Below are 60,948 nucleotides of genomic sequence, written 5' to 3'. Positions count from 1 at the left end.
AAACAAATATCCCAGTTCTGAAATAAAGTTTCTATAATCATATAATTGCCTCACATATATCGGAGTAATTGTGTTTATTGAACTGGTACTTTTCACATGTCTGATCTTATAATCCTAATTCTGTTGCATGACGCTTTTATTTTACACGGATTTTGTTTGTTTGTTTGTTTTTGAATTTCGCACAAAGCTACTCGAGGGCTATCTGTGCTAGCCGTCCCTAATTTAGAAGTGTAAGACTAGAGGGAAGGCAGCTAGTCATCACCACCCACCGCCAACTCTTGGGCTACTCTTTTACCAACGAAAAGTGGGATTGATCGTAACATTATAACGCCCCCACGGCTGGAAGGGCGAGCATGTTTGGCGCGACGGGAATGCGAACCCGCGACCCTCAGACTACGAGTCGCACGCCTTAACACGTTGGCCATGTCGGGCCTACACGGATTTAAAGAGGCCTGAACATCACAGTCTATTTTTATTCGGTCTGTAACCAACTGTTCGGAGGGGGTCAGGCGTACAATCAAGTGGAGTCTAACGAGCAGTTACGTAGTTGAAATAGACTCTTTATACATCTAAAGGCTCCTGGGTTTACACTGAAAGAAGACAGAGAAGATGCCTTTTGTTGGACGTTTATAAAATATTTTCTCACGAGTTTGAAAAGTTTTGGCCAGTTCGTCTTGGTAATATTAAAGGTGATAAAATGAGCCAAAACGTATTGACTGTAGTTTTAACCCGGGATGGCCCGTTCATGCCTTGGGGTTTTCGGCTTCAAGGAGGAAGTGACCTGGATCACCCTTTAACTATTAAAAGGGTAGGAAATTCTTAGATTAGATTTTCCTTATAATTTTTAAGTTAATTGCTTGTGTTCATTGTTTTTGTACGTATGTACGTCTTCTTGGTGTAACAATCGAACCTTAGAGTAAGCTTAAAAATTTTTAAACGGGGGGTTCTATTTTAGTGTTTCAAGCCCCTGCTCCCCAAAGCGCCAAAACCTATTTATAGATGAAAAAGACTTTTTTTTTCTTGGAAATTTTTCATTTAATCAAAAGTTCTCTTTCGTTCGGGAAGGCTGTTCGACTTAAAGTGTTTTATATAAAGAAGTTAATAGTTGGTTAAAGTTGGTTTTTCTTTCAATTAACATAAAAAAGGATGAATAATCATCAATTGAATATCTTGAGCTAATCTGTAAAAATATTAAAAACTAGAAAATATTTCCACGCAAACTAAACATTTATTATATCAAACGTGTTAGTTTTAACAATTATTTGCAAGGAATAGTTAATAACTTTTTCAATGTGTTTATAAAATGTTCTTAGTACCTGGTACTGATAAATATTTTTTACATAATGTATTTGGATTCTAATTAATTATTCACCAAGGAGTTTTGTAGTGTATAATATGATCTACTGGAAGTGGGGTATGTGGGGGAAAACCTGCTTTTCAGGAACTGATTAGAAAAGAACTTAAGGCAGAAATACTCCTACTTTTCAAATTTTTGTTCATCTCTTGATGCTTAATAATGTCTACTGTTAGTATTACTGATAACCCTTGTTGTGTTATATTCCTATACTTATAAATCACGATAAGTTCCTGTTTTTACGAGAGGATCAAACTCGATGTTCTTAAAGCATTTTATTGCATCAACATTATGAAAGGTTATTTTTGTTTTAGACTCTTAACTAGCACGTGAAGAATATCGAATGTTGATATCAGATACATTAACATGTTTTGTATCTTTAATTAGTAATAAGTATCCTAGATACGCTACTACTATGTGTTGTACCGTTGACTAATGACAATAATGTTAGATACAATAACATGCGTTATATTATTAATCAATCACAAGAATTTGGAGGTAGAATGTATTTGATTTATGTTTTAGGCTTATTCTGTGAGTTTACACAAAGGTTAGTTGCATTCAGCCCTCTCAAATTTTGAGCTGATAGATTAGAGAGAGCATCCGATCAACAGAACCCACCAATAACTTTTGGCTCTTCTTGTTTGATCGAATAGTGTGACTTGACTACCACTCTTATAGGCACCCACGGCTCCAAAGTAAGTATAAAGTTCATTGTGTGAGAAAACGAAATCATGAATCCTCGGATTTACAAACCGAGTCGATAATCACTGGGGCAAGTCAAGGTGTTAGAAAATATACCATTTAGGAGTTTTTAAGAAGTATGAATCTAGACACATTTGGATATATTTATCAAAATAATCTTATAGAAGCTGTTAGTAAATCAGTTAAAGCACAATCACATCATATAGACGAGATCAATTCTATATGTTAACTTCTAGAAAATCTGAAAATTGTTTAGTTATTTCTCTGACTTAAAAATAAAAACCTTTTTTTTTTCCGTATTGCAATGTCCACATATATAAATACAGGGAGTAGGTCCGCCCTTTTTTACACAATATTTCTCAAACTTTAATAAGCTGTGAATGCATTATAGGTGCGACGATCAATTCTTTAGTAAAGATGATGGGTGGAAAGGTGCAGTTGACTGGTTGCCTTCCCTTTGGTCAATTGTCTCAAATTAATGACTGCAGAATACACCCTTGGTAGCTTTGCCAGAAATAGAAACATATGAAAAATTACAACCAATCACATGAGAGCATTCTGTGAGTACTTTTTTTACCAGTTGTTTGATGCAGCTCTTTTCAACGCAAGAAAATGACCTATAGCGCTCAAAATAACGAGAAATGCTCAGCAATTTACTAATACGCATGCGCAAACTTCTCGTTAAGAGTCGAAGAACTTCATTAAATTACCAGAATTGTAAATAAGAGAATTGAACTTTCCAGTCTCGTTTAAATAATTTAATTATTCAAAAATCCCATTAGATTTTTTCTCCTAAACCTAAAGTGAGAAAGATGGGTGTTTACTCCTTTTCGTGTATATAAAAGTATATTACAAAAGTTGTTATGACAATAACTTTAATTATTAGCGATTTGCTTCTTTTCTTATAGTATGACAAGATATATACAAAACGATATAACTATATTTCGATTTGTTTTGTATCCGGACGTGGCTCAATGGTTAGTGTGCCAGGTGGTATATATAAAAGAGCATGGTTCGCGTCCGTTAATGGACATTCATAATAAATAACAGACCTGCACGTTGGAGTGTGGGTTAATTATAAAACTGACTGTAAAAAACCTGACTGTTCGATTAGGGTAACTCAAGAGACGTCACTGCTTGTTGATTATATGCTTTTCTCCCAGTCTATCGATTCAAAACTTGGTACGATCTATGCTGACAGAAATAATGTAGCTTTACGCACAAACTTTAGAGGCTACAAGCTATGACTTCTGACGCCCCATAAGTCACTCAAATGGTATCAGTTTTATTACAATATAATTAAAAAAAATTAAACGTTATCATTACCATCAATCTGGAATAGAAAATAAATACAATTATTACATTTAAATATAGCGATTGGCTTTTAATACATAACGAACATCCATTCGCGCCATTAAAGGTCCTTAAACTTTAACTGTAGTTTATTTCATCAAAAATTGTAAAAATAATATAAAGCAAAGGTAACAGGACCAGTGAAGAAATACCTTTGATTTGTCTTGAATGTTTATCTTTGATGGAAATTATTAAAACATTTGCGAAATTCTACAGATAAATTTATGTATTACCAATCCAGCCAACGAAGGAAATCATGTTTAAGTAATCTACCAAACTATATAACGAAAATTTCCTCAGCACAACCTGTAGGTAACAAGTTTGCGAATCCTCGTTCCAGCAAGCATGCTCGCCATTTCGGTCATGGGGGGCATTGTTATGTGTAGGTCAATTCCACTATTGGTTGATAAAAGAGTAGCCTAAAGTTGGCGGTGATCGCTATCTACCCTAGTCATCCCCAGTTATTTAGCAGTAAAAGACTAGAGGGTATGCGGCTAATGCTCGTGTAGGTTTGCGCGAAATTCATAACAATTAAACAAAATAACACTACATATATGTAAAACGGCTCGTTTGGGTTGAGAAAATATTTTACGTGGAGGAGCGAACAACGTTTTGATCTTCTTCGGTCACCGTCAGGTTCACAAAGAAAGAAAAAGGTAACTGATTGGAAGCTGACCACATGTTTGAAAGGGGTTGTGTAACTGAGTGTCGGAATGTAGAGGGCGTGCTTAGATGTTTGAATATATAATTTTATATTATTTATTTTATTATTATTATTTATTATATTATTTTTAATATAGGTATAAAGGTGTTCCTTTGTATTGGTTTATTTTGGGCTTGAGTTGTTGTGTAAGTAAGGCTTCTTTAATTTTGCGTTTGCTTATGTTTGTTTCTTTATTTAGTATTTGAGTGTTTTCTATGGTTATGTTGTGTTTATTTGACTTGCAGTGTTCGAAAACGTGTGAAGGTGACATTTTGTGTTCTTTCATTCTGACTTCCATTTTTCTACTTGTTTCTCCAATACAGAAGTCGTTGCAGTTTCTACATTGTATTTTATAAATAATGTTGGTGTGGTGTTTGTCAGTGTAGTTTTTACATTGTATAGACCTTAGTTTTGTGCCTGGTTTTTGAATAAATTTGGTATTAACTAGAATGTCATATTTTGTTACTAGTTTTTGCCAAATGTTGGTTATTTTTCTGCTGATGTCGGGAATATATGGTATGCAGCAGTATATGGTTTCGTGATTTTTTGATTCGTGAGATATATTTACTTTCGTTGGTTGATTTTGCTTTATGTCTATGTGTCTGCATATAATGCTTTCTATGGTTTGTGGAGGAAACTTATTGATGTTGATGAAGTATTGTTTTATTTTGTCTAATTCATCATTAATTTTATCTGGTGATCATCGTTTTATGGCTGTGTTTATGTGGTTTCTTAGTATGTTGAGTTTTTTTTTGTATAATTGCTGATTCAAGCATTTGCTATTTCATTCATGTGTAATTCCCACAAGCAATTGGGAAATAACACTTTCTGCCCGGGAACAAGAAAAAGTAAAAATTTTGTTACGTACTGGACCAAACATTCCTTGGGATTCAGCACACGAAACAAAACAAAAACTCAACATACTAAGAAACCACATAAACACAGCCATAAAACACGTAATTGACTGTGAAAACTGTAAGTCTGTGCCAAAATGGCATAAACGAATTTAAGAAATTTGTTTGTTTCGAATTTCGCGTGAAACCACACGAGGGCCCTCTTTCCCTAATTTTGCAGTGGGAAGCAATTTTACTAGAGTGAAGGCAACTAGTCATCACTATCCACCGCCAACTCTTGGGCTATTCTTTTACCGCCACATTATAATCTCTCAACAGCCGAAGGGGCGAGCATAGTTGGTGCGACAGGGATGCGAACTTGTGCCCTTTGAATTACGAGTTAAGCGCCTTAACCATTTGGCTATGCCAGGATTTAGAAAATATAACCAACACTTACTTATAAAACTTTGCAGATTACATTTCTTCAAACGTTTTTGTTTCTATTCAAAAAATAAAGTGTTGCTTAATGAATTTCGGTTCTGCTTACAAATGGAATATTTGATAAACACTAAACCTTTCACAACTTATATATGTAAAAACGGCTGGTTTTTTTTCAAGATGACCGAAGAAAGTCGAAACGTTGTTCGCTTCTCCACATAAAAAAATTTCTCAACCCAAGCCACCCGTTTTTACATCTATATTTCTCTACAAGTGGGGTTTTTCGTCATCACTGATTACTTTTACAACTTAGTTTAAAGATGCTACAAAAGAAATTGATATCATTAATGGCTTTTGGTTTTTTTTTTATAAATAACGGCTAGGACCAATTACCAAATTTGAATCACAACTGATGGTTCGTTTCTTTTGAACTGCTCATCAGTAGCATTGATTTAAAATTGGGAACAGTGTAAAGAAAGCATCTATTAATGCTAAAGCTAACAACCAAGCAATACACTAGAAGTAATATCCATTGTTAATAAATTTAACCATATTTCACGAATTCGTAGTTAAAGATAAACATCTGATCCCTCTTTAAAAAATTATTTGACCGAATTTAAACATTTATAATTTGTGTTTTTCTGTCAAAATAAGGATCTCTTCGTATTTTCGGACAGAAACAAATAACACTGTTTAACCTTACTTTGTAAAATAAAGCAGTTTGTTATGGATTGTATTTCATTTATTATATAGTTATAGAGGAAAAGTTCAGTAAGAGTCAATTAACATGAGAACATTTAATAATTAAAAACATACATTTTAACGTGAAACAGATTCGTATATTAAATATAGAATTTAGCCAATTTTTAAGATAAAACAACTATTTCAAAACATTATTTCTTACTGGTTAAGTTATTTGACGTGTGCAAGAAAAAACCTTCGCAAGTTTTTAGTTATAGAATTAAATCGTTTTATTTTTATAATAATATATTGACATTACATATTATACCATTTTTCAATAGTTAAACTAACCATTTGACCTCAATGACTACTTCATAAAAAATATAATATATTTTTACCGCTAAATGATATCGGTATTAGAAACTAACTGGGAAAAACGAATTACAGGAACTTTAGGCTACTTTCCAAATTTTTCCGTTGATGTAAAGAAAACGTAGTGAAATACGGTAACAAATTAAGCTACGAACCGCGAAGCTTTCTGATATTACTCGAGTTGGGGCGTCGTACAATATTCGTTGTGAAACTACTTTTCGGGCGCTAGGAGAAGTGCCTAATCAGCAAGATTTTTGACGACGAAAGAATGTTCCAGAAGAGAGTTTGGCACAAAATCGGTTTTTAAATGCGAAAAGATCAGTTGAGATTCTTTAAATAGCGGAGTAGCTTGCTATGTGACTAGGGACTGTAATCTGTGCTTCTTAGATCACAACTGGTTTTACAGAAAGTCAACATATGGTGTGAAATAAATCAGATAGAAGATACAAACAAGGTACTTCATAAACTTATCACATCTTTAGTATGATAGAAATATTTTTTCCATAAATTTATCTTGCAATCTGTCTTTCAGCATATTTCTTTTTTTCAATTTATAATTCTTAATTATTTTTTGCTCCCAGTGGCTCAGCGGTATGTCTGCGGATTTACAACGCTAACAATTGGGTTTCGATACCCGTGGTGGGCAGAGCCGAGATAGCCCATTGAGTAGCTTTGTGCTTAGTTCAAAACAACAAAACCAACAACTTATTTTTTGTTCAGTTATCCCTTCCCTTTCTAGTATTTCACTGTTAACCCCTTGGAAGAGGAAAAGGAACAAGATAAGTGACGTAATGTGAGGGGTCTGATTCTAACGCATCTCCTTTGTTGCTTCTCAGGGTGCTTTTAAAGTGTGAAAAACATGAAAAAAAAGCACAGGAACAACAGGGTACTTCTGGGATGGTTGTGTAGGATGTTCACTCCGAGTATCAAAAGGGTGTTAGAATCGAACACCACTTATTTATGAGAATCTCCACAGGCCACCCTTCTGGTTCATATCTGTTTTGTTTCTACCAGTTCACATTAAGACAGATACAAATAGTACATTAATTTTTCCATCAAAGAAGAGAAGAACGGTAAGGCTTGGTGATCAAAGGACTATATCAGAGTTAGTATTCAAGTAGTGTATTATTGAAATACATATAAAAAAGTGAATTCATGACCCCCGCTGCCACAGCGGTAAGCCTACGGATTTACAACGCTAAAATCAGGGGTTCGATTCCCCTAGGTGAAGTCAAAAGATAACCCAATGTGGCTTTGCTGTAAGAAACACACTCAAACGCACACACAGGTAGTGGGTCAGCAGAAATAAAGTATTGGATGTTTACTCTTGTTAAGAGAGAGAATTGTAGTGTACAAAAATGTAATTCATGTCATGTAAAGCGTGAAAGTTGTCACCGAGTGTAAAATATCTGTAAAATATTAGTTTTTCTATGGTGGTAATGACAGATTAAGTATCAACTTTATAAAACAAACGTTAAATTGTACTATAGTACCCGTAATCACGTTTCGAGGTGATATTAGTTCACAAGTAACAATTAATAAATACGAGACAGTTAACTTTTTTCAAGTGAAAATTTATGGAACAGTTTCTGCACCCTCCACTCAGTGTCACAGTGGTATGTCCTCGAACTTACAATGGGTTGAGACACCAATGGTGGGCAGAATACAGATAGCCCTCTGTGGAGTTTGTGTTTAACTACAAACAAATAACAGAAACAGTTACAATAAAGTTCCAGCAGCGTTACATCAGTGTTACGGAGCTTTCATTTGTTTGTTTATTTGTTTACTTCTTTTTGTGCACAGAGCTGAACAAAGAGCTATTTGTTCTGTGCTCACCACGGGTATCGAAATCCAATTTCTAGCGTTACGGGTACGAGTTCGCTTTATGGAAGATCTATGGATTTAGGAGCTGGAAAACTAGGTTCGAATTCCTGCGATATCACAAAATGTTCTCTACTCTTTCAGCCATTGGAGCGTTATAACAATAACAGTCAGTTCCTTAGCGTGGACTGTGGGTGATTCTGACTGGCTTCTTTTTATTTGTTTAGTAGTTTAAAATTAGTGATGGCGAAAGATTGCCTTCGTAGCTTTGATATAAAATACACAAATAACGCATAAACGTTGTTATGGTTCAACTGTGACTTTCCCAGGAGATTTTTTTCTAAACGTGTTTGGTACTTTATCTATTCATTTCTGTCAGAAGTTTAACATTTCTTTCTATGATAATACTGTATATTTATGTTAGACTTAATAAAAACCTGAGCATTAAAAAGTAGACTTAAGCAATCATAATCTATTCGAGTCAGTGATGACTGATAAAGGTATTAACATACTATTTATGTTAATTAAATATAACAAATTCAATGTTTATTACTTTTGATCCCCTAGTGGCACAGCGGCATGTCTATGGATTTACTATGCTAGAAACCGTGTTGGGCAGAGCACAGAGAGCCCATTGAGTAAACTTGTGCTTAACGTCAAACAAACAAATAATTTATTACGTTTGTATACAATTACACGAAATTGGCGAAATGGTTAAGACACTCGAAGTATTAGGTGTGGTTCGCTAATTGCACTCCGTCCCAAATATGGTTAATCTTTCAACCGCCATATAATTTCTAAAATAACATTAAACTAAATCCCAAGAGTTGGTGGTGGGTGATATTGATTAGCTGACTTATTTTTGTGTTACTGATTCAAGATTAAAAATGGATAACGAACACAAGTAGCTGTCGAATAGCCTTACGCAAATTTAATAAACTTTATAAAATTAGGTAGAATTTGCTTGTGAAAGTATAAACAAAAATCACTTTAGTTGACACGATAACGTTCAAAGTGGACTAATTTTATTTTAAGCATTATATATTAATTATCGATAGTTTTTATAATTTTAGTATCGAATTGGATTAGCTCAGCTGTTGTAACTAAACAAAATTATTTTTAACTGGCACGCAAGTGCACTTTATCATTGAGTTAAGGCTAGTTTTACTTCAAATATCAAATTTTAATTATAAATAAATATATTTTTGATTGGTCAGTTTCAAACACGCATGATCTGTTAGTCCATACTCTGCTATGTCGAAATCAACTAAGTCGAAAACGTTCTAAATATAACTTGCAACTGACTAATAGGTTAAATTTCTCATACAGTTGTAATTTTTTTCGACTACTGGCATCTTTGGAATTCATCGGATGCATATTTTGCTATTTTTTAAGATTCAAAAGTAAGTCATGTTTATTTTTTATATTTTATAAGCCCTGAAGGTAAACGAACTGTAACCGAAATTTGTTTTAATGAATATTGAAGCCTAATTCGTCATTCGTGAGAGTTGACATAAAAGCAACGTACCTGGCAACATGCGATATACAACCACAACTAAACGAAATATAAATTTCACAGCAATAAATGGGGAACTGAAATTAATGCGCACAAATACGAGTCATACTATTTGCAAATTCGTACAAAAGAAGTAGTTAATACCACAGTTATATCTAGACGGGACTCTCTTACAAGTTACAAAACTCTTAATAATTACATTAGACTCGAAATTAAACTACGTACTATACGTTAATAGTATAAAAACCAGAACTGGTAACAAAACAAGTTACATTTGGAGTCTAGCTGGTAACAACCAAGCACTATAAAACATATTAAAAACTTGTAGAAAATAGATGGAACCAGTCCTAGAATATACATGTATAACACGGATCAGTGTAACAAAAAGACTCCAACAAGCTACGTCAAGTATAAAACTATATTTCAACAAAAACAAACGATGAATGAAGTCAGCATTTCCACATAACTATTCAAACATGCCAACTCTATTAGTCAGGCTCTCAGATATCTCGCTTCAATATAATGGTTGTTTGTTTGTTTGTTGTTGTTTTTTATTTCGCGGAAAGCTACACGAGGGCTATCTGTGCTAGCCGTCCCTAATTTAGCAGTGAAAGACTAGAGGGAAGGCAGCTAGTCATCACCATCCACCGCCAACTCTTGGGCTACTCTTTTACCAATGAATAGTGGGATTGATCGTAATATTATAACGCCCCCACGGCTGAAAGGGCGAGCATGTTTAGTGTGACGGGGGATGCGAATTCGCAACTCTCAGATTACGAGTCGCACGCCTTAATACGCTTGGTCATGCCAGGCCTAACAAAAAGACATCAACAAGTATAAAACTATATTTCAACAAAAACAAACGATGACTGAAGTCAGCCTTTCAACATAACTAATCAAACATGCCAACTCTATCAGTCAGGCTCTTAGATATCTCGCTTCAATATAATAAGGAAAATATAAATAAAAATGAACTGATAAGCAAACTAGAGAGATACATAATACATGATGAATATAGTACTTAGAATTTTTCCCTTCTAAACATCATAAATAACAAACATACAGACCAACCAGTGCTAGTCTAACTGAAATCTAGACATAAACCTGTCTCTATTTTAAAAGGGTTTTGCATGTAAAAATAGAATTATGTGTGTCTGTATGTATTACTGCCAAGCCGAACTGTAAAACACGAACTAAAACTGTAGTTATGCATAGATAAAGCTAGTAAAAATGTACCAGCTAACATTACTACATGAACTAGACACGGAATGAAAATGGTATGTTAATTAAAACTGCGGACAACGGATACAATTTAATATACCGTAAGTAACGCAACAACAAAGTAACAAAAGGTTATTTTCTGGGATTTAGTAACAGTGTAAACAAAATAACAATTTGTGAGAGGATTGTTTTGTTTGTTTTTTGAATTTCGCGCAAAGCTACTCGAGGGCTATCTGCGCTAGTCGTCCTTAATTTAGCAGTGTAAAACTAGAGGGAATGCAGCTATTCATCATCACCCACAGTTAACTCTTGAACTACTCTTTTACTAACGAATAGTGGGATTGACCGGAACATAACGCCCCCACGCCTGAAATGACGAGCATGTTTGGTGTGATGAAGATTCGAACCCGCGACCTTCAAATTACGAGTCGAGTGCCTTAACCACCTGGCTATGCCTGGCTGCTTTTTGTGGTAAGTCATTATTAGTATTGGTACACACATGTGTGTACACTTACTAATTTACATAGAGGTATCTAACACTCAGCCCTGAATTTGATTTTTTTGTAGGTAAATATGTGTATATTCCAAACAGAAACCAGTTAAACTATACGAGTTTTGTAACGTTACTGATTTCAATGCCATATGAAACATGTCTTTTACATAACACTTTTATGAGGAAGAAACCTTATACTGCTAGAAACCAGATTTCGACACCCGTGGTGGGCAAAGCACAATTAGTCCTTTGTGTAGCTTTGTGCTTAATTACAAGCAACAACAATAATAATTTGTCTTATATTTATTTCGTTAAAAAAATTCGTATTTTGTAACACTACACCTGTTTATTTTATGATACTTTTAGTAGTTTTTAGTTTTAGACGATTTAATTGAAACCTCAGGGCAAGATTAAGTTCTCGAGGGCCCCTACACACACATATATATATATATACGTGTAAGTAATAAAGTTATGTATGTACAATACTACTTTTACCTGCAACACGCAAAATTAGACGAGTAAAAACAATAAAGCAATAGTACAGAATATTTTTCTATCTATATGTATAATGTATATATGCGTGTGTATTCGTATGTATTATACAAATACATATACACAAATAATATTTCCACGTTGAACATTCAAAATTGACGAGTAAAAACAGTACTGCAATAGCCCCGAATATTTATTTATGTGATATATGTGTTTTAAAATAGTAACTTTGCATTTTAGCAAAATATTACGGATAAACGTGACTTATTGATGAATTATTTCAGGAAATTATCGAGATGAGCTTTCCAAGAAATTCCGCTAGACGTCATCAGCTTGTTGTCTGCGCGTCTGATCTGTCTATTTATAGCTACTGACTTCAATCTAGTCTAGTCGCGCAAGGATAAAAATGCGATCATTATGAAATATGAACACCAATCATCATTGTTTAGTAGAAACGTTTCTGCTGTCTCTTTGAGGACCCCACTTTTGTGGGGAGAAAGGGTACAGTCTATAAACTGGTTAGACATGGAGACAGTTAATATAAAGTGTTAGCACCTCTATTTGTGTATCTATTAGAGATATGAGGGAATTCCAAGACATCAAAAAATAAAATATCTCTCAGTTTTTGAGAGTCACTAGGAGCAATGCACTAAAGATGTTGAAAGTATAAGATCTTATCTCCTTGAAACAGATCTTCTTAGAGCCAGAAGGAAACTTTGCTTACTCCGTATGGTAAACAAAGTGTAATAAGGTCTAAAATTAGATAGACATTTTAATTTTTATAAATGGTAAGGAACGTTTAACCAGCTGTGTTGGAAATAGCTTACGTGGAAACATTTTATATTGAAAGATTAGTGCATATTTAAAATAAAGTTTATAAATGAGAGCATACAAGATATTTCAATGATATCTCTTGAAATATGAACATAAATTATTCTATTCTTGCTTAAAGTTATTCTAAAAGACAACAGCTTGCCTCTGGGTCAACAGTAATTTTGAAGGCTTAAAACGCTAAAAACGGGATGGAACTATATACTGATATATTTTGGAATATTAATAAGCTTAAGCAGGGGGGATTATATAACTTGCTTAAAGAATACTTTGTTGTGATATATTTTTCTTTAATGTTTTATTCTCTTCTAAAAGCAATTAACATTGAGATAAAGAAACTTATTTGATATTTATCTTCAATTTACGGAGATTAAGTACGTTATATTCAAAATATATTTTAGCTAACGTCATTACATTCCTTCTCATGACATCGGATAGTGCTTTATCTAACAACCGTGCATCTTTAGAATAGCACTACAGCGTAGTTTCTGTTGCAAAAGAGTCCATCATAAGGTTTTCATGTCTAAATAACCTTCCCCTCCCTGCATACTGTCATCCATATGGAAAGTAAGGAACAACTTATTGAACAACTATGTTATGAAAGCAGTTTGTGTACGCGTGACTTCAGTCGATTTTTCAGATGAAAGTCCTTTTCTATTTCGTGTACTGTTGTGTAGGGCACAAGGACAGCTTAAGCCACTTACTTTTGTTCTTGCGGGTTACTACCTGGTACAAGACGCAGAACTTTGCTTATCAAAGCTGGGGATCAAAGTTTTGTAGATTTATTTCAAGATGGTCCTGACACCCCATGTTGATCCATATTCCTTTGTTTTCTAATGATTTCAAGTATAACGAATATCCCCATTATGGAAATTTTAAATCTTATCTAAACAGATCTTTATCAGAAGCAATTACTAGTTAGTGGTATGACACTATCTACGAACATAGAAAAATGTCAAAATGTAGTTCTGGTATTTGCTATTTTACCACGATTTAGTACTGGCTCTGGTTAACACGTGTCATGCATATTCAGAACCATTTTCATAATACTCGCTCAATGCTCTGTATAATAGGATTAGAGACTACTTACTTTTAACCAAACAGGTTTCTTCATCTATCAGAATTATATAACAGCAAAAAAATATTGTTACTAACTTTTTTACTTATTTAGGAACGTTAGAAAAGTCGAGATATTAAAATTTAATGTAGTATTTGAAGTTTAAGTCTAACTAATACACTTAACTTTAAAGAATAAAACAATACAAATTTGTTCATTACTTTCCAACGAAATATTGACTTTTCCAATAAATCTATATTGACATTTAAAGGTACAACATTTTAATAATTTTATATTTTATTTTCTCATTTATATTGGAAATAAATAAATTCCTCTGTCAGAGTAATTTATACCGTGTTCCAATGGAATCCTAGTGGTGATTTTTAGAAACTTCTATAAACAGACAGGACATTTGAATTACGGCGATGTGCACAAAAATATTTATTTTGCTCTCAAACTCATATCGCTCTATCAAGATGTGTATGGTATATACTATACGTGATACTCAATACTATTTGCTTTTATTCGTTTGTTTAAGATCAAAGTCAAATTCGATTATCTGTCGTGTTTACGGCTCAGAACCAAACCCCGAATTTAACGTTGTAAGTTCGTAAACTTATCGTTATCCTATGAGGTATTACTGTTTGCTAGACAACTTTAATTAGAGTCGATTTTCGTGAAATGACGCAATTTGGTTTGTTTTGAATTTTGCGCAAAGCTACACGAAGGCTATCTGCGCTAGTCGTCCCTAATTTAGTAGTGTAAGACTAGAAGGAATGCAGCTAATCATCACCACCCACCGCTAACTCTTGGACTACTCTTTACCGACGAATAGTGGGATTGACCATCACATTATGACGCCCCCACGACTGAAAAGACGAGTATGTTTGGTGTGATTGGGATTCAAACCCATGACCTTCGAATTACGAGTCGAGTGCCTTAACCACTTGGCCATGCCGGGCCTATGAAACAACGCGGTGTCGTAGTCTTAGGAATGAAGATATAGTGTTCAGTTTTGGTAAATTTAAGCTTAAAATAGCGTTACTTTTTGTTATCCTGAAAGTGAAACTCAGGGATGCACTTGCAGCACAGGAATGTTTCCAAAACGCCTGTAAGGAAGCTTCTATAGTTAGAAATCTGTGGTGCCAAGTATAAGAAAAATAAAATAAACAACAAAATTAGTAAACGTAATTAGTACGTAGAACTGGATTTAGACCTATCGTCTATCAACACAGTCACCCAAATCGATTTTAGTGTTCTAAGATGAAACAAAAATAGTAATAATACTTTTTTTTTTTTTTTAGGTTTTCCATGAAAAACCCATAAAAATGTTCGTCATTCCTATCAGGGGCCCGGCATGTCATCTGAGGGTCGCGGGTTTGAATCCCCATTGCATAAAACATGCTCGTTCTTTCAGCTGTGGCGACATTATAAAGTAACAGTCAATCCCACTATTCGTTGGTAAAAGAGTAACTCAAGAGTTGCCGGTAGGTGGTGATTACTAGCTACCTTTCCTCTAGTCTTACACTAAGGAGGAAATCTATGGAGTTCACTATTACGGCAGTGCTCCTCTTCAAATTAGGTCACTACAGTTTTCTAATTGAAGACTGATGTTGTTTGTTGGTTAACAAAGCCCACCACAAACTCTTGAATTACGCTAATGGAATAATTGGATTTTAACCTTCATTTTTATAATGCATCAACGGTCCCAAGATGCGAATCCACAAAGGTAGCGTAAGTATGCCCTCGTAATTGCAAGGGAGCCTGAAAGGTCTGAAAATCTTAAGAAATACCAAAAAAAGAGAGAGACACAATTTAATTTGATTGATCTAAAGAACAGTTGCACTATTCTATTAAGGTAACGATATAATTCAGCCAGAATCGTAAATAAAATTATAGAAAAATAACCACTGGGCCTCGTTTACCCCTATAACAAATGAAACAAAAACACTGACAAACGTTTTAACAAAAATGGTCGGCATGGAGGCCAAAAGGTTCACGTGCACCTGTTTAAAACACTACCCTAAAAACAAAAATAATTGAAATTCTATTATTCCAAGTACATTAGTCAAGTTTTCGTTGTCGTAATTTATAAACATGCAAAGAAGTGGGAATAGGTGTTTTTAACCATACACGAGAAAGTTATTTTTTTTTATAGATGGCGTCATTAAGTTGATTCTTCTTTTTCACAGTTTTCACATTAGTTTAAGTTTAAAATTATCAAAGTGTCAATTTAATCAAAAGTAATCACGATTTCGTTGGATACGTATAAACAAGGCTGTTTACAAAATGTCATCCCATTTTGCTGTGAGATTTCTCGCAATATCTAGTTGACATGCGCTCTTTATAAAGGAAGACGTGTTCAATAAAAATCAAGATGGAACTGGAGCGTAAACATTTCACCGTTGATATAAAACCGTCTTTCTGATTTTACAGTAGTCATTAACCACGAAGGGTATACTCGGCGAAACTTTAATGTTAAACTTTCATAATAAAGTTAACTGGACGCGGAATAAAATAACAAAAGTGTAGCTTCTTGACTCCAATCTCTGGTAGAAATACGAGCTAAGATGACACAGTAAATAAAATAATTGAAACAGTGATACCCTGTTAATGTCTCAATCGAAAGGGATTTTTTTATATGGAATTTCTATCACAAGAAAACACAAAAAATACCGAGGGTCGAAGGTTCGAATTCCTCTCGCACCAAACATGCTCGCCGTGGGAGCGTTATAATGTGACGGTATATCTCACTATTTCCTGGTAAAAGAGTAGCCTAAGAGTTGGCAGTGGGTGGCGATGGCTAGTTGCCTTCCCTCTAGTCTTACACTGATAAATTAGGGAAGATTAGCTCAGATAGCCCTTGTGTAGCTTTGTGCGAAATTAAAAAAAACAACCAAACCATAAAAAATGATTGATGACAAGATTTCACTTAACACTAGACAGTTTTTTTGTTAGAAATGAAAATTCGAAATCCGTTTTATAAATAACAAATAAAAACGTAAGGCCATTCGTGTCGCACTTTATTCGTTCTAACCCTTGAACTTCAGTTGTTGTCGCTTACTCTCAGCATTAATATTATTCGGTAAACTGACAGCTAGTACACGTTTGTAATATCGCTCTAGGAAAACATAAAGGGTTGGAAGTGAATATAAAGTAAGTTCAAATTAATCAATATACAACTGGGGGAATTTTTTAAAATAATTGTGACTTATTATAATCTAAATAGATTTTCGTCCATGCCTAATGAACCACTAACATTAAATGAATTAAAGCTGTTTAACGTTTATATAGTAACAAAAGTGTAAACATTTTGTTTGAGAAATGTACATGCCCCACTGACTTCCTTTTATTTATATCTAAGTTCATTCATTATTGCTGCCATAGGTTGTTTCCTAAACAACGGTAGAGTGATTCATTATAGCATTCTTACATCATCTTGATATAGAGATTCTCCCCAGCATGAATGAACGGTATTGGTATTCATTGAGGAATAGTGAGTAGTATTCAACACTAGACACTCATTGCACAAAATGTTTCATTTTAAGTAATTTAAGTGACAATTGTTGTGCTATTGAGATTTTAAAAAAAATGTATATGTGCACTAAACAACACAGTCGTCATGGTGAGAATTTATGCTATTGTACTGTGCGGTTATTATACATTAAATACATTTAAAGACTATAAAAGAACCTGAAAAGCTATTTTTTATATAAGGAAAACAAAGTAACAAAGATTAAAATATCTCTCGTTGTAAGTTACTGTTTTATTCTTCGTAACTCTAAGTGTTGAAACATTACAAGGTTCAAAAAATTGTACGAATACTAGAAACAAACAGGAAAAAAATTTAAATCAAATGAAATTTATCAAATCAGAATTTTTTTATTGAAACTTAAGAAAGATTTCGTTGTGGCAATTAAATTTCAAAAGAGAAATTCCAAGTCGTATTCCATAAAGACACATTTTGTAAAACTAGAAGACCAAAATATTTTCTCATAGCTTATTTTGAACTATGAATAGCATGACAAACATCATGTGAATAGGACGAAACTTGTTCAGCTGGGTTGCCCTAAGCAATCTAAAAGATTGATGTGTTCACGAATATATATAGAAATAAATGAGAAGAAGGCACCTGTAACTTGCAAAGTTAGCTATGATAATCCAAACCAATGAATTCAGAGTAGTCATTTCTGTACGTGAGAAAGACTAACGTACAGTAAAATCACATTAGTTCAAGTCATCCAATATCATTTAATTTCCGTGATGAATAGCGACATCGTTCCAAGTCGATTAATTATTAAATTAAAACATCAATAATAAATGTAATACAAAGCAAATACACGTCATAAAAAGTTTAAATTAAACACGTAAAAGGAAGGATAAACGAAAATACTTTTAGATCAAACTCGGTCCTTGTGAAATCAGTTACGTTAAAATATTTTTATAAACCCTATAGTTTCTAGTTCAATGTGTTTTATCTTACTAACTCAGCGTGATCTTTGTTAGAAAAAAAAACATATTTTTTGGTTATGTTATTTGCTTGAGTGTTTTAAGTGTACAAGCTGTGTATTTTGTTTTAGTATCACATCTTTAACAATACGGATGATCTTCTGGTTGTAGTGTCAACAGCAATAAATATCTCACATTGCGGTACATTTCTTCAAATTGTATACATTAAAATTACCCGAAGTGTTTCAAAGTGTCGAAACTCGTTCCATGGTCTTGTTTCATAAGTGAAGTTTATATTTTAAAAAACAAATAAACAAATAAAGAGTTTTTAATAAGATATCGTTAAGTTGATAAAACTAACATTTTATGTTTTTTTTTTTATATCGCGCAAAACTGCACGAGGACTATTTGGGCTAGCCGCCCTTATTTAGCAATGTAAATCTAGAGGGAAGGCAGCTAGTCATCACTACCCGCTGCCAACTCTTGGGGTGCTCTTTTACCAACGAATAGTGGGATTGAACATCACATAATAACGCCCCTACGGCTGAAAGGGCGTATACTTGTTTGGTGTGACGGGGATTCGAACCCGCGACCATCACATGCCCTAATTCTACTTCGGAGTGTACGGTGATAAACTTTATGTGGCGCTTTAATTTATCATGCAGGTTATATCCAAGATAATGTTGGTTTGAGTTTAAATCAATAACAAATACCCAATTTCCTAATTTCAAAATATAACGATAACTTAACGTAATATCAGCGCTCTAGCACAACTAAGAAGCTTCGGAGTGTAAAATTACATTTTTCTTCATTGAGTAGAACTTTTTACTTGGTGTAATCTTCATACGTTATTTTCTGTCTTCAATTAAGCCGATTCGTGTCGTCATATGTTTTTTAACGTTTATTTGTCAGGTTTTTCTTGGGAGCCCCTCGGAAGGTGAACTCTGTCGTGGTGACATTATTATAAGTATTATGGATCGAGACGCCACTAAGCTAACTCATCAAGAAGCTCATGACGTCATTGTGAGTTCTGGCAACTTTCTGAAATTTGTTGTTCAAAGGTAAAATAGCTTTTTTTTTTCTTTCTTTTTTTTACAACCGAAAGTGGCATCCCATCAATAAGGCCCAGTAACACTGTTACAGAGCGTTTTCAGTTCAAATCTAATTTTTCACTGAAAAGTGCGTTCTCTGCCAGTCTTCTTTAGAAGCGTTTTAGGAAGAAGACGAAGTAAACAGTAACAGTGTTGTCTATTTAACTAAAGTTTGCGAAGTAAAGGGATCATAGCTGGAACCTGGTTTTGAGCTTGTTTCTATAGAGCACGAATAACACATTTCCTTTAAGACAAACCCAGTGAAACATTGAGTAGTTTTTGTTTTTTTGTTATTGATACCAAGTGATTCTTCCAAAAATTGTTGAGAATCAAAATCGGTTGCAATGTTTCTATCTGTACAATACATGACAACATTTTGAAACTGGTGAGTAAAATTCGAGTTAGCTTTATATTCTGGATATTTTTATATATTTTTTACTTCTATGTGCACTTGCTGTTATTTTTGATAATATGAATACTCATTTAAAGTTAGAGAGATCATTTAGTAGGTACTTTCTTGAATTTTTAGAATATTTTACCTTGTTTTAAAAATAAGTCTTTATACATACATTTACATTGTACAAGTACTGTTTTCATTTGTTCATTTATTTAAGCCTTTATCTATTTGAATATGAGTAGAAACGATTTTCGAAGTAATAAACTATAATTGTCTTATTAAATAAAAATATTACATTTTAATAAAATGTCAATGCTATGTTTAAGAATATTGATTCGATTTTTTGAGGGATTATGTAAATCATGTAATTCTAAAAAAAACTGGATGAATTATTTGAAACTCCTTTCTTCATGTAAAATTTGAAAATAAATCTTTTTAATTCAGAACCTTTTAAAATCCCTCTGGTGGCATAAGGTTAGGTCTGCGTACTTACAACGTTTCGTTAACCGTGGTGCGCAGAATACATATAGTCGAATGTGTATCTTTGTGTTTAGCTTCGATTGTTTGTTTTTCAATTTCGCGCAAAGCTACTCGAGGGCTATCTGTGCTAGCCGTCTCTAATTTAGCAGTGTAAGACTAGAGGAAAGGCAGCTAGTCATCACCACCCACCGCCAACTCTTGGGCTAAGTCTTTTACCAACGAATAATGGGATTGACCGTCACCTTATAATGCCCTCACGGCTGAAAGGGCGAGCATGTTTGGTGGAACCGGGATTCGAACCCGCGACCCTCGGATTACGAGTAGAACGCCTTAACACACTTGGCCATGCCGGGTCGTAGCTTCAAATGAAACAGTTTTTGTAAAACTATATTTTTAAGTTAAGTCTCAGTTGATGTTAATCTGGAAATCATCAGAAGTTGATAATTAACAACACTTCGATTAGCGAAAAAATAAATTAAAAATATTCTCAGTAAAGGTTAACTAATATCCAGATATATTGTTAATATTCAGGATATAAAAATCAGAAATTTGTTTTCAAGTAATTGAACTTGTTGGTTGAAATTTGCATTTCTTTAACCATGATATTTATATTGAGAGACACCAAAAAAACATTTATGTTAAGTTGGGACTTATATATATAGCACAGCAGCACGTTTGAGGGATTCAATACCGTTAATGGGCATAGTGTATGCAGCCCACTGCATAGTGTGCGTTTAAACATAAATATGTTTTCGAAATGTAAATTATGAAAATTTTAAGATTAGACACTTATTCGAAAACTTATTTCAGAAATACGTTACCAGAGTTTCTATCAAGAATATTTCTAAACAAGAAAGTACACAATTTGAAAACTTGTTTTTAGGAGCACTGTTTGACTATCTTTCTTTCCTTGTTTATAATATTTAAGTCTGATCTTTATTGATAAAGTAGATAAATAATGTCTATTACAACTTCATTATACACAGTTGATTTAATTGGACGAAGAGAAACAAGGTCCTATTTTTGTATCTTTTAAAATAGTCAAAGAATCAACTCGATTTATATTCTGTTCTCTACACTAACTTTCTTGGCGTAAATCCTATAAATTATTAAGTACGTGTATAACTGAACAAGCCCCATGGAACATCTCAGACAGGGGTGGTTTAAACTTTCGTTAAAACTGCAGTTGTTAAAAGTGGTACTTGCTCTGATGTCATAAAGTGTTAAACAAATTTTGAAAATTATTGAATTCTAATTCTCACATATCAAAAATTAATTATTTTAAATATTCTAAAAATTACAATATTTATATATATGTTTAAAACACAACAAAGTTCTTGTAACTTTGATTTTATTGTTCAGAATCTTTACTTTAAAAAGTGTTTTTCATTTTAGATAAAAACGGCGCAATTCATTTATTCTATAAATAAAACTATATAATTATTTTTACAGCACAATACCTATGTTAACTCATGCTAAGTGAAAGTACTCCAATTGATTGTTTTACATATCAAAGTGGTTATTTTAATCTGAAATATTAACACCTAGAAGTCTTAAACAGATTATTCAAGTTGATGCCATTCTGCTTTAGAAATTATCCAAAACTACGTAAATCTTATAGCATCTCTACCAGTTAAGTACATCTTATAGCATCTTTACCAGTTAAGTACTACTTGTAACATCTCTAGCAGTTAAGCATATCTTATAACATCTGTATAAATTAAGTACTTCTTAAAGCATCTCTACCAGTTAAATACATCTTATAGCATCTCTTAAGTAGTTCTTATAACTTCTCTACCAGTTAAATACATCTTATAGCATCTCTTAAGTAGTTCTTATAACTTCTCTACCAGTTAAGTACATCTTATAGCATCTCTTAAGTAGTTCTTATAACTTCTCTACCAGTTAAGTACATCTTATAGCATCTCTTAAGTAGTTCTTATAACTTCTCTACCAGTTTGGTACTTCTTATAACATTTGCATCAGTTAAGTATATCTTATAACATCTTTTTCAGTTAAATACATTTTATAACATCTTTACCAGTTAAAATGCTAGAGTGTAAAATACATAGTTAAACGATTGATCATTTTGTTGTCATTACTAGATACTCTAAAATCATGATAATTTGAAAATGTGAACAAAGACAAAATGTATATATTTTGTTTCAACACAATAATTTTAACACACTAAACGTAAAGCTAATTTCAACGGTTTTCTTATGCCTTTCGTTGCTATGTACCGTGTTGTCGTTCAGTGGTATCTTTTATCTCGCTGGTTTATACAACCTTACAACCCCGAAAGAATCGAGAAACTGCAAGATCGCCCTCTATATGTGGAAGATTTGCTATTTTAAGACTTCCGAGTGTTGGGTTTACTTAGTGAAGGTGACTTGTGAGCTTATTTCATTTGGACTTTGTAAATCTACTTTCAAAACCAGACGAAGCGAGAAATGTTTTCTCTACTAGAACATTATTCGTTGAATAAATATTACTCTTCTTTTTTAGAATGATTATATTTCTGCTCCAGTATTATGCTCTTACATTTTCTTTCCAGCAACTGGAACACACATTTGTCTTTTATTTCTGCATATATACTAAACTACAAGAGTAATGAAAGATTTACCTACAGTGTACACACAGCTTGAATTCTACGATTCATGTAAGATATTTTTGGAGGTTGTGTTAAAAAACTTGTCGAAGGTTCAACCTAAACATATACAAAACAAAAACAAATCGCTGCAAGGTATGTACTATCTTAAAAGTACTCTGCCAAAGAATGTAGTGGTATTCATACATTTCAGAAGTCGGGATGACAGTATTTTTATTTTTCTATTTTGGTTAAAGATTCAGGCTCGTTTGTTTAGATTAATTTTAGCCTGTCTTATTTATATCTCTAACGAGGATTCTCTCAGGAATAATAAAATATTCTTCTGTTTAACAAGTAAAGAAAAGTAATGATAGGTCATCAAAATTGGGTAAAATAAAAAAAAATCAATTGTTTTCCACTGAAGAAACGTGCTTGTTTCCCATGTGTAAAGTGCGTCGTTTTTGACAATGGGTCTGAATACATTTTTGAGTCTTGCAACACGATTGCACTTATTCATTCGCAACCCACTCTGTAATATAAATAGACAAGGCACTACAGCACTTTGATTATGTGTCTGTAGGTAACAAAATATCACATTTTCATACTGACTAACGATATATAATAAAGGAAGAAAGGTGTCTTCTTACAATTCAAACAATAGAAAGGTGTCTTCTTACGATTCTTACAATAGAAAGGTGTCTTCTTACAATTCAAACAATAGAAAGGTGTCTTCTTACAATTCTTACAATAGAAAGGTGTGTTCTTACGATTCTTACAATGGAAAGGTGTCTTCTAACAATTTATGATATCGTTGTTATCCCTAAATTTATTATTTTTATTTTTTTCAGACTAGTTTTTCTTTCTTTTATACTTTAGTTAAAATAAGAAAATAGTATTTAAATTTTCAGAATAAACATGATTTATATCTCTGAGCTCTGAGAATGTTAATTCTAATATATACACAATTTAAGTTAATTGTTTCTAAAAACTATATGGATGTCAAATTAAACTAATTTAATTGAAACCAAAACTTATGATGATTTTTTTTACATTACCTATTATTAAATTTTGTCATTTAAGATAATAGACGTTAAAACGTTTGGCTTCACTCTTTAGTACTTATATGAGGAAGAGAATTTAGCTCATTCAGAAACACGGGAAGGATTTTTGTATCATTTGTAACCTCCTTGGAATACTTCGTTTTGAAATGGACAAGATGATTTATTTTGGAGATGGCTTTGTGATAATGTCAATATGTCACTCATCGGTTTGTTTGTTTGCTTTTGAATTTTGATTAAAGCTACACGAGGGCTATCTGTGCTAGCCGTCCCTAATTTAGCAGTGTAAGACCAGAAAGAAGGCAGCTAGTCATCACCACCCACCGCCAACTCTCGGAATACTGTTTTACCAACGAATAGTGGAATTAACCGTAACATTATAACGCTCCCACGGCTGAAATGGTGAGCATGTTTGGTGCGACGAGAATTCGAACCCACGACCCTCAGATTACGAGTCGAACGTCTTAACCCACCTAGCCATGCCGAACCTCATTCGTCGGAATCTTAATACACGTGTATCTTTATTAATCTCGGTACCGAGAAATGGTGAATTATAAACAAAACAAAGTTAAGGAAGGACATCCATCAATTTACGTCACCTGCATGGTAATTGCAACCTATAAAATATGCAACCTTTCAGTGGTTCAACTGTCAGTAATATCACGAATAGAATTTGCGTGAACAACCAACACAAATTTAAAAGTTAAAATAAAATTATGTACGTCACAGGAAATAAATTGTATAGTTTAAAAGAATGACACTTCCTACCAAAGTACAATTTAAAAGAATGACACTTCCTACCAAACGATATATAAAATTTTCGTTATAATTATAATGTTTAGTTTTTGTGCATTTTTAAAACGAAGCCCAATATCCTAAAGTTTGATAAGTAGTCGTCTTCTTGCGATTTAGGATGTCGTTATTATACAGATATTAGCAACTTAGGAACATGTGTCAATATGAAAATCATTTTACACAATTCAAACTTGTGTTTTTATATAAACGTTTGAATTGTACATTGTTTTATATTTTTTAACCTCAGAGTGACAGGAGCAACAACATTATTTGCCTCAACTCCCACCACCCCTAACCCCGTAGACACGGGCCATCCATTAGCAGGTTCTTCTCGTACTTCCATCCAGTCAACATCTTCTGGAATCTATCGAGGTTACACCCCAACAAGAACGAGTACTTTGCCAACGGTGAAAATGGGTTCCGATTATCATCCGAAGTATCCCGAACCGAAGAGCTTAGCTGATTACGAACGACAAGATTACTTTCACGAGCAACAAAGAGAACAACAAGTAATACACCATCAGGTTAGAAGACATTCTATATTGAGAACAAGAGCATACCTTATCAACCAACAGTTTATTTTTGATAAATTATGTCTACTATCCAAACAGTATTTCGCTCTAGCCCCATAGCCAGTTAATTGTAAGTGTTACGTGTGTAGATAGATGTGTTAATAGATGTGAAGTGTTAAGTTGTAAGCACTGTGCATATAAATCATAGTTCTAGTTATATTTGATGTACACATTAAATAAAATTACCGTTTGCCTTGTTAATGGAAAAATAACATTACCTACTTTTGCCCACGAAAAGTTGAAACATGATACGTTCGAAGAAGTTACGGGCGGAAATGTACAGTTTTATTTCAATTTTGTTTAAAACAGATTTAATTGATTGAACTTGTAATTACTGAAATATTGATAATTACACATGAAATATTGATAATTACAAGCTATAGTTTATTTCGTGACGATATTAGCGATAATTACAGACCCGGCATTGCCAGGTGGTTAAAAGGAAGACAGACAGTCACCACCACCCACCGTCAACTATTGGGGTACTATTTTACATTATAACACCCCATGGTTTAAAGAGTGAGTATGTTTGTTGTGAGGGGGATTCGAACCAGCGGCCCTTATATTACAATTCGAGCGTTATAACCACCTGACCATGCCGGGCCCATAGGTCAGGGAATAATCCTGTTTGGAGATTCTAAGTTAGTGATTGCACACTAACTGTTTGTTGTATTAGGACCCTCTTCGTTTGTATAACAAATGATAATGTACTATACCAGGAGATTCTTTGAACAGAGATGTCGTTATACCATAGTAATGTGGGGGTCCTTCCGACTCTTTGGGAAGCGAGTTTCGGGTTTTTGTTAAACAGTAAGTTTTTTTTATATATAAATAAAATACTTTTAATGAATCGGGTGTAGAAAGGCATCTGTCATTGGAATATAGCAACACTGGTAATCGAAAGAGAATATTTCTGATACGTACAAAAAGTATACATGTGGCTGCCAAGCATTTACAGAGTAAGAGAGAAAATGAGTGGACAGGATAGTAAAGTATAATATATGTCAAGTTATGTTCCATCTGACGCACTCCTTCAACAGCAGCCATGATTAGACAGGCTTAACCATATAGAAAGAACTTCACAGAAATTGTCACCTAGCAACTAACAACAATTCCTAAATTCGCTTATCACATAATCCAACTCTAAAATACTCAAAAGTTGGACAATAATTGACTAAAAGTTATGTTTCATCTTGTTCTGTGATAACAAAAGAGTAATGACATGCAGATAACCACAAGAAACAATTAAACCTTGCCTGAGTTGCCGGAGATGGAGTAATGGTGTAGGGAATACTCTCGCGACAGGGGTTGAGTCCTATGATTTCTTTAGAAAAGCAAACAACATTTCACAATATAACTGAACCTTAGGACAGAGCTTTGTCGAGCTAAAACTGCTGAACTTTCATCCTGAAGAATAAAGCTCTACCAAGGCGTTCATATTGTCTGAAAATAATAGGAAAAGAAAGAAAGTATCTTCAGCCATTTTTTTATAGAGGGCAGTTAAAAACATTCATGAATCCATAACAAGTATTTCTGTTTGTTTTCTGGTTTTGATACGATGAGGGAAAAAGTATTTTAAGAACGCCATTTTCTTGACTCTAGAACAACCGTCAGACTTCCCCTTCAACTTCTTTATTGTATTGGCGGACCACCTCCCGTTCAACATATTTTTCTATCATGTGTAACTAGTGTATCATATGCCTATTTTACTATCTTTACAGCTAGATTCTAGTTTCAAGAGAACAATAAAGAAAGATTTAAATATGGAAATTGTTTAAAAAAGGTTACAGCCTACTTTAATATGAAGGATGAAGGCGCTTTGCTAGAACAATATTACGAATTCGTGGGTCATTGTCTGACGGTTTCAAACGAAGATTCGGCTCCACATTTATCTTATTTGTATATTTCCATTTTATGTGCGTCAATCCAGCTGGAAATCAACTGCCTTGTGTTTTGTGATCCACAAATTGGTGCCAGACGCGCAACAAATTTACATAATTCAATTCATGTTAATTATAATTATTAATTTGGGATTTATATGTAATGTACATATATAAAATAAAACGCTAGAACATTATATTTTATTTGTTACTTTTTCACTGAATGGCAATTTCATGCATGTGATGTATTACTGTCGACCCTTAAGCAGTAGTGCGGACCCCCAGTGAGTCGCGGACTACAGTTTGGGAACCTCTGCTGTGGGATGTTTCCAAACTGAATAGTGGTATGCAGAGACCTCAGTTATAGCCGCTAGCTATAGATATTGATATCAAAGTCATTTATTTGTTCTTTGATACTAGCCTTACAGGACAGTCCAGTTGGTGTTCCCTAAAGCAAAACCAAGACATGACATCCCAATTGGATCCTACCTCCGACACGTGCATGATCCAACTTGGGATAAATCTTATTTGCCATCTAGTCGTACACACGATTCTACAACGATAACCAAGGTAAGTGAAAGAGGCTTCCATGTTTTTTTTTAATATCTTACATGTATTGTTAAATAGGCTGAAGCTGTTCTTGACGTGTTTTGTGATGTGTTTGATTTCTCCTAGGACTTAAATATGATTGAATATTTTGCTTACTTATCTATTCGATCTTGATTTATTTTCTCACTTTGAAGTTACTCGAGAACTCATACGTATGTTCAATAAATAATTAAATTAATTAGAAGTTTCAAATTTTCTTCATGGGTTCAAAAGGCTGGAAGAAAACCAACAACGACAGTATCAAGTGATTCTTTGAGTCCCAGGTAAAGAAGCCATTTTGAACTATTAAAAAGACTATAGCATTTCATTGAGAGATCTGCTTCAGGAATGGATTACAAGTTATAACACAATCACGAATTACACTGAAACGTTAGTACTGATAAACTATTTAGATGTTGTTTTACAGGATCATTATTTACGTTTTACTTACCATCTTGACGACTCTTCTTTAAATACAGACTAAACTCGCTAAACTATAATATAAGCTATAGATGTTGCAATATGCAACCGTTTATCTGAACATGTGACAAATACGATTTCTTTTCAACATCCGAGCGTATCTGTTTTCAAAGTATATTACTTTCATCATAATTTGAGAAGCTTTCAGAATCCCCGTCACACCAAACATGCTCAGCCGTGAGGACGTTATAATGTGACGGTTTTTCGTTGGTAAAAGAGTGACCCAAGAGCTGGCGGTGGGTGGTGATGACTAGCTGCCTTCCCTCTAGAAGGCTTACACGGCTCAATTAGGGACGGCTATCTCAGATAGCTCTTGTGTAGTTTTAACAAAACAAACAAAAATATTTTTTCCCTCTGAAAACCATTGTAGTTATCAAAAATTATGCAAATATATTCACTGCAGCTTTGGAAGTACATCAGCAGTGACGAATAAGTTGAACATAATAGTTTTGAAGCGTAATGATCTTAAGAAACAACAACAAACAACACATTAAACAAAGATCAGTATTTCGAATAAATGAAAACTCAATATTAGAGGCCATCTGCCCTGCAGTGAAAATTACTTAAAGTCATATATTCGCACAAACAAATATATTCTATGTATGATTTCAAGTGTTTTCAGGATATTGATATTGTCTTAATTGTTTTTTTTCTGATGATATATAAATTGCATGGTATCCAAAGTTCTTAGTAATTAAGAGCTATTGGTTTTTTAGGTACATGAATCTGTAAAGGGAACGACATTTTCCTCGACTTCCACAAGTTCTGATAGAACACCAACACCTGATTCGGGAATTTCCGGTTCAAATTCAGGACCAAGGGTTGTACAGCGTCAGTACAACATGCCCTTTAAATTGCACTCTAAACACATTGTGAGCGATACCATGCAAGGACAAACTGGAGTTCATTCGTAAGTACAACATTTTATCATTGAAGCCACGAATGATGCTTTGTTTGAATAAACCTGAACACTGTGCTGCACTCACAAAGATAAATTAAAGTGCTGACATGTGATGACATATTGACATACCTTATCTAAAATTACTTTTGTAAATATCACTAGTCATACCGTACCAATAATAACTACTATATCACCTCGTAGCGTCATGCTGGTATAGCCGATAAAATATAAAGCTAGTACGTTTCGAAAATTAATAATTAATTAAAACAAAATACCAAACCATAAAATCAGTAACAAAACGTTTTGACGTAAGAGAAAAAAAGAGTTTTAGTGGCATTTAAATTAATTAAAACAAAATATCAAACCATAAAATCAGTAACTAAACGTTACGACTTAAGAGGAAAGAAGAGTTTTACTGGCATTTTAATAAATTAAAACAAAATAGCAAACCATAAAATTAGTAACTAAACGTTTTGACTTAAGAGAAAAGAAGAGTTTTAGTGGCATTTTAATTTATTAAAACAAAATACCAAACCATAAAATTAGTAACTAAACGTTTTGACGTAAGAGAAAAGAAGAGTTTTACTGGCATTTTAATTAATTAAAACAAAATATCAAACCATAAAATCAGTAACTAAACGTTTTGACTTAAGAGGAAAGAAGAGTTTTACTGGCATTTTAATTTATTAAAACAAAATATCAAACCATAAAATTAGTAACTAAACGTTTTGACTTAAGAGAAAAGAAGAGTTTTAGTGGCATTTTAATTTATTAAAACAAAATACCAAACCATAAAATTAGTAACTAAACGTTTTGACTTAAGAGGAAAGAAGAGTTTTACTGGCATTTTAATAAATTAAAACAAAATATCAAACCATAAAATTAGTAACTAAACGTTTTGACTTAAGAGAAAAGAAGAGTTTTAGTGGCATTTTAATTTATTAAAACAAAATACCAAACCATAAAATTAGTAACTAAACGTTTTGACGTAAGAGAAAAGAAGAGTTTTACTGGCATTTTAATTAATTAAAACAAAATATCAAACCATAAAATCAGTAACTAAACGTTTTGACTTAAGAGGAAAGAAGAGTTTTACTGGCATTTTAATTTATTAAAACAAAATATCAAACCATAAAATTAGTAACTAAACGTTTTGACTTAAGAGAAAAGAAGAGTTTTACTGGCATTTTAATTAATTAAAACAAAATATCAAACCATAAAATTAGTAACTAAACGTTTTGACTTAAGAGGAAAGAAGAGTTTTACTGGCATTTTAATTTATTAAAACAAAATATCAAACCATAAAATTAGTAACTAAACGTTTTGACTTAAGAGAAAAGAAGAGTTTTACTGGCATTTTAATTAATTAAAACAAAATATCAAACCATAAAATCAGTAACTAAACGTTTTGACGTAAGAGAAAAGAAGAGTTTTACTGGCATTTTAATTTATTAAAACAAAATATCAAACCATAAAATTAGTAACTAAACGTTTTGACTTAAGAGAAAAGAAGAGTTTTAGTGGCATTTAAATTAATTAAAACAAAGTATCAAACCAAAAAATCAGTAACTAAACGTTTTGACTTAAGAGGAAAGAAGAGTTTTACTGGTATTTTAATTAATTAAAACAAAATATCAAACCATAAAACCAGTAACTAAACGTTTCGACTTAAGAGGAAAGAAGAGTTTTACTGGCATTTTAATTAATTAAAACAAAATACCAAACCATAAAATCAGTAACTAAACGTTTTGACTTAAGAGGAAAGAAGAGTTTTACTGGCATTTTTGAATATAAAGAAATAGCATATCCATGAACCAAATTTAAAATTTCACATTCAAATGCTGCATTCTGCAAGATAAAACACTGGCTCTAACTTTTACAGTTGCCAACGACTGGTTGTATACATTGAATAACAACGCGATGAATAAAACATTATTTATGTACCTTCAAATTTTATTCAACCTCTACGTGGTCTTTTCACGCCTTGTGAACGTATATCATTTGTTTACTTGTTATGATATTCGAGATCAGCGTGTGTAGCTATTGGCTGTGAGGCTTATGCCGTATGCTTGTTGTTATTCTAAACAGCACAGGACCATCTACGTGAGACTTGAAGTGCTTGTGATCCCAAGATAATGACTGTACACGGTCAATCCATTAGTTTGGTGTGAAATTTGCCAGAGTCTTGCGAACATAGTGACAGGTTGCTACCTCGTCTTGCTGGAAAATAAATGTGTTAATATTCACTTCGCATTCCAATTCTCGCGGCGTGTTAATTAATAATTATTTAGAAGCGATACTGCAAGTCCTTCTGAATCTAATATACAAAGAACAATCAGCAGTGAGAACATTAAAACACCTATAAATGATATAGTAAGGTGCTTCATTTCTTTTGACATAACCGTATTCTATACAACAAGTGTTCAACCAACACTTTGCTCACCTTAATTCAACTAGACGAAAATTAGTTCCTTTACAGACAAGGTACTACTTACGCTTTTGTTTCGAATAAGAATGTGCAACAAGTGCTATACTATACATTGGTAAAAAATCTTACCGTAGTTTAACTAAGGTAAGTCTAGAAGAGTTGTTAGTAATACAATGTACTCGATGTAAAGTAATAGCCTGTAAAAAAGAAATGATCTTGATACTGATGTTTTACAAAGAATTAACAGTAGAGTAAAATTACAGTATATTATCCTAATGGTTTATAATTTTACTAATTGTGTAATGTTTGTTTTTCAAATTTCGTGCAAAGCTACATCAGGGCTATCGGCGCTAACCTTCTCTAGCTTGACGTTATAAGACTAGAGAGAAGGCAGCTAGTCATCACCACCCCCACTGACAATGAACAGTCGGATTGACGAGTATATTTGGTGTGGCGAGATTCGAGCCCGCGACCCTCAGATTACCAGTCGAGCACCCTAACCACCTTGCCATGCCGGTCCTAACTCTGGAGTGCACTTGTAATTTGTATAACAAAGCTCATAAACACACTACACGAAGTATAACAACAGTGGTATGACAATAAAATGAGGGGGAGGGGTGATATTAGATGGAATACGCCTTCCGTAAATCTATCATTTGCTCTGGAAACGCTAGTTTCCGTCTTGACAAACAACAGGTGTATCTAACTGTAAACTTATTTATTTTGTACTTGGCAGAAGAAGATATTTTTAAACTTTGGTTTTAGATTTAGCACCTTTAAAATTCTAAGAGAACATTATCCATATCACGTAACTTCACTAGCAATGTTAATGACAGTTAAAGTGTAACACCATCTAATATGAAGCTTGTGTGCAAATATTCACTTTCCAGCTCTATACGCCATTTATTTATTCGTTTCTGTGATTAACAAGTTTTATATATTCTGATAAGGGTAGCACTGTTAAGAAGATCTTATACTGTATAATCATTTGTGGCTACTGTACCACTCTGTTCACTCAATTCTGTGTATGTTTTCTTCTCTTTAAAACATTCACACAGGAACTTAAGGCACACCTCTGTGTTACTCGTCAAAGCTATAAGACTGGAGAAAGTGAACTGAGATTTATATAGAAATGTCTAATCTTTTGACTTCCTGACAGTTCACAGAAAGTGAACTGAGGTTTATGTAGAGACACCTAACGTACTGACTTCCTGACGGTTCACGGAAAGTGGACTGAGGTTTACGTTGAGACATCTAATGTATTTGCTTCCTGACGATTCACAGAAAGAGAACTGAGGTTTATGTAGAGAATCTAATCTACTGACTTTCTAATAGTTCACAGGAAATAAACTGAGGTTTCTATAGAGACGTCTAATTCACTGATTTCCTGACGTTTCACATAAAATGAACTGAGATTTATATAGAAAGGTCTAATCCACTGGCTTCCTGATGCTTCAGCAGTAAGCTATAGGACTTATAACGCTTTAACCCTGGGATCAATCTTTGAGGTGGGCACAACACAGATAGCCCATTGTGCAGCTTTGCATTTCACAATAAACAAACTAATTCATCAGGTAGTTTAGTCCATTAAGTTTCATGTCATGAACTTGCACAATTGTATAAATATTTAAATTTATATAAATTATATTGAATTTTACACAATAAAAATATTGGAACTATAAAAATGACAAAAATAAATATAAAAAATGATGTTTTTGACTAATTCTGTTACATTGACATTTATAAGTCTTTCTTATGATATTTCAATTACATTATTTGTTTCAGTGGTCTGCCCAACCCTAAGATGGCTACTGGAGCCGGTACATCTAGGCCACTCCAATCTCATCTGAACACTCTTCCTGAAGCCAAGAGACACGGAATTAATGCTTTTGGTAAGCCCAAGGGTAAAATTTATCAGTCCAATACTTTCAATACCCTGATGTCAACTCTCGTCGTAGGTCAGAGTGATTATTGAATAACTACACCATATCTTGTGGAAAAATTCTAGCTCATTTCATGCTGTTCGGTTTGAAGTTTTTAAACTAAGTGTTAATTTTAACTGCAGTTCTCGTGTTACTCTTCTTAATTCTAAATTTAAGCTTTATGTTTAACTAGCAAGCCTAAGTGTTTTATTCATCCTACTGTATCTAATCATAAACGAAAGATTTACGATAAAACTACAGTCCAAATCTACTTACTTCATGGTTATATGCTATTTAAATACTAACTTCAAGATACATACGATGTCATTATCGCTACCATCGTAAGGTTCAATATTCATCATTACCAAATTGTATGTGTCCTAACTATTCATTTTTACGTGTCTCGGCTTAATAAAACTTCTGAATTTATCCCACTTAGTGTCACGCTATAGTTTTGTCCTCCCAGGCCTTCTTAAAATTATCCGTCTCAATAAAAGATTTTTTATACATACATGTAATTTTTAATGAAGAATACAGACAATTTTGGTTGAAAACACAGATATCCGTAACGAAAAGCGGAATGAAGATAATATTGATGGTGTTCATGTAACATGTATGATTAGCCACTTATTTTGAATGGCTTAGATAGCTGCTCTCGTTTTAAGCCAACGATGAGGTTCAACAAGCCTGCTGATTAGCAGAAAATCAGACACAAATTGTAGTGTTGATGGTGCATTTAGATATCTATAACGAGCGCTTAGACTGCAAGCCATGCTTGTATGGAGGAATATCTAGAATTTTGAAAAACTGTTTTGCACTACCTGGAAGAGTACGTTTTTGACTTCTCCTGTTTCGTTTGGAACTCCGCCGTTTTAAGAAGAAATCACGGTGTCTAGAGAAATAGATGCGAATAAAAACCCATGGAGCTGATCTACAAATACAAGAAACATAAATGGACCTACTAAACACCAGGTAGTGTAATGCGCTGAATCGTTAATCAGCTTTTAACTGTGCCAAAAACCGATTTACAGTGTAAATTGTTGTAGGACATTAGTGTAAACAGCTGTTTAAATGAATTGAATAATGTCATTCATTCTTTAAGTGATGTAATTGTGTCATTTGTTTTAAGACTCAATAAATCTAGTACTGTGAATAATGCAACAAGTATATTTTATTTTATCTCAAAGGCATTTTTAAACGAGAAATGTAATAATAACAGTCTAATCAACAGATGTGTCAATGGTTATTCATCATTCATTTCATGCGCCATACACGACAGTTAAATTCTCATAAATATATAATTTCTCTTGTGAACGCTTTTCATTATGCCTTATTTTAACGGTATATAAAATTTAAATTTTAACATTAATATCGATTATATATTTTATCAAAGTTTGTTGTTAATCATTTTCGCCATCTCTTTCAAAGACAAAACGTTAAGCTTACTGTTACATTAATTTTATAGCAAAAAATCTGTTTTAACTTTCTAATTATGAAAATAAATCTTTGATACATAAAATATAAGGCTCGGCATGGCTAAGCGTGTTAAGGCGTGCGACTCGTAACCTGAGGGTCGCGGGTTAGCTTCCCTTTCGCGCCAAACATGCTCGCCCTTTCAGCCGTGGGGGCGTTATAATGTGACGGTCAATCCCACTATTCGTTGGTAAAAGAGTAGCCCAAGAGATGGCGGTGGGTGGTGATGACTAGCTGCTTCTCTCTAGTCTTACACTGCTAAATTAGGGACGGCTAGCACAGAGAGCCCTCGAGTAGCTTTGTGCGAAAAACAAAAACAAACAAAAAATAAACTATAGCCACAATTGTTACTATAAAAAACAAGCAACAATACTAGATTTGTAATACTATTGTTGTTCATTACAATCATTGTAACATGAATTTGAAATTTAAAAGTCTTATTAAAGGATAAAAGAAAATTCCATAAAGAATATTTTCCACGAGTTCTTTTGATCATTTAAAAGTGATTTTCCTGGTTGAAAATAAAGGAAGCTTTAGAATCACTCTTTTTTTTTTCTCATGAAACAGTTATGGAAAAATACGGATATGTGTGATGATAATAAATAGTTTTAGTAATAATATCAAAAACAAAACAAAAAGAACTTTCTCCACCGAGCTTAATTATTATCACACTAAATTATCTTTCATAATTTATTTATTGTTTAAATCTATACTTACAACAGATAGAACTGACTAATTGTACAGATATTGTACTAGAGGGAAGTGTGTACAATAACAGGAACTATTTTGAGGCGCTAAACACAGAACCACTATTTTTGAACAATCCGTAAATGTTTGTTTATTGGTCAAATTTTAAGTTATACATTCAGTTAGCCACACTTTTATAAATTTTTTTTAGACAAACCTAGCATTGTTTTAGTTTACAAAAATATGTTTATGACTAGTAGTTTACTACTATAAAACTACGTTGGTCTGTTGTAAAAGTAATTTTTTTGGCTTTTATGTTCTAATGTGAAGCAATACGAGCACAAGCTACAATAAAACTAACAGAAATAAATACATTCAATCTTAAGTTTCTTTCTTTCCTATCAGAAATTATAGGAAGTGTGTTTATGGAACGTTGATACAATGCGTTACTTTCTTAATTAGATAACATTTTATTTATTAAAAGTCTTAGCAACTTCTTATTATGGCACCCAAAGTGAACATATTAAAGAAACTAATCAAGACCTGCTGATTTATTTCTTGTTGTTGTGTTAAACTGGTTCATTATTCTATGTAGTTAGTGTGTATTAGTTTTTACATTACATATCTGACTACTGGTTTCGTCCAATAAACTCAATAATTACACAGGTATTCTTGTTAAAGGAAACACATTATATTAGTGTAAATTTCTAGTGACATGTTGCAAAGATATTTAAAATACCACTTCGATAAACAATCCGAACTACCCTACCCAAACAATGGTATCGCCTACCTGATTTGACTTCTTATATTTATAGGATGTAAACATTCGTACACTAGAAACTTTTTAAATAAACTAACAGTATTTATTTTTATAAGAACAATATTTTATCTGTTATGACTACTAATTTTCTTTTTGTTGTTCCTGAAAGCACGCAGAGATAAAAACACGAAACGTTGCCTCACATGATTTAATGTAGGACAATAAACATTAAAGAATATATTTTGGTACAAATTCAAATGCCAGAATTTTTTTGGCTACTTCAGTGATAGCGAGGATCGTTTGACAATTTCTTTTAATCTCCTCACTTTTGACAAGAAAAGTTTTTTTTTTTCGTAACAAGTAATAGAAAGTGTTGTATCTCAGACTTTATGAAGCAAAATGTTTGACATGACGCTGAAATCGAAACGAGAAACAATTCCTTTAACAAGGTTTAGTTCCGTTTCCTTTTTGTACTTTTTTTAACACTTCTAGATAAAAATTGATTTTCCAATTTCACAAACAAGTATAAGCCTTTACTGGAAAAGAGAGCTGTTTTTATTCATTCTAGATTTACGTGAGAAGAAAAGATGAGTTTTCTCTTACAAAACCAAGATGGTGTTTCACTGGAATATCGGGAAAGATTGGACGCCTGTGATGCACGCTAATGTGTAGTTAAATTTATGTTAGTTTATGTGTCATTTTGTGATTAAACGTAAACTGAATAAATGCTATAGTTTGTAATTATGGCTGTTGAAAGCGGTTAGAGCATTGTTGGCTTATAGAAATACATTTTTTATTTATCTGAACGTATTTCGATTGTTTAAGTTAAACTAGAGTCTGTTTGAAAGTAACACAAAGTTAGTGGTTAAAATTACCAGTATTTTAGTTTGATACTTAGGACACGAAAGGAATAACATAAATCAACTTAAGTAACTTTCTAGTTGAAAGTGTCAAATAATTAGCCCAAGTAGGCATATATTACTTTTATTTACTTGTTGTAAAAACAGATAAAAACAAATATTGCAGTGCTTATGTCAATATATCAAATTTAAGATATATAAAAAAAATCTTTAGCTTAAATTTTCTGAATTCACCTAAGTTTAACTTAGTTAGTTAGGACCCTTAGCTGGATCTCTATTGTACAATAGAGTATAAAATAAAAGTAAGAACAGGTGAGCTTATTATGTCGTGTTTGTATCTTAAATTTCGTGCAAAGCTACTCGAGGGCTATCTGCGCTAGCCGTCCCTAATTTAGTAGCATAAGACTAGAGGGAAGGCAGCTAGTCATCACCACCCACCGCCAACTCTTGGGCTACTCTTTTACCAACGAATAGTGGGATTGACCGTCACATTATAACGCCCCCACGCTGAAACGGCGAGCATGTTTACCGCGACGGTGATGCGAACCCGCGACCCTCAGATTACGAGTCGCACGCCTTAACACACATGGCCATGCCGGGCCGAAGTAGAATGTTTAAATACAAATAACAATAAAACCAATATGTAGAATGATATGCAATAATAGTACCTGCAAAACTCCAATACACGATTCAAAATGATTTAAGAAAAAGTATATCTTATTACCTCTTTGTGTTATCTCAATAAGTTTGTTCACTTAAGAGCTTTGAGAAAAATTCGAGACATCTCGTTGTTTTATTCATTCAACACTCAAGTTCAGTTTATGTGTTTATTAGAACATGATCCGAAGGTGTTTACCTTTTCGGACAATAGAAATTAAATGCTTCAGCAATTTTTTTAGTTTTTTGAGACTGATCTAAGGGTTGTCAGAAAAGTCATGAGCCATGGTTAGTTTTTGCTTTTCCTAATTTCAGATACGTAACTGATTATGCTGTTGTTAACGTGTGAGAAGGTCGATTTAATCCTATTGTTGACTCAAACCTGTTTCGAATTAGAAGAACAACACGTGGAACACGTTCAAGCGTCTGTTGTTCTAGACTTTTCGGTTACCCTCTATATTAAAAGCATCCTTAAAGTATTTGGTTCATCGAAAGCTTGGTATGAAAACTGGCAAAGTTGCTCTATCTCCGGTGTAGACGCCGCTTTTCAGCTATCTAGAGCATCCCAAAATGGAAAACTAACACTTCTTCTTTTCATTCATCACCATTTTTTTCTCAACAGGCATAGCGCCTAGTTATAGTAATTATAAATTAGTGATTATTTGAAAGAGCAAAACACTCTTCCCGATTTTTCAATACCTATTTTAATATTATTTTATGCAAAATGCAAAAAACTTTAGAATGCGCTCTATAGTAAAAGTAATCAAAGTTCGATACCTTATAAAAATTAACAAAGTATAAAAACAAAGCATAGCTGAATAAAAGAGTTATGTAGGGCTAGCCACTGAACCTGACAGAGTTATGTAGGACTTGTTACTGATCCTGACGGAGTTATGTAGTACTAGCTACTCAACTTCAAGGAGTTATGTAGGACTAGCAACTGAACCCGACTGAGTTATGTAGGACTAGCTACTGAACCTGACAGTGTTATGAAAGACTAGCTACTGAACCTGACTGAGTTATGTAGGTCTAGCTACTTAACTTGACTGAGTTATGCAGGAATAGCTACTAAACCTGATAGAGTTATGTAGGACTAGCGACTGAACCTGACACAGTAATGTAGGGATAGCTAATGAACCTCACAGAGTTATGTAAAACTAGTTACTGAACCTGACAGAGTTATGTAGAACTAGCTACTGAACCTGACAGAGTTATGTAGGACTAGCTAATGAACCTGACGGAGTTATGTAGGACTAGCAACTAAAAATAACAGAGTTATGTAGGACAAGCTACTTTACCTGACAAAGTTAAATAAGACTAGCAACTGAACCTAACAGAGTTATGCAGGACTAGCAACTTTACCTGACACAGTTATGTAGGTCGAGCAACTGAACCTGACAGAGTTATGTAAGACTAGCTACTAAACCTCACAGGGTTATGTAAGACCAGCTAGTTTACCAGAAACAGTTATTAAAAACTAGCAACTTAACCTGAAAGAGCTATGTAGGACTAGCGACTGAACCTGACACAGTTATGTAAGGATAGCTAATGAACGTGAAAGATTTAGTAGGACTAGCTACCAAACATGACAGAATTATGTTGGGCTAGCTACTGAACCTGAAACAGTTTTGTAGGGCTAACTAATGAACCTGACAAATTATGTAGGACTAGCTACTGAACGTCACAGAGTTATGTAGGACTAGCTACTGAACCTGACAGAGTTACGTAGGACTAGCTATTAAACCTGACAGAGTTATGTAGGACAAGCTACTAACACTGACGAGGTTATGTAGGACCAGCTAATGAACATGACGGAGTTATGTAGAACTAGCAACAAAATCTGACAGAGTTATGTAGAACTAGCAACTAAGAATAACAGAGTTATGTAGGACAATTGACTTTACCTGACAGAGTTAAGTATGACTAGCCAATGAACCTGAAAGAGTTATGTAGGACTAGCTACTGAACCTGACAGAGCTATATAGGATTTGCTACGGACCCTGAGAGAGTTATGTAAGACTAGCTACTGAACTTGACAGAGTTATGTAGAGCTAGCTACTGACCTGAGAGAGTTATGTAAAACTAGCAACTGAACCTCACAGAGTTATGTAGGACTAGCTACTGAACATGACAGAGTTATGTAGGACTTGCTACGGAACCTGACAGAGTTATGTAGGACAAGTTATTGAACCTGACAGAGTAATGTAGGACTAGCTACTTAACTTGACAGAGTTATGTAGGACTAACTATTGAACCTGATAGAGTTATGTAGGACTAGTTACTCAACCTGACAGACTTATGTATGACTAGCTACTTAACCTGACTGAGTTATGTAGGACTAGCTACTGAACCTGACAGAGTTATGTAGGACTAACTATTGAACCTGATAGAGTTATGTAGGACTAGTTACTCAACCTGACAGACTTATGTATGACTAGCTACTTAACCTGACTGAGTTATGTAGGACAAGCTACTTTACCTGACAAAGTTAAATAAGACTAGCAACTGAACCTAACAGAGTTATGCAGGACTAGCAACTTTACCTGACACAGTTATGTAAAACTAGCAAATTTACCTGACACAGTTAATTAAAACTAGCTACTTAACCTGAAAGAGTTATGTAGGACTAGTGACTGAACCTGACACAGTTATGTAGAGATAGCTAATGAAAGTGACAGATTTAGTAGGGCTAGCTACTGAACCTGACACAGTTATGTAGGGTTAGCTAATGAACCTCACTGACATATGTAAAAAAGTTATTGAATCTGAGAGACTTATGTAGGACTAGCTACTGAACCTCACATAGTTATGTAGGACTAACTACTGACCCTGACTCACTTATGTAGGATCAGCTTCTGAACCTGACACAGTTATTTAAAACTAGCTACTTAACAAGAAAGAGGTATGTAGGACTAGCTACTGAACCTGACAGTGTTATGAAAAACTAGCTACTGAACCTGATTGAGTCATGTAGGTCTAGCTACTTAACTTGACTGAATTATGTAGGAATAGCTGCTAAACCTGACAGAGTTATGTAGGACTTGCTACGGAACCTGACAGAGTTATGTAGGACAAGTTATTGAACCTGACAGAGTAATGTAGGACTAGCTACTTAACTTGACAGAGCTATATAGGATTTGCTACGGAACCTGACAGAGTTATGTAGGACAAGTTATTGAACCTGACAGAGTAATGTAGGACTAGCTACTTAACTTGACAGAGTTATGTAGGACTAACTATTGAACCTGATAGAGTTATGTAGGACTAGTTACTCAACCTGACAGACTTATGTATGACTAGCTACTTAACCTGACTGAGTTATGTAGGACTAGCTACTGAACCTGACAGAGTTATGTAGGACTAACTATTGAACCTGATAGAGTTATGTAGGACTAGTTACTCAACCTGACAGACTTATGTATGACTAGCTACTTAACCTGACTGAGTTATGTAGGACTAGCTACTGAACGTGACAGAGTTATGCAGGATCAGCTACTGAACCTGACAGACTTATGTAGGACTAGATACTGAACCTGACAGAGTTATGTAAAACTAGCAAATTTACCTGACACAGTTAATTAAAACTAGCTACTTAACCTGAAAGAGTTATGTAGGACTAGTGACTGAACCTGACACAGTTATGTAGAGATAGCTAAAGAACGTGACAGATATACTAGGGCTAGCTACCAAACATGACAGAATTATGTAGGTCTAGCTACTGAGCCTAACACAGTTATGAAGGGCTAGCTAATGAACATCACTGACTTATGTAGGACTAGTTATTGAATCTGACAGCGTTATGTTGGACTAGTTACTGAAACTGACAGACTTATGTAGGACTGGCTACTGAACCTGAAAGAGTTATTTAGAACTAGCGACTGACCCTCACAGAGTTATGTAGCACTAACTACTGAACCTGACGGAGTTATGTAGGTGTAGCTACTGAACCTGACAAAGTTATGTAGGACTAGCTACTAAACCTCACAGAGCTACGTAGGACTAGCTACTAAACCTGAGAGAGTTATGTAGGACTAGCTACTGAACCTGACAGTGTTATGAAAAACTAGCTACTGAACCTGATTGAGTCATGTAGGTCTAGCTACTTAACTTGACTGAATTATGTAGGAATAGCTGCTAAACCTGACAGAGTTATGTAAAACTAGCTACTGAACCTCACATAGTTATGTAGGACTAGCTACTGAACCTGACAGGGTTATGTAGGACTAGCGACTTAACCTCACAGAGTAATGTAGCACTAACTACTGAACCTGACAGACTTATATAAAACTAGCTACCGAACCTGACAGAGGTATGTAGAACTAGCGACTTAACCTCACAGAGTAATGTAGCACTAACTACTGAACCTGACAGACTTATATAAAACTAGCTACCGAACCTGACAGAGGTATGTAGAACTAGCTACTGAATCTCACAGAGTTATGTAGGACTAGCTACTGAACCTGACAAAGTAACGTATGACTAGCTACTGAACCTGACAGTGTTATGATGGACTAGCTACTGAGCCTGACTGAGTTATGTAGGTCTAGCTACTTAACTTGACTGATTAATGTAGGAATAGCTACTAAACCTGACAGAGTTATGTAGAACTAGCTACTGAACCTGACTGAGGTATGTAGTACTAGCTACTGAACCTGAAAGAGTTATGTAGGTCTAGCGACTGAACCTGAAATAGTTATGTAGGGGTAGCTAATGAACCTGACTGACTTATATAAAACTAGCTACTGAGCCTGACAGAGTTACGTAGAACTAGCTACTGAATCTGACTTAGTTATGTAGTACTAGCTACTGAACCTGACAGACTTATGTAGGTCTAGTGACTGAACCTGACAGAGTTATTTAGAGCTAGCTACTGAACCTGACTGAGTTATGTAGGACTAGATACTGAACCTGACAGTGTTATGAAAGACTAGCTACTGAACCTGACAGAGTTATGTAGGACTAGCTACTGAACCTCACAGAGTTATGTAGGACTAACTACTGACCCTGACCCACTTATGTAGGATCAGCTTCTGAACCAGACAGAGTTATGTAGGAGTAGCTTCTGAACTTCACAGAGTTATGTAGGAGTAGCTACTGAACCTCACAGAGTCATGTAGAACTAACAATTGAACCTGACACTCTTATGTAGGACTAGCTACCAAACATGACAGAATTATGTAGGGCTAGCAACTGAACCTGACTTAGTTATGTAGGACTAGCTACTGAACCTGACAGTGTTATGAAAGACTAGCTACTGAGCCTGACTGAGTTATGTAGGTCTAGCTACTTAACTTGACTGATTAATGTAGGAATAGCTACTAAACCTGACAGAGTTATGTAGAACTAGCTACTGAACCTGACTGAGGTATGTAGGACTAGCTACTGAACCTGACAAAGAAGAATCAAACAAGTGATATTTTTTTTGCTTATCTTTATAAAAATGTAAAAACATTTATAGTTTGTTTTTCCACTCTTAATCTGATCTACTTTTCGCAAAATTAATTAGTTTGAATTTCGCTCAAAGGTATACGAGAGCTATCTGTGCTAGCCGTTTCTAATTTAGCAGTGTAAGACTATAGGGAAGGCAGCTAGTCATGACCATCCACTGCCAATGCCCCCCCATGGCTAAGATGGCAAGCATATTTGGTAGAACGGGAATTTGAACCCGCAATCTTCAGATTAGTAGTCGAATGCCTTAACCACCTGGACATTCCGGGTCCAGAAAGTTGAGCAAAATGATATGTGGTATCTTCTGACAGGCAAACCATCTTTATTTAATTCATTTGTGAAAAGAAAATGTTATTCTGGAATTCTGTTAGAAAACCAACACAATAATACACAACACACGTTCATTTTATTTAGGTAAAATCTAATATTCTCTGTAAAGCAAACGTTTTAGCTATTTCGATTACCAATTAAAAAATTACTTATTTTATAATTTGTCCCAGACATTAGCATTGTGTATTTCAATCCCATGCGGAAATTTAGTTTGTGAATTCGCTAAATAACTTCCGTTCTTTACGATTAGAAAACAATTTACTTTCAATGAAGATATGAAATATGTAACTTCTGCGATAACAGAAGCGCTAAGACAGAACTCACACAAACGCTTAAACTTAATTAAACCGTAGATAGCAGTATCTTTTTGTCCGAAATTGATTAAAAGTGAGTGGCAAAGCATCCTAATTAAACACAACAAAATCATCCGTGGATAAAACTAATTACAAGTGAAAATGCGTATTAAGAAGTACAATCAGGAAAACTCTGGGAAGATTCATTCTCTGTTGAACAGTGATGGTTCGAGTGATGCTACAGATGATTTGCATATTACTGAAAGCTAAGACGGTAAAGTTACGATGAGAATACTCACTTAAATTACTTGTCCGGCAAATTAATGGTTCACACTCAATCTGAAGATGGAACACCAATCAAACCCCATGATCCTCGAAACTTCACAAAGAACGTCAGATCATAAGATGTGGAATTAATTTTCTTACTACTCTTTTGTTGCATTTCTCCTCTGAAATTACGGTCAATTATGCTAAATCAAAGCGCATTTAAAACAAGGAAGAAGTAAATACTGGTCTGAGTTCTACATGTGGTTTAAACGTATTGTCAGCGTCTGTAATTAACGTGGAAATATGAAAGTATACCAAATAGTTACTTCCTCAGTGACACTTTGATACTTGTGAAGTTAGAAGCTTTTGTAATCTCCGTACCTAAAGGCGATTTTCGAACTTTGCCTTGTGAATTTACAAAGTGAATAATTTCAATTTGCTTATAGTATATCTAGCTTTATAGCTTGGTAAGAGCAGTTTATCCGTAACCTGTTTATTGACTTAATAGACGGGCCTGGCATGGCCTAGCGCGTTAAGGCGTGCGCTTCGTAACCTGAGGGTGGCGGGTTCGCGCCCGAGTCGCGCCAAACATGCTCGCCCTCCCAGCCGTGGGGGCGTTATAATGTAACGGTCAATCCCACTTTTCGTTGGTAAAAGAGTAGCCCAAGAGTTGGCGGTGGGTGGTGATGACTAGCTGCCTTTCCTCTTGTCTTACACTGCTAAATTAGGGACGGCTAGCACAGATAGCCCTCGAGTAGCTTTGTGCGAAATTCCAAAACAGACTTAATAGATTTTAATATTCAAAATTCAACTTTCGAAATCAAATATTAAATACCAAAAGTGTTAAATGAAACAGTAGTTTTCAAACAGGAAAACAACAGACCTATCCTGTTGATTAAAATTACAAATCATTTAAGCCCGTTTCATGAGATCCCAGATGGGCTTAGCGGTAAGTTGGAGGGCTTACAGCGCTCAAATCCGAATTTCGATATAGGGGTTGACAGAGCCCGATTAGCCCACTGTGTAGTTTTGTGATAAATAACAACTAAAACACACAGGGAGAAACAAAGTGCAAATAAATTCGATAAATCAGTTTTACAAATTTTATTACGTTTATATCACGTTTAGACCAAGAAAGAGAAGTTTAACCCTAACGTTAAACTACTTTTACCGAAGTTGACAAATGTATAATGTTTGAAAATATTTAATATAGTTTGAAATTAACAGTTGTGCAACACTTGTTTTAAAATCGGTGAATAGTTCACACACTCCAACACTTTAGGAACTCGTTGGATACCAGAAGCATAACTTTGGTTTCAAGAATTATATCTTCTGCAAAAACACACTCTACGTATATACATTTGTAAGCAACTACCCCCCCCCAACCACCACATCCGGTTGCAGACAGAGAAAGGTTGTAAAGGTGGGACATTATGGGCTAGAACACCCACATTTGCCTTTTTTTTTTAAAGCATGTGAGGGTAGTGAAGTTAAGTTAAATTAAATAAATGGCGCACCCGTAACGCAATTTGGGTCTTACCTCAGCCAGCACCTTAAAAAAATGACACATTAAAATACTTGTGTTTCGGTGTTGGAAGTTTGCACTGTGGCTACGGTTTTATTTCTCAATGAAATTGCATTTAAGTATATGTATATTAGGGAGTCTTTCTCCAATGGGTCCTGATGCAACGGTAAGTAATTTTGCTGTTGTTGTTGACATATCTGGGGGGCAAGTCCTCTTTAATGAAAAAGTGAGAACGTGCAAATGACTTTCGCATAGCACGTCATATAAACCAGTGTTCCTTGTTTTTAACGTGTTTTAGATTGAAATTTCAAAAAAAAAAAAAAACGTGAGCTAAACTGTGTACAGTTGAGACTTAATTATTAGCATTATGAGTAAAATGAAACAAACTACATTCTAAAGATGTGGTATGAAATAACATAAATAACCAATCAGAGAAAGCGTTTCACCAGTGTACGTCATGGAAAGTTTCTTCATTTGTTTTTCATTATTAGGATAGTGCACCAAAGATCGATCAGAAGAATGATAATGGCTGGTGGTTAGGGCACTGGATGCACAATCAGGTTGTCACGAATTCGAATCTCCGTTACCGTATATGTCACCATTTCAGCCTTGGAGCGTCATAATGTGAGGCTAAGTCCCACTATTCTTTGGTAAAAGACTAGCTCATGAATTGGCGGCAGGAGGTAGTGACTTGCTGCCTTCCTTCTCGTCTATCACTGCTAAATTAAGGACGACTGGTGCAGATAGCCTTAAAGTAACTTTATTTGAAATTCAAAAACAAGCAGACAGAATGTTAGGCTGATAACAAAAATGAGATTAACATATTTACTTTCCCGTGAAGGAATGAGGTTTTTTACGAAATTTATAAGGAAATGGATTATACGCGAATAATACATGTTTCGGCATCATGTGTAAAGAAAGGCAGACTGGTACAGGCTGTAAATGGGGATCCAACTCCATATTATCTGGAATATTTCAATACAGTACTCAGTCAATGTGAGAATATATTGAATTCTATAAAAAACTAATAATAGGAATTTAGTTTTGGTGGTCTGTTTTTTATTTGTTGCTGTTCTTTTAAAAACTTTTAACAATGTTTTGTGTGTTGTTGTTTTAATTTCGCGTGAAGCTATTCGTGAGCTATCTCCACTAGTCGTCCCTAATTTAGCAGTGTAAGACTAGATGGAAGACAGCGAGTCATCACCACCCACCGCCAACTCTTGGGCTACTCTTTTACCAACGAATAATGGAATTGACCGTCACATCATAACGCCCCCATGACTGAAATGTTTGGTGTGACGGGGATTGGAACCCGCGATACTCAGAGCACGAGTCGAATGCCTTAACCACCTGGCTATGCCAGGTCTCTTCTAACACTGAATTCATAACTATACATTTCTTTAAAAACATCCAAAACTTTGGAAAAGTTCATTATTTTCCCTCAGAAGAATTGAGCAAAAAACATCCAGTTCAAAAACCCTGCCCCCCCCCCGGTGGCTCAGCGGCATGTCTGCGGAGTTACACCTCTAAACAACCGGGTTTCGATACCCGTGGTGGGCAGAGCACAGATAGCCCATTGTGTAGCTTTGTGCTTAACTCAAAACAACAACATCAAAAAACCTGGTCACCCTCTAGGAGAATTAAACTGGCTGATATAGAATATTAAGACAGATGTTGCGTCAAACAAAAACAGGATAATTAAAAAATTACATAAAAGCTCCTTTGTTCTCCTGAAGAAAAATAATCAACGATTCGAATGCGCTCGAGTTTTGGGTCTTTGTTTATAATTCTCTGCCTTTTTTCTATGTGATTCTGTGTGCTAACTGTTTGTTAATCAAAATTAACATTTCTTACATAACTTAAATAATTAGAATATTAAGTCAGTTTTATGAAGTACATAATAATGTGAGCAATACTTAAATACTGTTTGTTGTTAAGCGCCAAGCTATACAATAGGCTAACCATACAGTGCCCACTGGGCGTATTGAAACGCGAGTCTCAGCGTTATAAGTTTTGACAACCACTACTGAGAAATGATGTCTACTTAACCTTTTCCTGTTTAAGTTAATTCCGCAAAATTTCTTTGTACTTGATAAACAATATTTATTTGTTGGAAGATTAATTAACGAGTAGTGAAAATATATTCCCTTAACAAAAAATTCGCTGTTTCTACCGTAGTTTTACATTTTATCAGACGTGAGAGCATTTCAACCTATTGTCATTCACGTGCACATTTCGGGTCATATACGATACTCGTAATAAAATTATCTTCTTATCTCATACGTTAAACCATAAAATCCAATTGCCATCTTCACGAGCATCTGCTGCATACCAAATAAATGTAGCTGTGTATCTCATATGATACTCACGCGCTTTAGCTTCATGTGATGCATAGGACAGGATTAGGGTTAACGCAGTGTTTTCATAACGTTTGAAATCCACAACTGATGAATTAGGTTTTGATTTCCTGAAGTTACAGCATGGTAGACATAACAAATAGCCCATTGTGGCTTTGATCTAATGATAAAAAATCCAGTTGAAACATTATTTAGCCCATAAAAAAATTACAGGGAAAATACTACTACTCCACTACATAGTGTACCCTAACCTCATATTTCATAGGCAGGTGGTTAGGGCGCTCGACTTGTAATCTCGTGGTCGCTGGTTTGAATCCCTGTCACATCAAACCTGCCGTTGGTACGTTATAATGTGACGTTCAATCCCACTATTCGTTAGTAAAAGAGTAGCACAAGTGTGGGCGGTGGGTGGTGATGACTAGCTGTCTTCTCTCTGTTAATTAGAAACGGCTAGTGCAAATAGTCCTCGTGGCGTGGCGCGATATTCAAAACACAAAGACAAAGCAAATTCAAATTTGACCAACAAAGAGGCAAAAAAGCGCCAGTAGGAAAAACAGTTTATCAATTTTATAAAATATTTTTGAGCTTTATTTATGCGGTTAGACTGCATATTTAATTAAATTTGCAACACAAAACAAGACAAAACAACAACTAATGAAATGTGCTTCTGCATCTATCATAGATTCGAGAAAAAGACTGCAATTTTCGAATTCTTCTAAAGCGGATTATTGCCGGACTTTTGAAAACATACAAAGATTTATCCTAAGTTAAGCCACCAAGTGGCTCAGTAGTAAGTTATCTGACTTACAAAATTAAAAATTTACAAAAGCACAAATAGTCTATTGTTTAGCTTTCTGGTGTAAAACTAAAGAAATGAACCCTAAGTGCACTATGTGAAAGCTAAGCTCCATTGTTTCAGTTGTAGAACAATATATAAGTAGAGGATAACCCAAAATGTACAGTTATAAAGGTATCAGTAAAAAATGAATAGAAAAACAAAATAATTTGCATTTTTATGTAACATGGACATACATGTGTAAATATTTGGGATACACTATTCTGAATCTCGGTTCATAATCCGAGGGTTGTAGGTTCGAATCCCCGTCACACCAAACATGCTCGCCCTTTTAGCCGTGAGGAGTTATAATGTAATGGTCAGTCTCACTATTCGTTGGCAAAAGAGTAGCTCAAGAGATGGCGGTGAGTTGTGGTAACTATCTGCCTTCTCTGTAGTCTTACACTGTTAAATTAGGGACAGTTAGCGCAGATAGCCCTCGTGTAGTTTTGCGCGAAATTCTAAACAAACCAAACCAAACCTTGGCTGTTTATATTTATAAAACTGATAATAAGGTCAGTGATAAATTTGTATGGTTCGTAAGCTTCCGAATGAAGAATAAAATCCTCTAGTTAATAGCATTTCAATTATAATTTATTTAATATTCGCTGTTTTTAATGGAATTTTTTTAGGTGAACAACAACGTTTTTAATAAACATCAAAATTCATAACCGACACATAATTAAAGTTGTTTTAGACGCTGACTACAGCTTCTTAGGTTGAAATATGTGTCAAATATTAAAATAAGACAATAAATTTAAATACTTATATATATCTTTTTATCACTAACGTAAAGGCACTGTGTGGCAATTGAATTAGATATTTTACAGTTTCTTACTACAGGGGCGTTATCGATACTGGCACGTACTGGGTAAAATTCGAATTTCTGATTGTTTGAGAAATGAAAGGTTAAAATCTGCAATTGCTTGTTTGTTTTTGAATTTCGCACAAAGCTGTTGTTGTTGTTTTGAATTAAGCACAAAGCAACACAATGGGCTATCTGTGCTCTGCCCACCACGGGTATCAAAACCCGGATTTTAGCGTTGTAAGTCCGCAGACATACCGCTGAGCCACAGGGAGACTCGCACAAAGCTTTGACCTTTACGTTTTTTCTGGTACACAGTTTTTACCAAAAAGCAAGGAAGCAAGGTCATTTTATGGAATTACAGCTTTTACAACCAAGGTTCGGTTCTCATCATGGACACAGCAAATAAAACAATGCTCTAAAACAAGCAACGAACCAAGCTACTGTCAAAAGTGAAAAACATAACTCGAAATATTAAATAATTTATTCTAATTTAAATAATTTTTTCTTTTTCCTGCTACTAAGTATACCCTCGATGGACTCAATAGAGAGCCCGATATGGCTCTGCTATAAGAAACACATACACCTACGAAGTACTAAAAATATAGTAATTATTCAAGTAGCGATTAGAAGTATAGTAAATAATCACGTGCAGAAAAACTGGGTATGACAGATTTTGAGCTAAATCATCACCAAATATGCTCAATTCTTCCATATCATCAATGGAAGACGATTTGGTGTTATAAATCATTATTTTATTTTGACGTGTTTAACTCGTATTTGATAGTAGGATCACGTGTTTAACTCGTATCTGATAGTAGGATCACGTGTTTAACTCGTATCTGATAGTAGGATCACGTGTTTGGTTATAGTAGGAGCGCGTGCTTGTTTATAGTAGGAGCACAAGCTTGGTTATAGTAGAAGCATGTGTTTGGTTATTATCGTGCTGTAGCGATGGACTTAGTCGCGATATAGCTTCATTTCTAAAGACCACTGTATAAATGTATCACGTAAAAGTTGTCGCAAGCTAAATTTTTTTTTTAAAAAACATAAATAGGAGTTAGATCATATATCTTCTAAATGGGCAATCCGTGATATCCACGGAAAGTAAAACTTTAAAGATCCGACAAGAAATTTGATTAAAAACGTCACTGTATATCATTTTCTCATTTTTAAAACACAATAATTGGATTTATTTTTCTCTGTTAATCTGTTATTAGTTTTGAAATTAAATGAAACATTTTAGTAGCTGATTAGATTTCAATTTATACATTCTGGTCTTTCAGTTTATATAGAATATATATGACTAAGTTAATTGCACTTTATGTTCTAGATGTTACGCTGCTATTTAAACAGCTTTCTCCAACAGTTATTGTACTCATTTTGATGGTTAAACTCTGTAACAGTGTAACAGGTTTCTGAGAATCAAAAGGTAGGTCCGTCTTAGACAGCATATCTTGACAAAGTTCTGTACAGTCCTTCGACACCAAGAAAAAGTGTGAAATTACAGTTGTAGAATTATAAGTTGGTGATACAGGTATTGTACCTACGAATATAAGTGTATAATCACACCATTCACATGTAAGAGTGTGAAATTTCAACTTGCAACCAAAGCACACCGTTTGTGCTTTGAGTAAAATGAACCTGGGCATCGGCTTTTAAATTTATGTTTAAAAATAGCAAAGACATGAAAGCTTATTGGAACTATAGAAAAGAAATTTGACAGAAATTTGATTGAACAAAATAGCTGGGATTCCGTTTTTTTTTTCAATTATCCTTCCTATTAAAATAACAATTTATTTCGAATTGTGATTGTAAGTTTCAAGAATTTTGGTTGCAGACCTACATCAACTTCAAATCCTCGATGGTTTCTGTGCTAACGAAACCAGGAAATATTTACAGCTTAAGCGTAACGACGTTTTTGGGTCGGAGGGTTCTCCTTCTTAACCACAAACTTTCACTTTACGTATAAGGGTATTGATTTGAATTAGCTTGGTTGTGGTTACGGATAATTTTGTTGCTTTATACAATTCCGAGAAGAATACTGAAATCTTCCTTCTTCTTTTATTCTGTTCTTCTGTTTTAGGCTCCACTCATCAGTTATCTATCATCAGTTTATACAGTTCTACCAGATCCATTCCTTTCTCTCTAAATGGTAGAAGAACGCCTAATCTTAACCCTCTTTGCAAGTTTGTAGGTACTAAAGAGTATTATTGTTTTTACATTGAACATAGAAATTGTACCACTTATAACCATCCTATTTCTGAAACGGTAGAATAGTACTAAGGCAGCAAATAAACAGCATCCTCCATCAGTTCATCGGTTTCTCCTGTCTGACAGAATATTGGGAACTGATCGTCATTTGTATGGCGTACTCAGTCTTACAGTAAAGGTAAGCGAAACCTGGGATTTCCAGTATAAAACAGTAAACACCAAGTTACTTATTTATTAATGTTTGTTATATCGATTTAGTTTAGTTGTTTGTGATATGATTCAGTGTAGTTTAAAAAAAAAACAATAAATTCATGCGCAAACTCAACTTTCTATCAACTACACTCGCGCCTGTGAATTATCAGGTTTAATAAGAAAAACGAAACCTTTGAATAACGTTTTAATAAGTTAAAATACGTTAATAGAAACCCTATTATTACCTAGTGATCATCAGTTAAAATGAATTTCCTATTTTATCTTCATATCAATTTTATCTTTATCAACCTATTCGAAAATATTTTATGTCTCTATTGTGACTATAAATATTACGTCGGCGAGTTTACTTTGAGGGTCAGTATTTATATTAATTGCTATTTCAACGTACAGAATAGTGTAAGTTTTACTTTCATGTTCATTTGTTGGTTTAGAAACAAAAACATCAATAATCTAATTTTTTAATGAGTTATGTCTCATTTTTAAGTCAGTCAGTTAAACAAATAATCAATGGATTTCTACGTTTAAAAGAAAAAACGTTTGAACCTTCGATAATGATTTAACTTGCCAAGATGAAAATAGCTATTTTTATGCGATTTGTCTTACTGCCAAGTAATGTGTTAAACATTATAAAATGGGACACATTTTGTTTTTTGTTATAGAATGTTATCTTTAGGATAAAATTTTCAACGCTACGCAGATGTTTCTTTATGTTTTCTTTACAGCGAAACCACATCGGAGTATCTGCTGAGTCCACCGAGGGGAATCGAACCCCTGAATTTAGAGTTGTAAATCCGTAGGATTACCACTGTAGCAGCGTGGAATAGATATTTCTTCGAAAAATATATAAATTATTTTAGTAATGAAACAATTAGGTACAGTTTTTATTTTATGCAAGTGGGAAGATATTTTGTTTTCTTCTCGGTTAATCTATATCTACAATTACTTGTAGATACAGAAAAAAACACTAGTTTAAATATATTATTAAATTATTTGTTTGGGACTAAATAGAACTTAATCTTGTAATTATTTTAAATTAATTGTATTGTGTTTTCATTTATTATTTCGAGGATTATTTACCCATTTAAGACTATATATTAAAAAAACTTTAAAGGATTTTAAAAGAACCCTATTTTATCATATCCAATTCTATCATGTGATTTTGTTGTTTATGTTAGTATAATTTATCTGCTTTGGATATTTTACAATTTTTACTTTGAGCATTTGAAGTCGTTTTACTTCTGTCACCTTAAATGAGTGGTTTACCCTAAAAATATGGGCAATATTTAGGATTAAATTTCACTCATAATTATACAATATAATTATAAACTCTTAATAATATCCATATCAGAACGTTTCATGTAAGTATATATGTATCACATTTACTGCATGTTTAGATCCCTGTCTTGCTAAAAACGAATCCTTGCTCAACATGTCTTGTTTCTAATGGTGGTATGAAATGATGTATAAGAATGAGCCTGCATCTGTCAGCAGTCATGGTATTATAAATTTTTGCTAAATCAGCATTACTGGCTGAAATACAGTTCCCATTTCTACCCCACCAAGTATGCTTCATCGCAGATGTAGGATAACTGTTCTTCTCTATATACTCGTATATGTAAAAACGCCTCGTTTGGGTTGAGAAAATATTTTACGTAGAGGAGTGAACAATGTTTCCACCTTCTTCGGTCATCGTCAGGTTCACAAAGAAAGAAAGAGGTAACTGGCCAGAAGCTGACCACATGTTTGAAAGGGGTTGTGTAACTGAGTGTCGGAATATAGAGGGCGGTGTTAGATGTTTGAATATATAATTATATAATATAAAATTATATATTCAAACTATAATATAATAAATAACAAGCTATCGTTGAACGTTGTGAAATAATTTGATTCTAGGTTCATTTGTAAGGATCACACTATTTCGACTTTTGTAATTTCATTGCTTGAGTCTGATGTTCATTTCAGCAATATGATTTAGCGATCATTCACGATTATTGATTTTTCATCCATGGAGAACACTTTGTTTACTCTTCTAGACATAATACCCTCTCACAATATACATATTTCTGTCTTCCTGAAAGTCGCGAGTGCTATTACTTGAAAGATAGTTTGTTGTTAAAGCTATTGTTTGAAACACTCAAATATCTTTTGTTATTAGAATCCGTCTGACAAAAGTAACTCATTTAAATACTACTACTAGTCATGCACATGGCAACGGAAAATATAAACGCAACATATTTTTCTCAAAATATAGCATTAGTTTCTTTTCTTTCTTCGAGGCTTTGACGTACAACGCTTAGAAATGTACATAATGTTAACATTGTGCGAGTTGGTAGCAAAAGTGTTCCTCTAAAATTACGTTGTTTTTATTCGTTTTAGTGACGTTTCAGCAACTAACGTATTTGATAATTTATTGGTGGGAAACAAAGATAAATATGTAATTTAATAAAGCATCAAAATAAACAGTTCAGAAGATCACATTAAAATCGATGACAACCAGAGGGCTATTAAGAACTCAATCAAATGAATTATATAAAAAATAACAAGAGTTAACAAAATATGTTGACTGATATCTAGAAATAATAAACTGGGTATCAAATCAATCATTTTGTTATCTTTACTACTGAAGTAACACATTTTAGTAGGGAAAGGAGAAAATTCTCAGTTTCTTTGATACTTTAACAGAGTAATTTTAAAACAGAGCTCAAATGAATAAAAAACAGTTTAAAATAAACAATTTAGGATGTAAATAAATGATATACAAATTATACAATAATCTAAAAACTACTGAGCAATTTATTATAATCGACGTATTTAACACATTTTCCACCCTTCGTATCATACAATCGTGTGGTGTAATTGATTCTGCCTCTATAGTAAGTCTCTCGCTATACAGCGGTAAGTCTACGGATTTACAACGCTAAAATGAGGGGTTCGATTCTCCTCGGTGGATGCAGCGGACAGCCCGATACAGCTTTCCTATAAAAACACACACACACAAACACCTCTCTATAGAAAGCGCCTCAGATGTCAGAACAAGTAACTAAGTATTAATGCCAGTCAGGAATTAAGGACATCAGATATCTACAAATTCGTACCCGAGATATTCAACTTGTCGCTCTCTCTTCTAGGTTTGTTTTCTCAAGATCCACATTTGAGACAACATTCACTTTATAAAACACACAAGATCCACACTTGAGACAACATTCACTTTATGAAACACACAAGATCCACACTTGAGACAACATTCACTTTATGAAACACACTTAGCCCTCCAAGTATATTTTCTTTACACTGCAAAATTCTAGCAGTGTAACAGATTTACTATTACAAAATTATTTTAATATCTTTGTTTGTTTCAGTTTAATACATATTTATGTAACTTATATTATTAAGTATACACTGTGAAAGCCTCTCCTTTCTCTAAACATTTAGAAGCTTCTCCAGTGTAGGGATGAACAATGTACTATGTGAGTGTGTATGCAATACCAGTGACTACTACTGTTGTTGCCAACTGAACTTTCGAAAACCTCTCCTAAAAGTGTATAAACGGTGACCAACGCAACGCGGAGAGACAGTTTTATACTGTATGCTTCGGAAACTATAACTGTGATAAACGCTTGTTAATTGGGAAATTATACGTATTTGGCCGGAAACGTTTCTAGATTTCGAACATTATAAGCTGTTTAATTTAATGAATTAACAATGGACATTAGTATTTTAAGGAAGACATCATATGTCTTTGTTGGAGAAAAGTCACCTTATTAAACGACTTGAGGCTATTCGTCAAGAAAACTAGTAATATTAACATAGAATGAATTCGCTCTTCGTGAAAACTGCTAAAAAGATTCAGTTCTTATCATTAGATAAGACTCAGTATTGTTTGATAAAAAGATTCAGTTCCAGATTAGATAAGACTCAGTATTGTTTGTAAGTTTATAAAACTCTTGAATATAAATTTTTATTTGTAATAACTTACTGTAGCAACCATTATTATAAATTGTATTATTTGTATATTAAAATACATCTGTGTTAAGAAAGAAGATTGTGTGTATCAGTCTTGTTTGCCAAATATCATAAATTTGATATATATATGGACATTTAATTAACCTCTCAAAACAAATTAAAACTTCTGGCTATTTGAAATCGTGATACGTAACAATGAATCAGAGACTCGTCCGAGGCAAATTATAATACGTAACATAGTTAACTGATATGACGATAATTTGACCGCTGTTTTGAGTTCTGCGTTAGAAAAAAATAACTAATTTAATAATATTTATCCGATAAATACCATTATCGTGTACACATGTAAAAACTCATGTTTATTTAGGTATAAAGCTCTCAGTCTCCTTTATCTTTAACAACTATCTTGTCGATATTTTTACTGTTTCTCACGTTCCTATTTTACCATGAAAACTATTTGATTCTGATTGTCTGACCTTTGAGCATTTGTCATATACTGGACATTGTCACACCAAGTATTAAAACGTACACACCTCAGGATACACCGAATATGTCATTAATATCGTTTATTGTAATAATTCTAATGAAGTACTTGTTGAACAATTATAAACTATTCGAACCATATTGGAAAGGACATCATAATTAATTTGTAAAACATCTGTATTAAAACGGACAGTTATCCGATTCTTACAAACACTTCACATCTGTATTAAAACGGACAGTTATCCGATTCTTACAAACACTTCACATCTGTATTAAAACGGACAGTTATCCGATTCTTACAAACACTTCACATCTGTATTAAAACGGACAGTTATCCGATTCTTACAAACACTTCCCATCTGTATTAAAACGGACAGTTATCCGATTCTTACAAACACTCCATTTTCGTGTGAATGTTGAAACAAAGACCAACTTAATTATTATTTATATACCTGTAGAAGTCACAACGGACACGTTACTGTAATACATACACTAGAGCTACTAAGATCATAAATTGTATCGTGTCTTGATTTGTAAATAAATTACATATACAAAATATGTAAAACATCCATAAAACATTTTTTTATATTATTATTACGAAGTCAATATTATCGTAATGCCTGTTTTTAGTTTTCGTATAAAAACAGTGCTATATGGTTCATGATAAACTAAATATAACTACTATTTTTACGTTCTGTAATTTGTTAATAAATATTCTTTACTTAATAACAGTGGGGGAGCTGACTCTCACACTTATGAGTAAAATCTCTTCCTAACTTTTAGATCCTTCATGTATCAGATGATACTAGATATAAACTAAAGTGGCACTCAGTTGAGGCATACCTCCGCCACGCAGCGTTGATGATATTCAGCTGTCAAAAAACATGATAATTTGTTCGTCGTTATAAACGGATTAGTGTTTACCAGAATAATGAGAGACACTATTTTACACAAGTCCACCAACTTTCATCAAACTTGGATCATTTTTATCCGAGTCACAAACCAAATAGTGTGAACAAAATCAGTCCTGATGTTAACAGATACTGACTTTTCAGATCTTCTTAACTTCACTGGGACTTTAACTCTCCAAAGATTAATCATTTATAAGTTAGGTTGTAGTATCAATGTATACCAACTCTCGTCCAATTCTATTTGACCGTTTTCGAGAAATCTTGCTGACAAACACGCACACACATACATATACACACACGCACAGGGGCTAAAATATAACCTTCAGTGACAGAGGTTAAAAAAGACCAATTTTATCAGTTAAACAACTATGATATGAAAATCAAACTAATTTTGGTCCACTGCCACAAAACTTCTAGCTACTGATTGTGCAGATCATTCATTTTGTGCATTTTTAAAAATAATTTATATCTTTGGAAATATTTGGAGTTTTCTCTTTACATTTAGGAAACTTGGTGTAGCCTCTATAAATGGGTGCATGTGACAAGATACAGTTTGACTCGTTTGGTTTGTGTTGTATTTCATGAAAGCGATACGAAGGCAATCTAAGCTAGCCGTCACTAATTTAACAATGTAAGATGAGATGGAAAGCAGCCATACATCAGCATCTACCGCCATTTCTTGAGATACTCCATTACAAACAAATAGAGGGATTGGCTGAAACATTATAACGTCCCCACAGCTGAAAGGGCGAGCATTTTTGGCAGCACGAGGATTCAAACCGGGACCCTTACACTGCGAGTCGAGCACCCTAACAATTTGACCAAGTAGGGCAACAATTTAAATATTTACAATTTTATTGGCAAATTTTACATACTTCATCTTATACTTGCCACCACATCTTGTAATTTTAATAGGCGCATTACACATATAGCCAAATTCATCTTCCCTGTAAAAACAAAATAACTGAATATTAACCCTATTTTTAATTATGATAAGGCATGTCATCTTCCTCATTTAAATTTAATTTAACTAAAGTTAGGTCTCTCTGCGTGTTTTCTTATAGCAAAGTCTCATCGGGCTATCTGCTGAGCCCACTGAGAGGAATCGAACCCCTGATTTTAGCGTTGTAAATCCATAGACATACCGCTGTACTAGCGGGAGGGGGCGCAAATTTAGGTTTTGTTTTGTTCTTTAGTCGGAAATTCTATCGCAACTAGCAGTGTTATATAGGCCCGGCATCAAAAGGTGGTTAAGGTACTCGACTCGTAATCAGAGGTCGCGAGTTCGAATCTCCGTAATACCAAACATGATCGCCCTTTCAGTTATGGGTGTTTTATAATATGATGGTCAAGGCTACTATTTGTTTGTAAAAAGAGTAGCTCAATAGTTGGCGGTGGGTGGTGATCACTAGCTGCCTTCCCTCTGGTCTCGCATTTCGAAATTAGGGACGCTAGCGCAAATAGCCCTCGTGTAGCTTTGCGTGAAATTCAAAACAAAACAAACCAGTGGTGCCACATTTATTTCAATTTTTCAGGACATCAAAGCCCGTACCCTCAAGGATCACTGCTTTTTTATTATTAAAACTAAATCAACAATATATATTTAATTTGCTACTGTTTAACATTCCTTCAGATTACTGTTTAAACAGACTAGAATAGTCCTGGATACTTTTGGTTTTAACGAAAGTCCCATGTTTTCTTTTTTTCTTAATACGAAGCCAGATTTACACGAACTTATGATCTTTCTACAAACTAAAAATATACTCTAACCCGAAAATAAGAATTATGTTTAATATATTAACCTTAACATTGCTAAATATATTTTATTTGTGCTAATAAATATGATTATTTGCTTGGGTTAGTTTATTTTGTGGATTGGTATCGCTGGAGTGTTAGAGTTTCTGGCTCTTTTAGTAGGCCTAACTTACGTTTTCTTGATTAGTATCATTATCAGACTCTTCGTTACCACCAGTTTTTTTTTTAAACTGTCTATCTCGCCTCTCGAATTTTATTACTTCTAATCCGTCTTTAAGAACTTACCATTACTCGCTGTTATCGTGGTTATTTCTGTATATAGTCAGGTTTAGCTTCTAATGTGTTTTCTCAAAAATCTCTCTTTCAATTATTAACTCTCCAAAAGTTTCGAAAGATAAGAAAGTAAGTGACAAAAAAAGTAACAAACCATCACGAAGGCACTTGCTATCCTCATATGTTACACCTTATCAATGAAAGTAAGGCTTAGAAAAAGATTTAAAACAAGCAAAGCCGTAGCTAACTCTTAAGCATAAACATCTATCCTTCTAATTAATTGAATCGGTGAATTCAAAAGGGGCCCAAGTCCACAATTTTTCAAACTTGAGATATTATATATTTAATGATATTTAAGAGACAAGCTATCTGACTGTGTGCATAAAGGTCCCAAGGTCACAATAATGTAATGACTATTCACAGCATAGGGCTTCTCTTGCATGGATTTAGCTTAATGCCTGTGACAGCAGTTTAGGGTCATAGAAAAAGTACAGCGAAGATATGACACAATCGAGACGTAAAAAAAATGGGATAAAATTATTGGTGAAAAGTTCGAGGTTGTCACGATAAAAGGTACAGATATGCTTGATTTCAAATCCCACCTTGGTCAGTTTTATAAAAAGTCAGTCAGAAAGGATGGAGAGAAGTACAAGGTGTTCAGATTCAGTGAAGATTTCAGAAATGACATAGAGGTTTCCGAAAATATGTCTGCTCAGATCACAACCAGATTCCGCCTCCTAAAGCCCTCGATCAGGGTTGTTACATACCCAGAGGAGCCACTCTACAGTGGGCAACTTGGTGTAAAGGCAGTAAAAGTAAAGAATGTTCAATTGGCAAAATATCTTTCACCAGAGGATCAGCAGTTTCTCAATAAGTTAATAGTTTGTGATACTAGGGGTGAAGATGAGTCTGACTTTGAAGATTAGATACCATTAGAATGATATACCTCATTGATAGCCTGTCCACTTTCAGAATGAAAAACTCATTTTACTGGCAGTTATCATGTATCAGAACAATAGTTTGGATATAAACTGATCTTAAGAAGTGTTCCCACGGCTGAAAAATATGACAGCCACCCTCAGATTACGAGTCGCACGACTTAAAAGTAAAGACATCCTCAGATAAGAAATATGTGGTGTGTCCATTCTCTTCAGATTTTACTATTGTTTACTTCAAGAAAAGCCCAAGGCCAGATACTTTAGTTTGCCAACCCTCTGAAATTAAAAGAGTGAAGTGCTTCATATTGTAACATTTGTAAGCTATGATTGTTTGTTTGTTCTTCGAATTTTGCACAAAGCTACTCGATGGCTATTTGTGCTAGCCGTCCCTAATTTAGCAGTG

The 60,948-nt window shown here is 34.1% G+C and overlaps 1 protein-coding gene across 8 annotated transcripts; it reads left to right on the top strand.

Moving 5' to 3' along the window:
- Positions 1-390: 390 nt before the first annotated feature.
- Positions 391-34,659, top strand: LOC143256039 (PDZ and LIM domain protein 3-like). 8 transcript variants are annotated; one of them, XM_076512626.1, is made up of 7 exons: positions 478-808; positions 11,334-11,468; positions 19,232-19,380; positions 24,975-25,251; positions 27,600-27,749; positions 28,964-29,157; positions 33,362-34,659. In XM_076512626.1, the coding sequence occupies exons 3-7, from the start codon at positions 19,292-19,294 to the stop codon at positions 33,549-33,551; spliced, it is 900 nt and encodes a 299-aa protein (XP_076368741.1). In that variant the 5' UTR covers positions 478-808; positions 11,334-11,468; positions 19,232-19,291; the 3' UTR covers positions 33,552-34,659. The 8 variants fall into 8 exon arrangements, with proteins under 8 accessions (XP_076368744.1, XP_076368739.1, XP_076368741.1 ...); XM_076512630.1 differs by having other exon boundaries at positions 493-808; positions 19,232-19,342; XM_076512629.1 differs by lacking the exon at positions 11,334-11,468 and having other exon boundaries at positions 391-808; positions 19,232-19,342.
- The last annotated feature ends 26,289 nt before the right edge of the window (positions 34,660-60,948 follow it).

This window comes from Tachypleus tridentatus, chromosome 7, assembly GCF_004210375.1.
Source record: "Tachypleus tridentatus isolate NWPU-2018 chromosome 7, ASM421037v1, whole genome shotgun sequence".
Classification (NCBI taxonomy): domain Eukaryota; kingdom Metazoa; phylum Arthropoda; class Merostomata; order Xiphosura; family Limulidae; genus Tachypleus; species Tachypleus tridentatus.
Note: the sequence above shows the minus strand (reverse complement) of the source record. Positions and strands in the feature narration are given on the sequence as shown.

What these genes read in the sequence shown, in the direction of transcription:
- LOC143256039 (XM_076512624.1), top strand. Translation starts at nt 698, where the DNA reads ATGAGCCAAAACGTATTGACTGTAGTTTTAACCCGGGATGGCCCGTTC. An exon ending in ACCCTTTAACTATTAAAAGG is followed by an intron (nt 809 to 19,231) that starts GTAGGAAATTCT and finishes TTTATTTGTCAG; the next exon opens with GTTTTTCTTGGGAGCCCCTC. An exon ending in ATTCTACAACGATAACCAAG is followed by an intron (nt 27,750 to 28,963) that starts GTAAGTGAAAGA and finishes TTGGTTTTTTAG; the next exon opens with GTACATGAATCTGTAAAGGG.